The sequence below is a fragment of the Muntiacus reevesi genome, chromosome 4 (genome assembly GCF_963930625.1).
Source record: "Muntiacus reevesi chromosome 4, mMunRee1.1, whole genome shotgun sequence".
Lineage (NCBI taxonomy): Eukaryota > Metazoa > Chordata > Mammalia > Artiodactyla > Cervidae > Muntiacus > Muntiacus reevesi.
In genome coordinates, this window is record NC_089252.1 from 75,256,354 (window position 1) to 75,328,442 (window position 72,089).

Sequence of the window (72,089 nt, forward strand, 5' to 3'; positions counted from 1 at the left end):
CTCAGGATTCTTGCCTGGAGAATTCCATGGATGGAGGAGCCTGGCAGACTACAGTCCATGGGGTCACAAAGAATCAGACATGACTGAGCAGGCACGCATTGTTTGGGAAACAGACCTCAGGCCACGTAGCTGAAGTGAGAAGATGGATGGGGGCGGCAAAAAGGGGGCTAGTTACAAAGGCTGGAAAGTCTGCTGCCAAGGACACTGGAGAGGGTGAGGCAACCCAGGGTTTATGCAGCTGGAAGGCACCCCTCCCCTTGGGACAGAAGGGTAGGGGGAGGAAAAGATGTTCCCAGACGGGGGCTAGGGGCCACCCGACGGGACCAGGGAACACAGTTGGGGGGCCCAGATGGGGGCAGGGCTGGAACAGTGACAGAAATACAGCTGTTGTCTGGGACACCACCCAAAGAAGGGAGGGGAGGTGGGGAGCAGTACCCTGGCTTTCCTCTCCAGTCTCTGCCCCGGGCTTCCCTTCCCATTAGTGCATCTCACTGGGAGCTTATAAGAACTCCTGGGACACTTATTTGTAGGACTCATCCCCCTGCCCAGCCCAGAGAAGAATAGGTGGGACAGGGATTGGAGAACAAATAGGCAAATGGCCCTGACCATTGTTTACGAGGGACTTTGGGACTTCCCTGGTGGTCCTGTGGTTAATGCCGTTGTGGGGGTGGGGGTGCGGTGGGGGTTCCATCCCTGGTCGGTGAAACTAAGATCCCACATGCTGCATAGCGCAGCCAAAAGGTTAAAAAAAAAAAAAGAGGGGGAGGGACATTAATAAATAGAGGCATCCTGTCAGAGAGTGATAGATGTCACAGGGGACTCGGATGCTGATCATAGAAAGAGAGAAAAAGAACTGTTAGTGTTAGCTGAGCTTGGCTCTTGAGGGCTCAGTCTAGGGAAGCCTTTTGAGAGGAAGTGGGCTGCCTTCGGAGGCAGAGAAGGATGGTTTCGTGCCCACAGTGTGCTGCTAGGCTTAGTGGTTTGGCTGATCTTGGCTGGGCTCAGCTGCATCTGGATGAATCAGGCTGAATTCAAGGCTTCAGGCTGGGGTCAGAGGCCATCCACAGGTCTTCAATACTGAGGCTCAGGCTGAAAATCAAAGGCTTTATGAATAAGCCTTCCTGGTGTCAGAGTGTGGATGTTGCAAGAAGACTGGCAGAAACGTACCACGGCACCTGAGGCCTCAGCTCGGAAGGCACTTTCCCTTCCATCCTCATCTTATCAGCCAGGGCAAGTCACATGGCCAAGGCTAGAGTCAAGGGTAGAAAACCTGTCCATGGAAAAGTCATGTCAAGGGAAGGAAGGAAGGAGGAAGGAGAAATTTCAGGGCAAATAACACAACCTGCCTCAGGTAATGAGAATCTTTTCAGAGTGAGGTGCACGGTGGTTAAAGACATAAAACTGATATGGGTTTGAGTTCCAACTCTGCTACGTCTTGGCAAATGACCCTGGGCAACCTCTCCGGGCTTCAGTCTCCTCATCCAGAAAATGGAAACAGTAATGTTCAGACCCTCCAGTGTGGTCATGAGAGTGAGTGGGGAAGGCAGACGTGAAAGGCTAGCATCTAGTAAGTACTTGATCGGTGCTGGCTGGGATGCTGTTGGAAAGATTCTATTGAAAATTGTGCCTTCTGGGGACAAGGCATGCAGCAAGATGAAGGGAGGAACATTTCAGGGAAATAATTTGAGAATCTCTGCATGGGAGGTGCATGCAAAAAGGAAACTCGCTCGGTAACTGAGTCATCCACTGAGCTCTGGAAACAGAAAGCCTGCAGGCTGGCACTGTTCTCCACTGCAGAGCTGACAGCTTGTTGGAGAAGGGATGGCAGTAGGTGGGGAAAGGGGAAAGGGGCGATTTCCTCTCCCATTCATTCATCCACAGCCTGGTGCACACAGAGGTACAATTCCTGGATCAACCTCAGCTGGCTTGGAGAAATGCTGGTTCCCAGGAACTACCGCCCTGCAATTTGAGAATGTAAATATATGCATTTGGTTCATCTCTTCTTTTAAAGAAAAACACAAACCCCTCCCCAAATGCATGGTTCTATATCAATTTTTATTCCCGTGCCTCCCCAGATTAAGCCCTAGGCTGTTGAAAGGGGGAAAATAAATAGTACAGAGACCAACAAGACCAAACCAGCAGATCACAGATCCTGGCGGTCATGAGACGCCCTCTCCAGGTGGCAGGAGAGTGGAGGTGGGTTTGTGGGTCTCTCCCTGGCACAGTGGAGGGGCATGGCTTCTGGAGTCAGATTGCCTGAGTACAAATTCCCTCTCTTTGCTTCCCAGATATGTGACTCCGAGTAAAGGAGCCCTGATGATTCAGAGTCCACATCAGCTCAAAGCAGTGGTGATAGCTCCTAACACAGCTTCTTGCCAGATTCGCATGAAATAGCCTAGCTCTTGAAGCACTTGCTGGGCTGTAGCCACACGTGTTGCTTTTCTTTATGAATATTCAACACGGTTGATAAGTACTCCATTAGCCAAGGTCCAGCATAGTTTTTATAAAGATTTTCTAAATTAATTAATTTTTGGCTGTGCTGAGTCTTCGTTACTCTGCGAGGTCTTTTTCTAGTTGCAGCAAGTGGGGGCCACTCTTTGTTGTGGCGCAGGGGCCTCTCATTGTGGCAGCTTCTTTTGCTGTGAACCACGGCTCTAGGGCGCATGGACTTTAGTAGTTGCGGTGCAGGGCTTAGTTGCTCTGTGGCAGGTGGGATCTTCCCGACCTAGGGGCAGCACCCGTGTCCCCTGCATTGGTATGTGGATTATTAACCACTGGACCACCAGGGAATTTCCAAGGCCAAGAATTTTATTCCCACGTGGAAACAGTATTTTTCCTAAGTGGGTGCAGGGAGGGATGGGAGGTGCATGGAGCAAAACACCCCGGCAGGCCGAACTCAGCTAGGTGGCACCTGTCTGCTGACCCACAGCTTTGGAGGCTCAGCACTTCGATTAGTTGATATGTCTATCTTAGTTTGGGATCACCCAAAGTCAACCCTGAGATGAGGACTCATATAGAAGCAACTGACTAGGGAATGATTTATTAGCTAGTGTTTTTTTCTAGAAAAACTAGAAGGGGAGTGGGAAAGTGGGACCAGGAAGCAGGGGTGTGATCCCACTGGGGACCGTGCACATCATATTTCAGAGATCTCCACTGGGGTTAAAGGAACTGGGAGGGTCCATCAGTCATTGGTCAGGGATGGCCCCAAGCATTTCCACTGTCCACACCCACAGAAAAAGTGGGTTTCGCAGCCTGCAGGGTGTCTCCAGGTGCCGGCTGTTGGAGAGAAAGCAGGAGGGGTCCCAGTGCAAACAGACATGGAAAGGGGACCCCAGGGGCTTGGGGAGAGCGTGAACAGCAGCTGGTATAACACCCACAGGTGACTGGGTGCTGGGAGCTGGCTCATGTGAAGCAAAGTCCCAACAGATGACCACGTCTCCAGGGAGAAGCAGAAGCAGTAGGCACTCCCAGGATTCATGTCCAAGGATCAGCCCGTGTTCCCCAGGGAGGAACGCCTGCCTTGAAAACAGACTGCAGGCTGAGGATGCACTCGGCTGGAGGGTGGGCTGGACTCTGTGACTGCCGAGTCCTGGCGCTTCAGTGGTCATAAGAAAAGGATGGAAGGTGTGCATGGGTCAGGATCCCACCTTGCCCTGATGGGGCTGGACCCTAACACTTCTGGTGTTGCCAGCAACAGTATGGGGTCATAAGAGGCATTTTGCATTTGAAAGGTCAGAAGGAGCATTTGGAAGTTAGAAGGAGCCAGGTTTGAATCCTGGCTCTTTCCTGTACCAGCTGTGTAACCCGAAGCAGAGTAACTGGCCTCTCTGAGCCTCATCTCCTAAGATCTGGCTGAAATGACTGTCCTCCCACTCTTTGTGGGGGTGGTTTCAAAATCAGTATCCCAGGTCGCTTACTTCCAGAGCCAAGGGATTACTGCTTGATCTGAGGGGATGTCACCTAGAAGAGAAGTGCTTACGGCCTGTGTCTTCCTCACGTCTGTGTGTGTTCGTTGCTCAGTCATGTCTGACTCTTTGCAACCCCAATGGATTATAGCCCTTCAGGCTCCTCTGTCCATGGGATTCTCCAGGCAAGAATATTAGGGTAGGTTGCCATGCCCTTCTCCAGCGGATCTTTCTGACCCAGGGATTAAACCCTGATCTCCTGCATCGCAGGTGGATTCTTTGCCACCAGGGAAGCCCTCCTCACGCCTATGCTTAGTCACTCAGTTGTGTATGACTCTTTGCAACCCCATGGACTAGCCCTCCAGGCTCCTCTGTCCATGGAGACACTAGAGTGGGTTGCCATCTCCTCCTCCAGGGGATCTTCTCCACCCTGGGATCGAACCCAGGTCTCCTGCATTACAGGCGGATTCTCTACTGTCTAAGCCACCCGGAAAGCCCTCACATCTAGCCTCCCCAGTTTTAAGGCTCACCTTCTTCCTCTCAATCCACTCCTGAGTCCTCCATGAAGCCTATTGCCTGCTGCCTCAGGCCAGGCCACTGCCTCCTGTCCTCACCCCCTTCCTTATGCACCCACCAGCCCTCTGCCTACATTCCCCCAAATGCCACCAACAGGATGTTCCTGCGTGCCAGGGAATTTTACTCAAGGCTCAGGAGGACCGATGCGAGGATCATGACAGAACACAGCACAGGAAGCAACTTTCAGTGTGGTCCTGGAGATCCTGGACTTGGAGCTGTCAGTTCTCCCCCAGCTCGGCAGCTTTCACTGGCCCCTCCATCTCCCCAGGACTCTGTCCCTCAGCACTGCTAATTCCCTCTGCTTCGAGATTCCACCCCCACCCCTCCCCAGAGCACACCCCCACCGCCCACCACACTGGGCCTCCGCAGGGCAAGTCTCAGGCCTGTGACCCCATCGTGCCCCCTGGCAGCTCTGTCTTAACCCCTTTCCTCCTGGGCTGGGCCCTGGAGCCGCAGTTTTCTCAGTCATAAATAAACAAAAACACCTCCCCTACTTTTTATTTCCTTTCTTTCTTCCTTTCTTTCACAAAAATACAGCACACCCAAGAGGCTAAGAGGGACCTTTTCCCAAGAGGTCTGGCTGAAATGTCAGCTTGTTTGTGGCAAAAGCATCCTTTCCCATCCTCTGATCATTGCCACCACTCACCTGCCTCTGAGGTCCCCTCTTCCCCAGCTCCTGAAGCTCGCCACACCCTAGACACACACACACACACACACACACACCCCTGACTCACACACACACACACACACACACACACACACACACACACACACCCCTGACTCTCACACACACACACACACACACACACACACACACACCCACCCCTGACTCTCACACACACACACACACACACACACACACACACACACACACCCCTGACTCTCACACACACACACACACACACACACACACACACCCACCCCTGACTCTCTCACACACACACACACACACACACACACACCCCTGACTCTCTCTCACACACACACACACCCCTCACACACACACACCCACACACACACACACCCCTCACACACACACACCCACACACACACACACCCCTGACTCTCACACACACACACACACACCCCTGACTCACACACACACACACACACACCCCTGACTCTCTCTCACACACACACACACACACACACACACCCCTGACTCTCTCACACACACACACACACACACACACCCCTGACTCTCTCTCACACACACACACACACACACACACACACACCCCTGACTCTCTCTCACACACACACACACACACACACACACCCCTGACTCTCTCTCACACACACACACACACACACACACACCCATGACTCTTCTTCCTCCAGCTCTTGAACTCCTCCAATCAAATCAAGTCTGGGCTGGAGCCCTCCTGCCTCTTTAAGGTGACTTGGCATTTCTCTGGGTGGATCCATTTTGCTGGCTTTATGGCTTAACTGGCAGAGGGACGGCTTATTTCCTGATTTCTGAATTCTCTCAGGCGCATCTCTGTGACCTCTCCCCGCTCCCCTGCATGGGTGGCGGGGGGGCAGCTGCAGTTTATCCTCGATCATCGGCACCAGTGCCCCCGCTCCTGCTGTCCTCATGTTTTGACAGGCTGCCCCTAGGCTTTACCCCATCACCTGCCAGGCTCAGGGATATTTTAAGGTATTTTTATTACAGTAAGAATGCATGTTCATTGCAGAAGATAAATAGAAAATATGGATAAGCAAATATAAAAATCAATCTTAATCCACCAGAATTAGAAAGGGTCTCTGCTAACATTTTGATGGGTATTCTCCCAGGTTTTGTTTCCCATGAATATACATGCATATTTGCAGGACTCTTGGTTGCATGTGACAGAAACTCAAACCCCGTGATAGGGCTCAATATTTTCTGCCCCGCCCCACCCCCCAAACCCCATTCATGTGTTGAAGTTCTAACTCCCAGTATCTCAGGAGTAAGGTATTTGGTGACGGGGCCTTTGTAGAAGTCTTTAAGGTTAAAAGAGGTCCTTAGAGTGGGCCCTCATCCAATATGACCGATGTCCCTTAAAGAAGAGATTAGGACCCAGACGACCACAGCAGGAAGCCAGGGAGGAAGCCTCAGGAGAAACTAACCCTGACACCGAGATATCAGACTTTTCAGCCTCTGGAATTGGGAGAAAGTTCTGCTGTTTCAAACCCCAGCCTGTGGCTGTTTGTTAGTGAGGCCCTTGGGAACTCATGCACCCCTTGAACTAGCTGCAGCCCCAAGGGGGATTTGTTTGGTGGATCAAACAACCGCAGGAGTGAAGCTGGGTGCAGGTGGGCCACATGTGAGGGTGGGGACCCGGGATCTGAAAACCACTGGGAGCAGGGAAGGGAGCACGCCTTTCCCTGCTCCTCCCTGGCTGTGCTCCCAGCGTCAGCTCCCTGCACCTAGCAGGAAACTGCTCCCTGCTCTCCAATGTACAGCTTCACCCCCAAGGAGGGACAGGTCTCACTGCTAGATTGCAAGTCCTCGGGACAGGTTTTAATTTGTTTTATTTTGGCTGTGGGGATTGTGGGGTCTCAGTTCCCCAACCAGGGATTGAACCCAGGCCCTCAGCAGTGAAACCCCCAAGCCCTAACCACTGGACAACCCGGGAGTCCCCTAGGGATAGGTTTTGATTGGCCTGACTTTGGTCATAGCCCATTCCAGGGCCACTCAGAGTGGTATAGGACAGCAACGCCGTCTTGTCAGCACTTCCACGCCACATTCTGGCCCTGCTGGTTGAACTCTCCTAGCACATATCATTCAGGTCGTGTTACTGAGGAACCCAGCTGAGACTAGGGTGAGGCACCCGAGGTACCAAAAAAGTGTCAGCACAGGATATAATCTACTCAGGCACTGTTAAAAGAAAATCACATCAGCAAAGTTTGGGCCACAGGCTCTCTGCCTGTTTTACTGAGTACAGTTTCCTTAGGACAGGACACTGTGGGTTCAGCCATCATGCGGTACTTTGCTGCAGTCACAGCAGAGTCTGCCAAAGACAGAGTGAACTTCCCTGAGACACCCCTGACTTTGGGGCTGTATTAGTCAGGATTCTGCAGGGGAACAGAGTGAATGGGTTGCATATATATGTAGTGAGAGAGAAAGAGACTGTAAGGGACCGGCTCATACTGTTATGAAGACTTGGCAAGTTCAAAAGCCACAGTGGAAGCTGTAGGCTGGAGGCCTAGGAAGGAGTTCTAGTCCATTGATGGTCTGCTGGCAGAATTCCTTTTTCTCCCAGGGAACTCAGTCTTTTTCTGTTAAGGCCTTCAACTGATTGGATGAGGCCCACCCACATTCTGAAGGGTTATCTGCTTTACTCACAGTCTACTGATTTGAATGTTAATCTCATTTACATCTTGAATAATCTTTGATCAGATATCTGAGTATCATGGCCTAACCAAATTGACACCAAATTAACCATCTCAGATGCCTTCTATTATTATGGAATTCATGATTAGCAGTTTATTTTATCCAGAAACATATTCTTTTTCTCCACAACAAGGAAAGAGAGTCCTGCATTTGAAAGAAGAGGCTATGTTTTATGTTTCTTTGCATGCTCTGATGTTTTCTAGAATAGTACTTTGTACAAAGGAGACATCAGATGTTTGTTATTTGATGTGTGTGTGTGTATGTGTGTGTGCTAAGTTGCTCAGTTATATTCAACCCTTTGCAACCCTATGGACTATAGCCCACCAGGCTCCTCTTCCCCTGGAATTTTCCCAGCAAGAATACTGGAGTGGGTTGCTATTTCTTCCTCCAAGGAATCTTCCCAACCCAGGGATCAGACCCACGTCTCCTACAGCTGCTACATTGCAGGCAAATTCTTTACCACTGAGCCAGCAAAGAGCAGCTTTGTTATTTGATGGATAACCATTAATTTGGCTAGGATTTTTGCTTTTTTTTTTTTTTTTTTTTTTTGGCCTCAAAAAAGTTTTTTGGTCAAAAATTTGTACGGCCTTAGGAAGAAATATATTACTTTTCAAAATCCAAGTACAAAGTTTGTACTTGGTACCAAAGTACCAAAAATTCGTACCGAGTTTAGGTACAAATATCAGAAGAAGAGTCTTTTCAAGAATATTTTCTCTTCTTCTTCCAACTCAAGCCTTTAAAGTACATCCAGCTTTTGACCCTTGAGAGAACTGTGTATGTGAGGAGTCCAAAGCCCTGGTAGTTCCTATCCCTGGAATGTAGGAACTGTTCCTCTTATAGTTTCTTTCTCAAATCCTTAATCCTAATAATAATGAAAATGATTTATCAGATTAAGATACAAATTAATCCTGTCTGAACAACTTGATGTTATCATGTTTAATTTCAAATTTAATTATTTTGGTATTTAATTACAAAACAGTTAATTGCCTTATTGTAATTATGTGTCTTTTTCAAGTAGAAAGAGGCCAGAAATCCCTGATAACGGGCCACCCTCAGGCAGAGCCATTTTCTACTTATCTCCAACACATATCAGTCCTGCTTCTCAATTTTCCTGCTTCTCAAGCACATCCTATTTGTGCTTGGTCTCTTCTTTATGCTCCCAAACCCAAATAGTCAAAGCCACGTCTTGCTGCTTGTGTTGATTGTTATAGATAGGGCCTCCAAAGCCTTGTTCTTTGACACTATCAGCTTAAACAGCATTCCTCTGCCCACCTCCACCTTCTCAGGGCCAGGAGCTTGTGTGTGATCCTTTTAAGACAGGGGCTGCTAACCTCAATGTATTTAGTGTCTCCCTGCCTGTGGGCACCTAACACCAGAATGGGGCGCTCATCATCTGGTCCAGATGGACGCTGCTCCTGGCTCTGCTGCAGGGCTGCAGGGATTGCCAGCTTCATCCTTTGGAATGAAGGGTCCTGGGGGACGTGCCAGCATGACTGCTGTGGTGGGGGTTCTCTGGGGCCCCAGGGCACTGGCTATTTGCCCACTGGCACAGAAGAACTGCAACATTTTCCACAACTGAGATGACTCTCCCAGTGCGTCTGGGCTCAGCCCCATCCCTGCCCACAGGATCAGGCAGGTGAGAATATGCCTGAAACAGATGGAGGGTCTCACATGTGGTGGGGGTGGGGGGTGCCAATGGGCCTGGAGAACCACACCCTGCATCCAGGAAACAGCCTGGTGATGACCAGGATGGACAGTTTCTTTTCAAGAGAAACCACCAAATTCAGACATTTCTATGAGAAAATTTCGGATTTTAAAGCATGGGAAGCCAACTCATTTTGGTTTTTTCCCCCATGTACCTGTGGGCCAACCTGTGTGTAACTAGGGACTGGCCCCAACCCCTACCTGAAGTCTCATCTACTCCATCCTGCATGGGGCTTCTATTTTCCCATCTTCTTTTTAAAAGTGAGGAAGATAAACCACAGAGTCCTACTATGTAGCACAGAGAACTATATTCAACATCTTGTTATAACCTATAATGAAGAAGAATCAAAACGAATACACATATGCATATATTTGTGTGTGTGTGTGTGTGTGTGTGCATTTCTTTTTCTTGGGGATGATTTGATCCCTGACTCCTGTACGATGTCACAAACCTCTGTATGTGTATATACGGGCTTCCCCGCTAGTGGAAAAGAACCCAACTGCCGTTGGAGGAGACAAAAGAAACATGGGTTTGATCCCTGGGTAAGGAAGATCCCCTGGAGGAGGGCATGGCAACCCACTCCAGTATTCTTTTTTTTTTTTAATTAAATTTGTTTATTTTTTTAATTGAAGGGTAATTGCTTTACAGAATTTTCTTGCTTTCTGCCAAACATCAACATGAATCACCCATAGGTATACACATGTCCCCTCCCTCTTCAACATCCCTCCCATCTCCCTCCCCACCCCCCAACTCTAGGTTGTTACAGAGCCCCCACTCCAGTATTCTTGCCTGGAGAATCCCAAGGACAAAGGAGCCTGGCAGACTATAGTTCATAGGGTTGTAGAGTTGGACACGACTGAAGTGACTTAGCATGCATGCATATGTGTATATATATATGTGTGTGTGTGTATACATACATTCAAATGGGTTTATCTTTCCTTTTCTCCTTTGTTTTTCACTTCTCTTCATTTCACAACTATTTGTAAGGCCTCCCCAGACAGCCATTTTGCTTTTTTGCATTTCTTTTTCTTGGGGATGATTTGATCCCTGACTCCTGTACGATGTCACAAACCTCTGTCCATAGTTCATCAGGCACTCTGTCTATCAGGTCTAGTCCCTTGAATCTATTTCTCACTTCCACTGTATAATCGTAAGGGATGTGATTTAGCTCATAGCTGAATGGTCCAGTGGTTTTCCCTACTTTCTTCAATTTAAGTCAGAATTTGGTAATAAGGAGTTCATGATCTGAGCCACAGTCAGCTCCTGGTCTTGTTTTTGCTGACTGTATAGAGCTTCTCCATCTTTGGCTGCAAAGAATATAATCAACCTGATTTTGGTATTGACTATCTGGTGATGGGCTATCTGGGGAGGCCTTACAAATAGCTGTGAAAAGAAGAGAAGTGAAAAACAAAGGAGAAAAGGAAAGATACCCATTTGAATGCAGAGTACCAAAGAATAGCAAGGAGAGATGAGAAAGCCTTTCTCAGTGATCAGTGCAAAGAAACAGAGGAAAACAATAGAATGGGAAAGACTAGAGATCTCTTCAAGAAAATTACAGATACCAAGGGAATATTTCATGCAAAGATGGGTACAATAAAGGAAAGAAATGGTATAGACCTAACAGAAGCAGAAGATATTAAGAAGAGGTGGCAAGAATATACAGAAGAACTGTACAAAAAAGATCTTCACGACCCAGATAATCATGATGGTATGGTCACTCACATAGAGCCAGACATTCTGGAATTCGAAGTCAAGTTGGCCTTAGGAAGCATCACTATGAACAAAGCTGGTGGAGGTGATGGAATTCCAGTTGAGCTATTTCAAATCCTAAAAGATGATGCTATGAAAGTGCTGCACTCAATATGTCAGCAAATTTGGAAAACTCAGCGGTGGTTACAGGTCTGGAAAAGGTCAGTTTTCATTCTAATCCCAAAGAAAGGCAATGCCAAAGAATGCTCAAACTACCACGCAATTGCACTTATCTCACATGCTAGCAAAGTAATGCTCAAAATTCTCCAAGCAAGGCTTCACCAGTATGTGAACCGTGAACATGCAGATGTTCAAACTGGTTTTAGAAAAGCAGAGGAACCAGAGATCAAATTGCCAACATCTGTTGAATCATCGAAAAAGCAAGAGAGTTCCAGAAAAACATCCATTTCTGCTTTATTGACTATGCCAAAGCCTTTGACTGTGTGAATCACAACAAACTGTAGAAAACCCTGAGAGATGGGAATACCAGACCATCAGACCTGCCTCTTGAGAAATCTGTATGTAGATCAGGAAGCAACAGTTAGAACTGGACATGGAACAACAGACTGGTTTCAAATAGTAAAAGGAGTACGTCACGGCTGTATATCCTGCTTATTTAACTTACATGCAGAGTACATCAGGAGAAACGCTGGACTGGAGGAAGCACAAGCTGGAATCAAGATTGCCGGGAGAAATATCCTCAGATATGCAGATGACACCACCCTTATGGCAGAGAGTGAAGAGGAACTAAAGAGCCTCTTGATGAAAGTGAAAAGAGGAGAGTGAAAAGTTGGTCTAAAACTAAGATCATGGCATCCGGTCCCATCACTTCATGGGAAATAGATGGGGAAACAGTGGAAACAGTGACAGCTTTATTTTGGGGGGTTTCAAAATCACTGCAGACGGTGACTGCAGTCATGAAATTAAAAGACTCTTACTCCTTGAAGAAAAGTTATGACCAACCTAGACAGCATATTAAAAAGCAGACACCTTGCCAACAAAGGTCTGTCTCGTCAAGGCTGTGGTTTCTCCAGTGGTTGTGTATGGACGTGAGAGCTGGACCATAAAGAGAGCTGAGCGCTGAAGAACTGATGCTTTTTAACTGTGGTATTGGAGAAGTATCTTGAGAGTGCCTTGGACTGCAAGAAGATCCAATCAGTCCATCGTAAAGGCAATCAGTCCTGAATATTCACTGGAAGGACTGATGTTGAAACTGAAACTCCAATACTTTGGCCACCTGATGTGAAGAACTGACTCATTGGAAAAGACCCTGGTGCTGGGAAAGTCTGAAGGCGGGAGAAGAAGGGTACAACAGAGGATGAGATGGTTGGATGGCATCACTGATTTAATGGACATGAATTTGAGTAAATTCTGGGAGTTGGTGATGAACAGGGATGCTTGGCGTGCTGTGATCCATGGGTCACAAAGAGTCGGGCACGACTGAGTAACTGATCTGAACTGCACTGATACATACATATAACTTTATCAATTTGCTGTACGCCAGCAACTTTGAAAATCGACTATACTTCAGTTAAAAATGAAAAAAGTAAAGATGGACTTCTGACTTCCACTTCGGATGTGAAAACATCACTCCCCACCTTACAACAAGAAAAAAGCGGAACATTGTGCAAATTCACAACTTCCCTTGAACCCATAAGAAAACTGAGGACTCTGGTTAGAGAATTAACTCAAATTCTAAAGACAGGCACCTCGAAGGAAAGATGGGATTAGAGCACCTGCTTGGCCTAGAACAGATGTCACTGGGGGGTAAGACTCTGCCTTGACTCTGCAGTGACTCCCACAGGCCACGTATGGGTATTGTGAGATCTTGGAACCCCTCTTTAGGAGCCATAGACACAGGGACTCTCCCCCCTTCACAGGCACCTCTCCTTTGTCCTGGCAGGTACTTGTAAAAAAGATACAGGAGCAGAGAGAGTCCTGATAAAGCGTTCCCATGGCTCTTGGGCAGGGGAGCAGCAGCTGCTGCAGGAAAGGCCAGCAGTCTTTCCCCACCAAACAGCGTTAATTTATGTTGTGGGAAGGACAGCGAGCCCTCTTGCCTTCAGATCACCCATGCAGCAGGAGGAAGAAAACAGAAAAAAAAAAAACTGCACTCCTAAGGAAGAGCCAGAGATCCATCCTGGACCCAGACTGTGAAAGGTCTCCTACAGCCAGGGCACTGCAGAATCCCCTGTAAGACCTCACTCCCCAGGCACAATGCCCCATGCTGACCCAAGACTGAGATCAAGACAGAGCAGTGTCCATCTCCCTCCCACATGCTATGATGAGGACACAAGTGTCAAGTGACAAGTCACAGCGTCTTATTACTAGGAGAGACATCTTCTCTGAGGGGCAGGTACAAAGGAAATCCTGAAGCTGAGGGTGGACACATATTGAGAAAACCCTCTGGAAACAATTCAAATGTCCTGCACCTGATAAAACAAACTGTAGTACGTTGTACAATGGGCTTCCCAGGTGGCGCTAGTGGTAAAGAACTCACCTCCCAATGCAGGAGACAGAAGAGACAGGGGTTCGATCCCTGTCAGAAAGACGCCCTGGAGGAAGGCATGGAAACCGACTCCAGTATTCTTGCCTGGATCTTCCCGTGGACAGAGAGCTTGGTGGGCTACAGTCCATGGGGTCCCAGAGTCAGACATGACCGAAGCAACTAGCAGGCAGGCACATTGTACAACAGGATACTAAACAGCAACTCAAAAGATTGAACCCCTGAAATATTGCATCGCTCTGATGAATGTCATGTGCATTTATGCTAATTCCTACATACTATAGGATTCCATTTCCATGACTTCCTGCAAAGGCAAAACTATAGGGATAGAAAATATATCAAGCTCCTCTGTCCATGGGATTGTCCAGGCAAGAATAGTGGAGTGGGTTGTCATTCCCTTCTCTGGGGGATCTTCCCAACCCAGGGATCAAACCCACGTCTCCTGTGTCTCCTGCACTGGCAGGTGGATTCTTTACCACTGAGCCACCTAGGCTTCTTTTAGGTATAAAAGACAGAAATTCAACTCAATCTAGCTTGGGTTCAAGAGGAATTTGTTGAGAGGGCTGTGTCTCTCACAGATTGGCAGCCTGGGCACCAGGGGTGATGGGAACCAGGGACTATTTCTATCTCTCGGCCCCCTCCCCCTTCTGGGGACCTTCTCGCTCACTGCACACCGGCTTCCTCTGAACATGGCTGCCAGCATCACATCTCACCAACAAAGAGGAACTGCATCCCTTATTCTAGTTCCAGCTGAAACGTTCCCACGAAGCCCTCTGATTGGTCCAGCCGAGGCCAGTCAACAGTGGCCAAGGAGCAGAGTCTATGATGCTTACCTTTCATCCCATGTGGTGGGAGTGGAAAACAGATGCTCCCCCCAGAAAGTGGGATGCTAAGCAGACAAGACATTAACTGGCTGTTGCAGCTCCTCATCATCTTATGGCAATTAATTTTCTTTTCTGTTCTCCAAAAGAGGTTGGAGTTCTACTTCTGGCTTTTTTAGTTCATTTCAGCTTCTTGAAATAGACAGGGGGCTACTGTAAGGAATGAAAATAAGACAAGGTCCTTCCTCTCAAAAAGAAAACAAACAAACAAACAACAACAAAACACCCTGCGTCCCGGTCTAATGAGAGAGACAAACATATAAACATCTCATTACAGAATCCCATGATAACTGCTCTGAGAACACAGTGGGAGGGAGCCACATCACCAAACCTGGGGTTTCGGGCAAGGTTTCTATAAGAGATGATTCCAGTGCAATTTGAAATTTGAGTAAGAAGGGGAAGGGCATTCCAAACAGAAGTGTAGGATGCACTAGTATACGGGAATCACTCTTAGAGTGGATGGATTATGAGTCCCTCAGTGGGGGGCTGTCAGGCCTTTTTATGAAAAGGACAAAATGCTTTTTAAAAAAGTGCTTCATAGTTTTCAGAACACTTATACCCCATTTTTTTTTGACCTGTCCAGCAGCCACACCTAACAGAAACATAACCAAAAATGGGGAAATAAGAAAAGGATGAAAACAGATTTTCTTCAACAGTGCTCAGCTCCCATGCTGCTCCCACCTCCCAGGTCTAGGAATGGCCTGCAGGTAGGCTGATGCTTCAGGGTTAGTGGTTGTTGAGATGGGTGTGGGGGAAACAGAAAGTGGGCAGAAACTTCCATGTTGCCAAGCAGTGCCTTGCGGGACCTAAACTGGGTAGGGAGTGTAGATGAGAAAGTGTTAAGAAATGGGACAATCAAGGAAATGAGGTTGAAGAACCAAAACACTGGGAATAAGGTCACAAAGTATTGGAGGGGGAGAGGCTGAAGTCTGAGATTGAACAGTATCTGGGATTGTGCAGTTCTGAGAGGTGGGATGTGCCACAGAATGTAGTCGTGTCAGTGGTGTGCTGAAGAAGGAGGCAGAGTCGCATCACTGGTGCTATCAGAAGAGGCCCAGGATCTTTTTGAGACAAGATATTGTATGTATGTCAGCATGAAAGCTAAAGCCACGAGGTATACAGATGAGTTTAGAGTAGAGAAGAAAAACAAGTGGCAGATGCCAAACTTTTAGGAAAAGAGAGGGAGTAAGCAGGAGGTTGGTGTAAGTTGGTGACTGGGAGGGGAAAGGAAGGTGGAGCCTGATGACAGGAACTTCAAGAAGGAGGTGTCTGCATGGGAATGGAAGACAAGTGTCCATGGGCAGCTGTGGAGTCAGGGGGAGGCAGCTGCTACTCCACTGACTGCAAAACCAAACGGAAGAGCTGGGGACAGAATGAGCAGCCCACACCTAGGAAGTACAGGCCCAGCCTGGGCCAGGATTGAAGGAGCCAACACAGGGAATATTTGAAAATTAATTGCTTTTCCTTGAAGCATAATTGGCTTACAGTATTGTGTTAGTTTCAGGGGTACAGCAGGTGATTCAGAGTGACATTTTTGCAGATTATGTTCCATTAGAGATTATTACAAGATACTGAATTTAATTCCTTCAACTATGCAGTAAATTCTTATTGCTTATCTATTCTATGTAAAGGAGTTTATATCTGTTAATCCAATACACTTGATTTGTACCTCCTATTCCTCTTTGGTGACTGTAAGTTTTTTTTTTTTTCCTCATCTGTGAGTTTGTTTCTGTTTTGTAGCTAGATACATCTGTATCATTTTTTATATTCCACATATAAGTAATATCATATAACACTTGCCTTTCTGACTTATCTTACTAAGTATAATATTCTCTAGGTCCATCCATGTTGTGGCAAATGAAAACATTTCATTCCTTTTATGGCTGAGTAATATTGCATTGTATATACACACATTTTCTTAAGCCAGTCATCTGCCAAAGGGCACTTGAGCTGTTTCCATATCTTGGCTACTGTAAATAGTGCTGCCATGAACATTGGTGTATATGTATCTCTTCAAATTAGAGTTTTCGTTGTTCTTTTTATTTTGGCTATATGCCCAGGGATGGAATTGCTGGATTATATGGTAGTTCTATTTTTAGTTGTTTAAGGACCTTCTATCCTGTTTTCCATAGTGGCTGCACCAATTTATATTCCCATCAAAAGTATAGGAGGGTTCCATTTTCTCCACATCCCCTCCAGTATTTGTAGACATTTTGATGATGGCCATTCTGACCAGTACGAGGTGATACCTCTCAGTGGATGGATTATGTTGTTTTGATTTTCATTTCTCTAATAATTAGCGATGTGGAGCATCTTTTCGTGTGCCTGTTGGCCATCTATATGTCTTCTTTAGTCAAATGGCTATTTAGATCTTCTGCCCTTTTTTTTTTCTTCTGCCCTTTTTGATTGGGTTGTTTGTTGTTTATTTTTTTTATTGAGATGTATGAGCTATTTGCATATTTTGGATATTAACCCCTTATCAAATATATTGTTTGTGAATATTTTCTCACATTCTGTAGGTTGTCTTTCTGTTTTGTCAAGGTTTATGGTTTCCTTTGCTGTGCAAAAGCTTGTAAGTTTGGTTAGGACCCATCTGTTTATTTTTGCTTCTATTTTTTTTGCCTTGGGAGACTAACCTAAGAATATATGGCTACAATTTACATCAAAGAATATTTTACCTATGTTCTCTTCTGGGAATTTTATGGTGTCATATCTTACAATTAGGTCTTTAATCCATTTTGAGTTTATTTTTTAAAATATTGTGAATGAATGTTCTAATTTCATTGATCTACACATATATGTTCAGCTTTCCCAAGACCACTTGTTGAAGAGACTGTCTTTTCTCCATCATATAATCTTGCCTCCTTCATCATAGATTAATTATCTGTAGGTATATGACTTTATTTCTGGATCCTATTCTGTTCCATTGATCTGTATGTCTATTTTTATGACAACACCATGGTATTTTGATTATTGTACCTTTGTAGTATAGTCTTTTGCACTGAAGTATTTTAGGTGTTGAGCTTCCCTGGTAGCTCAGATGGTAAACAATCCGCCTGCAGTGTAGGAGACCAGGGTTTGATCCCTGGGTCGGGAAGATCCCCTGGAGAAGAAAATGGCTACCCACTCCAGTATTCTTGCCTGGAGAATCCCATGGACAGAGGAGCCTGGTGGGCTACAGTCCATGGGGTCACAAAGAATCTGATGAGACTAAGCATGCACATTTTAGACATCAGCCTGATTTCTTCTAGGAAAAAAAAAAATCTATCTATCTATCTATATATATATATTTTAAGAACAGCCTCACTCTATCAGACACCTGTGTGGCACCTCAGATTCTCATAAGCGGCCGTCACCATGCCAGCCTTGGCCATGATGGGCTCTAGGAGGCAACTTGGTCTGCCACCTGAGGTCTTTGGCTGCTCCCATGACATCCAGACTCCGAGGACCCACAATGGTTTGGGTATGGGACCATGCTTCCACAGTGGCTCCTGGAGGAGGCAGGTGACGCAACACAAAAGCACAGGGAAATTAACTCTCTGGGAGGAGCCCTGGCCAGTGAAGGACAAGAGATGGCAGAGCACCAGAAGGCAAATCCCTTCTCCATTCCTCCATCATGGACTACCTCTAGGCACAGTGTTTCTATATCAACTGTTCAGAGACACCCTGCTGCTGCTGCTGCTGCTAAGTCGCTTCATTCATGTCCGACTCTGTGCAACCCCATAGGCGGCAGCCCACCAGGCTCCCCCGTCCCTGGGATTCTCCAGGCAAGAACACTGGAGTGAGTTGCCATTTCCTTCTCCAATGCATGAAAGTGAAAGGTGAGAGTGAAGTCGTTCAGTCGTGTCTGACTCTGTGCGACCCCACAGACGGCAGCCCACCAGGCTCTACTGTCCCTGGGATTCTCCAGGCAATAACAGTGGAGTGGGCCAGACACACCCTGCATATCATCAAATGACTGGCTGTGTCTCTTCTTGAAGCAAGACCTGCTCAGGAATGAACCAGCTTGTATCTTCTCCCCGCCCTTCACGGAGCCTTCCTCTCCCCTCACTTTTGCTGCCCTGGGATTGCACCGTCCGAGAAAGCACTGACACCTCTCGCCTCATGCTGTCTGTTCAGGGGACCTGAGCAGTGTGAATCCAAGTAGGAGTTTTTTTCAATCCTCGTCCATAGCAACTTTTAAACATATGTGTATGTATGTATAGATTTGTTTGTCTGCACTGGGTCTTAGCTGTGGCATGTGAGAGCTAGTTCCATTCCCTGACCAGGAATTGAACCCAGGCTCCCTACATTGGGAACACAGTCTTAGCCGCTGGACCACGGGTCAGTGTCCCATTGGTGAATGCATCGTACGACTGAACCCATATTCCAAAGTAGAGAAATAAATGCCACCTCTTTCTTCTTAAAAAAAAAAAAAAAGTTTATTCATTTATTCATTTGTTTGACTGCACTGGGTCTTATCTACAGCATGTGGGATCTAGTTCCCTGACGAGGGACTGAACCTGGGCCCCCTGCATTAGGAGCACAGCATCTTAGCCACTGGATCACCAAGGGAATCCTCATCTGTAGCAACTTTAAAGGTTAATTTCAAAAGCATAGTGGGTTACTCCCCTTACCTGAAAAGACTGCCCAGAGGAACAGAGCGACTCACTGGAAGAAGTTGGGAGGTGAAACACCTGCATGGGTAAAGGGGTAGAAGCAGCCACCACGCTCCTGTAGATGCTCAGCATTTGGGCACAAGGCCCAGCCAGATAGCGCAGACTCATCGAATGTGCACAGAGATGGCAACTGAGCATGAGCAAGCAAGGTGAGCCCAGAAGGTACGCGCACCTTGCAGCCTCACCATGCCTGGGCTCTGGCTCGCCCTGCCCCTGCTTGCTAGGCTCTGGACTGGTAGGAGGCCTCTGGAACATCCCCGCCAGGTGGAGGAGGGGCAGCACCTTGCAGAGAGGGAACTTTGAACTGGATCGTGATTGAATTCCTTGATTAGACTAACATTTTTATTGGATTAGACTGGCCTTTGCCTGAGTGGACTGAATTCAGTGTTTCTGCTGCCAAGTGGGAATGAGAGCTCATTAAAGAAAGTACATGCAATTATTATTATTTTTAAGTGCAGTTGGACTCTCCCGGGCCCACTTTAATTTGGCCAAGAGCCCTGTCCTTGACTATGAACTCTGAGGAGAGCCAACCAGACTCTGGCACTTGGATAAATAGGGTTTATGTTTCTGTGGCTGGAATAATGAGGCCAGGGGTGAACTACCAGGATGCTGTGCAGTGGCCGAGTCTGGCTGCCGAGAGGCCGGCTGTGTGCTCCTGGCCGTGAGGATTGTGGGGATGAATGAAATGTCAGCATATCAAGTATATTTTCATAACACACATTACTGTCTAAATTCGTTGTGGACACTGTCCAGATTTCACCATTTGCTGGTTGTTGGGTAAGTGGGACGTGTGTGCAAGGTGTGTGTGTGTGTTGTGTGTGTGTGTGTGTAAGTGCAAGGTGTGTACAAAGTCATGGTTGAGAGCCCTGGCTCTAACATCAGACAGATCTGGCCTGGGACCCAGCCCTGTCACTCATCAGCAACACAAACTTTGGTAAAAACTGAACTCAGTCAGAAAGGTGCTTTTGAGGGCCGTCACGGTGAAAGTGAAAGTCGCTCAGTCGTGTCCGACCCTTTGCAACCCCATGGCCTGCAGCCCACTAATCTCCGCTGCCCATGGGGTTCTCCAGGCAAGAATACTGGAGTGAGTTAGTCATGGCTTTCTCACCTGAAAAGTGAAGATAATCATACCAAACTTACTGGTCTGTTGTGAGAATCCAAACTCCAGCCATCACGTACCTTCACAATTCCTGCCACATCCATATCCCACTTAGGCTGGCTGTTCTCTGCTTCGGCCCTTTCCCAACCCAGATCCAGTTTCCACCGAAATCTATGCCCTGTGGTCTCCCCCCAGGCTCCTAGCCCACTGGCCTCAGGTGGCTCAGCCCTTGGAAGGCGCTGACAGATGATACCTCCGAGGGAGAGAGGCTGGGGTATTCCTCTCCTGACCTCCTTCTTACTCTGCCCACGGCTGAGCCCCCTCAGTGGTTCCAACTCTCAGGGAGGGAGCGGTTCCCGGTTCCCTTCCTCGACTCTTCACGCCTCGGGTGGTGACAGCCAACCCCTGGGACTGCCCTCGGAGACGTCAGCGTTCTTTAGGGTTCCTTGTACCCTGTCCTAGGAATTGTGCAGATTCTCTTCATCAGGTTTTGCCATGGAGACTGGAGAGAGTTCTTTTTCCCACCCAACCCTGGATGATAGACTCCTGGATTATTGTTTATGTGGTGTTTTCTTATCAAACTCACATTTACAAAATCTAAATAATTTTTTAATGGGAATTTTATGTCTCCGTGTCATTGTGGACTACGTTACTCGATATGCTGGCTTTAACCTTTCTAATCACATTAAAATAAACACGTACCTTTAAAAATAAACATGTTCAGGGAATTCCCGGCAGTCCAGTGGTTAGAACTCCATGCATTCACTGTGGAGGGCCCCGGTTTGATCCCTGGTCAGGGACCTAAGACCCTGCAAGGTGTGTGGCATGGCCAAAAAAGAAAAAAAATGTGTTCACCATGTCTCACCTAAAGGCAGCTCTGGTACCCTGGTAGCCTTTGGAGGCCCCTTTGGGAAGGATCGAGTCACTCTGTGGAGTTGCTCAGCTCAGAGACACTCCCTTTTCTGTGTGAGTGTCGTTCTGAAAATAAGAATCCAAATAGTCACACACGCCAAACACACACCAGACAGGACCGTGTTCCTCCTCAAACTATCTCTGCTAGTCACATAAAATATAACAGAATTGTCCTGTTGCTAATAAAGTCTGCATGCCTCCTGTTGTGACGGTTCTCTATACGAGAATCATCTTCCCTCTCCTGCAGAAAGGGCAAGGAGTTCATTTTGAAAAAAAGAAGCTATCTGCAATCACCCCCAGTGCAAACAGAGTCTTTCTGAAGTCTACCTTCAAATGACAAGGATTTAAAAAATAAATCTGGTGGAATCTTGCTGGGATTTTCAGACCGAGAAGCTGAATAGTTAAGACAGAATATATCACTCTTTGTTAAAAAATAGAATATGCCCAGAAAGCTGGATTCAGTCTCTTAAGCATCTTTTCTCCTTCCTCCTGCCCCCCTCCTGTGTACTGAGAGTTTCTTCAGCTCCACCCACCACACCTTCTGGCCACACACACTTGCCAACTCACACGTGCACACTCATATTCACGAGCATGTATGAACACACACACACATTCACACCTGCACACCGCTCCCGGGCACGGAGGCAGGATGGCAGTTCCACCTCCTGCCCTCTAGCATCAGGGAGCTGGCAGCTTTCGCACAAAATGCCTCCGGAACAAAGCAAGCTGGCCTGCGAGAGGACTTCTGTCACGTCTGCCGGAGCGGTGCTACTCAGGGTCAAACAAGACTGACGACAAAACTTTCTTTTTAAGTTTTTTTCCTTTTTTTTTTTTTTTTGCTATTTAAGTCACAGTAGATGAGGAGCTGAACGAGATGTGCAGAGGGATAGCGGCTTGATTATACTATAACTTCGGCTTGGTTATAGGAATGGAGACAGGGAAAGTGACTTTAAGAAGTGCTATGGCCTGATTCATGTTGAGGTTTGACAGAAAACAGCAAAATTCTGTAAAGCAATTATCCTTCAATAAAAAATAAATTAATTAAAAAAAATAACATTCTGAAAATCACAGAAGATAATTTAGGGACTAAACAATAAAGATAAGACTACATTTCATTAAAAAAGAGAAGACGTGCACTTTGTTCATTGGAGTCTTCCTCCCTCCCTCCATCACTTCCTTCCTTCCATTGTTGAAAGTAAGCCTGTCTCGCACCCAAATGCCAGTCCCTCCTCCTCTCCACAGAGGTGAACATAGCTCTGCAGAAGACTCTGCTAATGCAACAGAGAAACACAAGAATCTCCTATGAGCCCGATGTCAGCTGAGATTCTCTGGCCCTGCTACATGGAGGTAAGAGGACAAGTCCACAGTGAGGGGTCAAGCCCCATGTCCTCGCAGATGTCTGCAAACTCCCAGCACTAAGTCCCCTCCTCTGGACCCTCTGCTTCTGGAATCCAGGGTATTGTCTCATACACCCCTCGGCAACCCAGATGCAAAATATCAACCCTTTTCCTGATTTCCATATAATAATCCACTCTTACTAAGTACAACTTCCCACAACCCCCTCACCCCCATATAACATCCTCACTTCACCCACCACAGGGCATAAGGGGTGTTTGGCCAAAGGGTCCCAACTCTATTTCAAGGGGAAACCGTGCATCTATCCATTCTACCACTCCAATAGACAGCCTGATTTTTCACATATAAAAATCCTTATCAGAGAAATCTCTAGTTATAGACAAGGTAAAACATAGATTTCTTATTTAAAACACCAGTCATTTATTTCAATAACCAAAGCAGCATCAAAAACATTCTCAAAGTTTCTAGTGCACTGTGAGTTTATCCAGTGAAATATAGCATTAACGTACCTTCTCTTTGAGGGTAAAAGATGCAAATGAAGGAAAAAAAACCCACAACAATGCTGTGAACCAAGTGTTTATGTCCCCAGAATTCACAGGTTGAAGCCCTAATGGTTTGGAGGTAAGGCATTTGGGAGGTGATTAGGTCATGAGGGTGGGGCCCTTAGTGGGATTAGCATCCTTCTAAGAAGAGAACTAGCCCTTTTGTCTTGGTCATGTGAGAACAAGAAGGGTGTATTCATGTACAAACCAGGAAGAGAGCCCTCACCAAGAACCAAATCTGCCAAGACCTCGATCTTGCACTTTTCAGCCTTCGGAACTGTGTGAAAGAAATGCTTGTTGTTAAGCCACCCAATCTATGCTCATTTGTTACAGCAGCCTGCACGAAGACAACAAAAACAAACGATACAGCAAGATCTCTTGAGGGCAGGAGTGAGAGATGAAATTACAAAAATTCAAAATGGCCAACTTTTATTGATTTATTTATTTTTAGCTTTTTATTTTATATTGGAGTATAGCCGATTAACAACACCGTGATAGTTTCAGGTGCATAGCAAAGTGACTCAGCCATGCACAAACATGCATCCTCTCTAAACGGCGAACTCATTTAAAACTCACTTCTCAGAACTTGCTAAGAAAAGCCAAGGGAACTAGCGACAGGGCCAGAAGCATAGCTTCCCCACACTGGCCAGGACTTAACGTGGACCAGGGGCTGTGCTCTGCATCATTTTAAAATTTAATTCAGTTTCTACCAAAGTAATAATACACATTTAAAAAGCCAAACTGTACTCTAAGGGCAGTAATAAAAATAGCTTTCCTCTTCCCATGCCTCCCATACCAGGTCCCACCTCTTTAGCAAATAGCTTTTTACGTATCTCCATTTTCCTGAGCAAAAGGAATTATACTATTGCATTGATTTTTCCATTTTAAACATAATCTCCTGCCTTCCTGCTATGATGAGGGTTTTAGCACATATACCTTCACCTTATCTCTTTTCTCTCCTACATCCTCTCCATGGAATCATATCATATTTTTGTTAAATCAATATGCAGTGAATATATTATCTTTACTAAGTAAACATTGGTCAAGCTGCTCAGGGAAGTATTACATTTCCTTTCACATATGACTTTTTGTTTTCCCTGGAGTTAATCATTGACTTTTTTTTTCACTTGCATAATTTCATATACACATCACTAAATCTCCAGAAGAGATGTAAAATTCTCTTCCATATATTCAAACACATTAGTTTCATCTGTATTTTTGGAGATATCCTTCCCAGAGCTATCCTCCTTCCTGCCCCAGTTTGGGTTGGTGGGTCTTCATCCTTGCTGCGTAGTGGTCATTCTAGAGCTTCACTCACCAAACGGTGAATTCCCTTTGACTCTCTTTTGTGTTAAGTCCAGTTTCTGGGAAACAATGGCTTCATCTTCCTTTGCTAATTCTTTTATTTTGGTATAGCTTTACTAGGATCCAGAGACTGCCTTTGGTTGCTTGGTTAGGTGTAGAGTTCTAGGCTGGAAGGACATTTTCCTTGGTATTTTTGAAAGTCGTGTTTCCTTTTCCTCCACATTTCAGTGTGGCTGAGATGATGTCACTCTGACCCCTAATGGCTAGAATGTGACCCTTGTTTTGTTATCTCTGTCCCTACTCTCCCAGAGGGCTTGCCTTTTTTTTTTTTTTTAATTGTTGTACAGTTGATTTACAATGTTGTCAGTTCCAGGTGAAGAGCAAAGTAAGTCAGTTATACATATACATATATCCACTCTTTTTTAAAGTCTTTCCCCATCTAGGTTATTACAGAATACTGAGCAGAGCTATACGGTCGGTCCTTATTAGTTAGCTATTTTATATATAGTAGTGTGTATGTGTTAATCCCAATCTCCGAGTTTATCCCCTTGCCTTTTCGCTTTGCTAACCATAAATTTGTTTTCTCCATCTGTGACCCTATTTCTGTTTTGTAAATAAGCTCATTTGTCTCATATTTTGCATTCCACATACAAATGATATCATATGATATCTGTCTTTGACTTCACTTAGTATGATAATCTCTAGTGATTATCTCTAGATAATCTCTAATCTCCATCCATGTTGCTGCAAATGGCATTATTTTGTTTTTTTATGGTTGAGTAATATTCCACCGTATATATGTATTGCCTCTTCTTTATCCATTCCTCTGATGACATTTATATTGCTTCCATGTCTTGGCTATTGTAAACAGTGCTGCAGTGAACATTCAGTTCAGTTCAGTTCAGTCACTCAGTCGTGTCCGACTCTTTGTGACCCCATGAATTGCAGCACGCCAAGCTTCCCTGTCCATCACCAACTCCTGGAGTTTACTCAAACTCATGCCCATTGAGTCGGTGATGCCATCCAGCCATCTCATCCTCTGTCGTCCCCTTCTCCTCCTGCCCCCAAACCCTCCAAGCATCAGGGTCTTTTCCAATGAGTCAGCTCTTCACATGAGGTGGCCAAAGTACTGGACTTTCAGCTTCAGCATCAGTCCTTCCAATGAACACCCAGGACTGATCTCCTTTAGGATGGACTGGTTGGATCTCCTTGCAGTCCAAGGGACTCTCAAGAGTCTTCTCCAACACCACAATTCAAAAGCATCAATTTTTCGGCACTCAGCTTTCTTCACAGTCCAACTCTCACATCCATACATGACCACTGGAAAAACCATAGCCTTGACCAGATGGACCTTTGTTGGCAAAGTAATGTCTCTGCTTTTTAATATGCTGTCTAGGTTGGTCATAACTTTCCTTCCAAGGAGTAAGCGTCTTTTAATTTCATGGCTGCAGTCACCATCTGCAGTGATTCTGGAGCCCAAAAAATAAAGTCTGACACTGTTTCCACTGTCTCCCCATCTATTTCCCATGAGGTGATGGGACCAGATGCCATGATCTTAGTTTTCTGAATGTTAAGCTTTAAGCCAACTTTTTCACTCTCCTCTTTCACTTTCATCAACAGGCTTTTTAGTTCCTCTTCATTCTCTGCCATAAGGGTGGTGTCATCTGCATATCTGAGGTTATTGATATTTCTCCCGGCAATCTTGATTCCAGCTTGTGCTTCTTCCAGCCCAGCGTTTCTCATGATGTACTCTGCATATAAGTTAAATAAGCAGGGTGACAATATAAAGCCTTGATGTACTCCTTTTCCTATTTGGAACCGGTCTGTTGTTCCATGTCCAGTTCTAACTGTTGCTTCCTGACCTGCATACGGTTTCTCAAGAAGCAGGTCAGGTGGTCTGGTATTCCCATCTCTTTCAGAATTTTACATGCATGTATCTTTTTGAATTATGGTTTTCTTCAGATATATGCCCAGGAATGGTATTGTTGGATCATATGGTAATTCTATATTCAGTTTTTAAAGGAACCTCCATATTGTTCTCCGTATCGGTTGTACCAATTTATATTGCTACCAACAGTGTAAGAGTGAAAGATTTTCTCTACACCCTCTTAAACTTTTATTGTTTGTAGACTTTTCAAATAATGGCCATTCTGACCAGTGTGAGGTGATAGCTCATTGTAGTTTTGATTTGAGAGGAGGTTTTAAAATCTGCTCTTTATCCCTTTAAAATTTCATGAAAATGTGTTTTAGATGGGTCTCCCTCCCCTTTAAAAAAATTCATTGTGCTGGGTACTTCCTGAGCCTGTTCAGTCTGTAAAATAATAGTTTTTAGTTCTGGGATATTTTAAATACTGTTTTCTTTGATAAGTTTTTCTTCCCTATTCTCTTTGTTCCCCATGGAATATCTTTTATCTTCTGTTGGACCTCTTATATTGCCCTAGTGTTCTTTATCCCACTTTTGAGACACTACTTTGACTTTAGCTCCATCCTTTTTATTGCTTTCTTTTTTTCTTTTTCAACACCTCTACTGTCCTTTGAATACTCTTCAGGTGCAATTTCTTCTCTGTCTTCAAGGGTAGAACACCATTATCCTGTTTGCTTAGCTCTTTTTCTTCTCTTGTTTGTTTTGATGTTTGCTTTCTGTGTTGAAGGTTTTTCTTGTGATCTTCACCTTTCTCTTTTTTCTAGGAAGGTGGCATCCAAGGTTAGTGGCAGTGGTATGAGAACTGGGGATGTGGTTTGACAGCTGTGGGGGTGGGCTTGACAACTGGGGATTTGCTGAGGACGCACAGGTCCTGCTGTTCCCTGGGAAGATTCTCCAAAATTCAGTATGTTAGCTTTTTGTCTGGTTTCTGGCTGGCGGATGTGTGCCTGGCAAGCAGCATTCTGGGAACCTACTTGAGAAAGACTGAAATGGGGCAAAGCCTCACGATTAGACTTAACCTCACTTCTGCCCAGGGCCTCACCTCCATCCCCAGCTGTGGCCTGAGTTGGGAGCTGCCCTGATCGGTTTCTCCAGAGGCTGAAACTCCAGCTTCTGCTGGGACCGGGCAGGCACGGGCTCAGGCTGTGTGGGGCAGGGACGCTGCTCCTCTCAGACAGATTATCAACCTCACAGCTACCTTCTCTTTCATAGTTACCATAAAAATGCGTGCATTTCAAAAAAGGATCTCAATTGTATAACAAATTTCTTCTAAATACAAAAAGAATATTAATTGGGCAAAGATTTTATGCCTTTTGAAAGTGTATATGTTACTGAAGATTTCATAAGGCAGGTGGGAGAACGGTTTATACCACCTGTTAGGTTTATAACCCAAATAACCAGATGAGAACACCCCAGGTGTCCCACTCTCAGAAGATCCAGGGGCCACCACTTCCTGTGGCTTTATGTCCACTCAGCTCCTCTAGCCTTATTCCTGCTGAGGCTCCTTCGAAAGCAACACAAAAATCCCTCTCCTCGAATCAAAAAGAACAACCCCCCTGTCTCCTGAAATCACCTACCTTAATGCTCCAAACACAGATCAATGCCTGTTCCCAAACAAAGACAGCACTGTTTCTTAAAGGAACTTTGATACGTTAAATATTCCTACTTCATTAGACCGTGAGGAGAAATCTGGGTTTACAAAAATAATTATGTTTTTGTGCATTTCTATGTGCTGATTAAAGCATTCCAAATGTACCCTAAGGGGTCCAAGCATTCAGGAAATTTCTGAGGCTCTAAAATGACCTTTATTTACTCATTCCACCTTCCTCCCACCCCCACCCAGCCTCTCATATTCTCACTACTTTTCTCCACCAGCAGACACGGGTATCACATATCAAAGGCAAAGAATAGTTCAAGAGGAAGTCTGTACTGTCCCTATTTTATAAATTGGGTTTAATAATTCATCTAAAAGAGAATTTTTAGCAACAAGGTTTGCATATGAAAAGGGAACGAGTCTTCCCTAAATAGGCATCTGTTACTCTTGCTGCAATGCTGAGTGGAGAGAAAAAAGGCCAGTCAGGTCCAAAAGCATCTCTTGGATTCACTAAGGACATCGTGGCAAAAGTGATCTTAGAGCAAGCTTTGCAAGAAAAGGAATTTCAACCACACCCTAAAAGTCTTTCCTTTGTTACTGCAGAAATCCACCTAGAGGTCATTGAGACAAACATGTATATTCCAAAACCATCTGCAGACTGTGGGTATTTGCATTTCCTGGTCATAAACCACCACCTGTCCAGACTCCCACTATTGCCTCTAATACCAAACTAATGGGATCTTGTTAAGTCAGATGGTGGTGGGTTTGAGGGTCCCCAGGTTTCTAAGGGAACACACAAAGCTGTTCAGAATGTCAAGAAACCACTCATTCACACAGCTACGCCGCTCATGCATGGCTGGCGACTTTAAATATTTGTCACTCCAACTTGCTGATTTTGGCGGGGGAGGGGAAGCTGGTAGAATGAAAGGGGTAGAAAATTAACAGAAACCTCTAATTGCCTGGGTTTGCTGCCTGGAATATTTTTGCAGTAGCTCTGCGGCAGGTAGCACTGTCAGTGTTTTCTGACCTGACAATGGATGAAGACCCAGCAAAAGAAGCAATTAATACTTCTCTCCATCCCCATTTTATAGACAGCATCTATCATCCTGCCTTAGAAAAAAATAATGGCTTGAGAATTAACTTTCCTAGTTTCTTTTTCCAAAATGTCCCCTTTTACCTGGGGTTTCCCTGGCCTTCCCTGGTGACTGAGCTGGTAAAGAATCCGCCTGCAATGTGGGAGACCTGGGTTTGATCCCTGGGTTGGGAAGACCCCCTGGAGAAGGTAATGGATACCTACTCCAGTTTTCTGGCCTGGAGAATTCCATGGACTGTATAGTCCATTGGGTCTCATAGAGTCCTACGTGACTGAGCGACTTTCACTCACTTCACTTTGGAGAGTCCCATTTAGCCAAAGGAGCATCTGAATTCAACTGAATTTCCTGAATATTTAAAAAATCTGCAATCACATAGTCTTTACTTGAAACCCAGCACATTCCAATGATATCACCTAGATTTGTTTTTTCCCTTAAGGATATAATTTGTTTGTTAATAAGGATTCTCTTGCAGTGAAACCCAGACTTGAGAAAGAAAGTGGGTATGTTCATCCTACCTGGAGCTGTATGGACTGAGCCCACCTTTCTGCAGGGCATTTGATCCCTTTAAAAGTGTGATGCACTTTCACCCAGCATTTCCATTTGTTCTAAGGGATAGTCAAAGCTTGCTGCCTTCTGGTGTCTATCATTTATAATAGCGAAAATTGGGGAGCAATCTGAGTGTCAAAAATATGGCTACTGATTAGTCGAGTTATGGCAAAGTCATACAATACTGTGCAGTCATTAAAAACAATTGTAGAATATCCGATATAGGATAATGTTCGTGATGTTAAATAAAAAAGAAAATAGAATGTACATTATGATAGATTTTAAAATTTCTTTTCGTAGGTAAATTTTATCATGAAAATAAATATGCTTAGAAAAAAATGACTGAAAACGTTGAAAAATGATGTTCAACATCACATGGTAAATAGGGGGCGGAGAAAAGGGAGGATTTTTAATTTCTTCTTTGTGTTCGGCATTTCCCCCAATATATTACATCATTTGCATTCAGGAAAATAAATGAGAAACAAAGAATCAACTGTGCTATCAAAGTATATGTATTGTTACATTTTAAACTAAAAGATGCTACGAATCAGTTTAAAAACGCAGGCGCTCTTCACTTGATCAAGCACCATCTGAAAGACTCCATTTGCCAGGCCAGAGTCAATGACTTTGATGCTTTAGATGCCTGTTGTGAGCTGTCTCGGGGTTTTAGATAAGCTGAAATGACGGTGCTTTAAATAGAGGTGAAAAGGATTCCTTAACCAATGCTTTTCAAACAGGAGTCTGGAGGCTGTCACGTTCAAGAAACTAGGAGGAGTGGGTTAAGATGTAGACAGTGGCTGAGATCGATAGCTGGGCGACTTAACCTCTCTGTGCCTCTCTTCATCCGGAAATGGGAGGTAATAATACAGTACTTTCCTGGGTTGTTGAGGAAGACCTGAGTGAACGGAGTAAAGCACCGAGTGAAGTGCTCAGAACGGTGCCGTAACGGAGGGCAAGTGTCGGCTCTCACTAGACACTGCAGCTTCACTGTCTGCCGGGCAGAGCAGACCCCTGCATGCTCTGCTCTGCCGTACTTGCGCTCCAGGCATCAGGACCCAGCGAAAAGCGAACGAGCTTTGACCTTAGCGCGCAGTGCAGACCCCTGTTCGAAGCAGACACAATGCGCGCGCGCACGTCTGCCCCGCGCCCCACGTGCACGCTCGCGCGCCCCCGCCCACGCGCGAACACGCTGCTCCGTGGACCCGGCGCGCACGGTTCCTCGGCTTGGGCTTCACAGGCAGATATGAAACATTTCTTGCCTTCTCCAAACACCAGCAGCGGCAGAATGGAAAGGAAAACTGAATGAACGGAATAAAGTAGACCTTTCCACATCCTGCCGCCTCCAACCGCACCTCGCTTCCCAAGCGCTTTTTCAGGGTCACTGCGCAGCTGAAAAAGCCAGAAGAGATCGAGAGGAGCAGGGCGGGCAGTGAGGGAGGAGTGGGTTAACCAAGGGGAATGGGGGACCAAAGTCCCCTCCTTCTGTTGCCCCGTCGCCATCCCCGCCCCTCGAGGATGACCGGCGCAGGAGCTCGGGTCCGGGTTCCTGCGGGGTCAAAGCGCAGAGCCACCTCTGTCCCGCCGCTTAGCCAAGGCGCTGGGGCTTGTGCCTGGGGAGCTGGGGGCGAGACCGTGCTGGCGACCCTCTAGAGCAGCTGCCAGGGCGTTTGCTTCCCGCTGATGCGCAGACACACCCTCAGGGGACCGATGGCAACCGGTACTCCAATTCCTGCCCTCTTCTGGACAGTCCAGTCAGCCGTAGGCACCATATCCTTGGTCCATCTCACCCGGTGATGCAAAACGGCCATTTAAAAAGAAAACTGAATTCGCCATTGAGAACGTGTATATGAAAAATCGAATATCGTTTTTGTTTTTATGATGAAAACATCAGGCACAAAAATCTTACGTAGGCTCAAGATTGTTTTCTTTCAGCAACCCAGAGCTGTTAAAAAAAAAAAATACAATGATGCCAGTCTTAAAAGTTTTCTCTTAGGCATCGTAAGAAATGTGTGCTAAAATCCTGAAAGCTAAAATTCCGTTGGACTCTTACTTGTCATTTTTAGGTGAATCTGAATATTCACATTGAATGTTGAACAAACTTTGAAAAAAATAAAGACAAAAGTAAAATAATCAGATAAGAATGCCAGAAGCCCACGAAGTATTCTGTTGCTCTTGGTCCCGTGTTTGAAATCAAGTTTTTAGCCTTTTACTTCTTCCTGGTGCTTTTTTGTTTTGTTTTTGGTGTGTTTTTAAATCCATACATTAGAGTCTTACAGATAATGTGATCTCTCTTTAGAGCTGATTTGACCCCACTCCCCTTTTGGCAAAACTTCTCTGTTTGCATTTCTCTTGTGCTCCCAACAGGTCTGTATATTAACAACATGCCTCAGTTTTGGCGCAGCAGCCTCATTAATTATGTCAGCAGAGAGCTGGCACTAGGACTTCTCAGCGCCCGATAATTCCCGTTTCCTTCCTGCTGGCATTGTTGCCTCCGAACAGCCAACCTACTGTCAGCCCCCCTGCCCAGTCCCATGCTCCAATCTGCCCACTTCCCAAGTCAGTGAAGAACAGAACTTGAGGTCCCAGAAGAATGACACAGCAGAACTCTATGAGTATTATCATTATTATTATTATTATTATCTGGCCTGAAAGAAGTTTTCTGGGCCTACAACCCAGGAGATCAAACTAGTCAATCCTAAAGGAAAACGATCCTGAATATTCATTAGAAGGACTGATGCTGAAACTGAGGCTCCAGTACTTTGGCCACATGATGTGAAGAGCTGACTCATTAGGAAAGACCCTGATTCTGGGAAGGACTGAAGGCAGAAGGGGATGACAGAGGATGAGATGTTTGGATAGCATCATGACCCAATGGACATGAGTTTGAGCAAGCTCTGGGAGATGGTGAAGGACAGGGAAACCTGATGTGCTGCAGTCCATGGGGTCCCAAAGAGTCAGACAGTACCGAGTGACTGAACAAACAAACAACCCAGATCCTTCCGGCCCTCTTTCATAAACTTTAGATAATGATGTTGATAACAATGGTTACCATTTATTGAGTGTTTACTGTGCTTTAAAAAAAAAAGTGGATTATTTCATTTAATCCCTAAAACAAGCCTAGAGGCAGCTATCATTGTCAATACCATTTCAGAGAAGAGAAAAACTAAGACTCAGTGAATTAGGGGTTCCCTGATGGCTCAGCAGGTAAAGAATCTGCCTGCAAATGCAGGAGACACTGGAGACGGGGGTTCGATCTCTGGGTTGTGAAGATAAACCTGGAGGAGGAAATGGCAACCCACTCCAGTATTCTTGCCTGGAAAATTGCACGGACAGAGGACACTGGTGGGCTATAGTCCATGGGGTCACAGAGAGTCAGACACGATTGAGTGACAGTGTTTGTTTAGGCCCAAGGGTTAGACTAGTACACACAGCATGACATGAGACAGCCCCATATGACACCATTTGCAAAAGTGGTTGGAGGCTCAGAGGTGTGACATTTAGAAACCACTTCAGAAAGTTAAATAGAATAATGTGACTGAACAGAAAGGACAGTTTTCTCTGAGGGTGTTGATTCCGCTCATGTACATGCATGCGTGTGTGCTAAGTTGCCTCAGTCGTGTCCAGCTCTTTGCGACCCTATGGACTGTAGCCCTCCAGGCTCCTCTGTCCATGGGATTCTGCAGGCAAGAATACTGGAGTGGGTTGCTGTGCCCTCCTCCAGGGGATCTTCCAACCCAGGGATAAAACCACCGCATTGACAGGCGAGTTCTTTATCACTAGCGCTACCTGGGAAGCCCCAGTTCCACTCACACAGTCCATCAAATAACCATTATCAAACAGAAAACTGAAAACCCTGATTTTGTTTTTATTTTTGGTTATCTGAAAACTTGCAATAAAAGTGTGAGATTCTGGCCTGTAATTTCCCCTTGAGGCCTAACATGCCTTGCCTAGTGACTGAGATAATAGGGTATAAGCAAGTGTTTTCACAGATGCTACTCCTAATTTTAGTATTACACCGTCCTTCAAGAGGCCACAGTCTCTTCCCAACCACATCTGGCATCTGAGTGAGCAACCCAGGGAAAGTCCTTTAACGAGTTGAGGGCTTGCTCGCCCACCATATTGAAAACAGATCAGTGGTCATGGCAGGAGTTCTTTGACTAACCTGAGGGCTCAGCCATTATTCAAAAACATTTATAACATGTCAGCTTTATACCAGGCACTGAGCCGAGGCACTGCAGATCCATAGACGTGGTCTCCATTCTAATTTTACTTAAAATTAAGGTTTTAAATAAATCAGAACAGCTGACTCACGGAGCAGACAAAAACCAGGCTGGAGGGACATTTCCTTTCATGCTGGAGAAGGGTGACAGCAGGAAGGATGCAAATGCATTCCCAAGAGAGAAGAGGAGGCTATAAGGATCAGATTTGCCATCAGTTACCAAAGATGAAGAGACCTTCTCAGAAACAGAAAGGCCAGGAGCCTTGTCCATACCACAGGGCAAGGCTAATGACTTGTAAATTATAAAACTTGTTGTGCTTTATATGAAAAATCCAAACTCTCTAGAGCTATAAAATGTGGTAATGCCCTTTTCCTGTCACCCCCCCCCCCCCAACACACACACACACCTACAGTCTTACTCTCTTGGGATAAATAGTACTGTGAACAGTTTAGTGTTGAATCAAAGGGAACTAGTGCGTCTCTCCTAAATGTGACACAAAAAGAAAATATACCAAAGAACATAGCCCAAAGTATTAATAAAATGAGTCCACAGAACTTATGCTAACTGGGCTACAAGATCCTTCCTATGGGGTAAGTTATTTGGGCTTTATCCTTTCTGGTTGGAAAGAAAAGCCTAAATATTTGCTTGTCATATGGAATTCAGGACTCAGTGGCAGTCACTACGTAAACTGTCATTCCATCCTCTGGGTAAAGCATTACTAGGTTTTGGTTAGAAACCAGATGTGTTCACCTGGTTGCTGTCACAGTCAAGCCTTAACCAACCTAAATGTCTTTATATGAAATTAACTTATCAAACTAGTAACGTGCAGAACCTTGGAGAATGGAACAGGTACATATTAAGGCAAGAAGGAGAAACTTGGGCTGGTGAGACATTGTAATAGGGACTCTGGGCAGGAGGGATTCGGGGGGGAATTTGAAAAGGAAAGAAAGGGCCATGCCTCAAGAGGTGGGCGAGGCTCAGGGCAGAAACTTCACTCACTTTGCAGTTTTGCCTTGGAGCAGACATAGTATATAGTAGTCATTACAGAACCAAGTTAGATTGGGATTTTGTTGTTCAGTTGCTCAGTCATGTCCAACTCTTTGCGATCCCATAGACTGCAGCGTGCCAGGCTTCCCTGTTCTTCACCATCTTCTGGAGCTTGCTCAAACTCATGTCCATTGAGTCAGTGATGCCATCCAACCATCTTATCCTCTGCCGTCCCCTTCTCCTCCTGCCTTCAATCTTTCCCAGCATCAGGGTCTTTTCCGATGAGTTGGCTGTTCGCATCAGGTGGCAAAAGTATTGGAGCTTCAGCTTCAGCATCAGTCCTTCCAATGAATATTCAGGATTGATTTCCTTTAGGATTGACTGGTTTGATCTCCTTGCAGTCCAAGGAACTCTCAAGAGTCTTTCCCAGCACCACAGTTGGAAAGGATCAATTCTTCGGCACTCAGCCTTTCTCATGGTCCAACTTTCACATCCATACATGGCTACTGGAAAAACCATAGCTTTGATTATACAGACTTTTTCCGGCAAAGTAATGTCTCTGCTTTATAATATGCTGCCTAGGTTTATCATAGCTTTTTTCCCAAGATTGAGATTAGTTTTAATTAATTTATATCTGCACAGATTTATCACAGTCTCTGCCTCTACACATCCTGCTCCAGAACCTTGACCTTGAAGGGATCAGAACAGGTTTTGAAGGCTGAATAAGGAGGGATGGCCACAGTTCCAGAAGGCCCGCACCATCCATTCTCCCCTGCATGGTCATCACGGAAGACACTGCGTGTCCCAGCCTCCCTTGCTCCGTGTGGCCCTGTGACAAGATTTTGCTCCAGGGTGATGAGTGGGAGTGATGTATGCACTCTCTCTGTAGTGCCCTGTGGTATAGGCTGCCTCCCTCATAGGCAACCTGGCCTCTTCTGCAATCATTATACAATAGGGGAAGGTAGATACCCAGGTGGAACTGACATGCAAGGATTTTATTGGGAGAAATGTCAGATGAGGCTGGGAGACATATCTGGAAATCTTTGAGCCAGGCCAGCAACAGAGGTGTCCCAGATCTAGGAACCTGTGTTAGAGTTCCTGCTCTCCCTGGTCATTGACTCAGGCAGCCCGCAGAAAGCACAGCCTTGGCACAAACACAGCAATGGGCTTCGTGTGTAGCTGTCAGCCCGGGTCACAGCACCCAAGTTGGAGGCAAGTCTGCTAGGTGCATGCTCGGGCCATCACTGAGGCCAGCCAGGAAGGAGGCATCAGGATGCTCCAGGGAGCAGTTGACCACCATGGGGAACAGGCACAGTCCTGCTGGCCCCATCTGGGAAACTAGGGAACACCCCTCTTCTCTACCTGAGGGGCATGGAAGGTGGGAAATATACCTCCCGTCCTCTCAAAGCTGCTGAGATGCTGGCCTTCACTGCAGCAGCTAAATGCTTACAGTAACTAGCCCAGGTTCAAGCCCCTGAAGTTGTTAACAAACTGAACATATAACTGATCGGGGTTTTGCTTCCTCTCTCTCCACACTCCTCTCCTGCCTCCCCACTCCTCACCTGCTGGAGAATGGAGAAGTGTGAAATGCCCCCAAAGTGAGAAACACAGAGCAGAGGATTCTGGGGAAAAAAACAGGTAGAACTCTCTACCCCTCCCCCAACCCAAGGGCATCCTGCCAAGGCCCTGGTTATAACCACCTCTCTTCTTTACAACTCTGTGTGAAAACATGATCAAGGGGGGGAAGTCTAGAAGGAAACATACCATAGCAGTAACTGGCTCTACTGAAGTGATAGAATCATAGATATTTTTTCTTTTATTCCTCTTGACAATTTTCCATAATGAAATGTGCTTTTTCTACCTCTTTAAATGTTTATATTAAAAAACAAAATTTCTGCTTTTCTCTATGCTTAAACACTTCCATAATAAAAATCATGATTTAAATTTCAAAACAATTGTTCCCCTTACCCTTTCTCCCTTTTTTTGCTTAATATCCTCCACTTCCTTGTCTTTCCTTCTTTCTCCCTGCCACCTGAAAAAACCCCCAAAGTACCATCAGCTCTAAATCTGTGGTGGTTCATTAGGACTTGTGATCTTGGGCAGATGGCAAGCCTTGGGTTCTCCTGGCTGAGCAGTTCACTGAGTCTAAGGGGAGATGTTGCTGGGGTCTCTCTTGAGGGGAAGCTGGCAGATGAAACCAGGTCTGAGTTTGTGTTTAGTGCTCTGAAAAAAATGCCACTGCCTACAGCCAAACCAACTAGTTGGTTATCAAATCTAGCTCCTCTGCCGCCTGGCAACAATAGCCTGACCACATTTCCCAGATCGCCTTGCAGTCTGCCACGTCCACGTGATAATTGCAGTCCCCTGGATCTGAGATAGTCACTCAGTCGTGTCCTACTCTTTTCAATCCCATGGACTTGCCAAGGTCCTGGTAGCCCTCCAGGCTCCTCTGTCCATGGAATTCTCCAAGCAGGAATACTGGAGTGGGTTGCTGTTCCCTTCTCCAGGGGATCTTCCTGACTCAGGGATCAAACCCTAGTCTCCTGTATCACAGGTGGATTCTTTACTGTCTGAATGTGCCATTTCCAGAACTTAGGATGGAAGGAGCCTGATCCCTAATCACCACTTGGATGGGAGTTGCCCACCCAGCAGAAACACCCATGCTGGACTTGATTTGTCAGAGAAATAATTGTGTTAAACCACAGAAAGATGTGTTTTTTTTACAGCAGCAAGCTTACTGCAATGGGTACATTTTTCATCTCTCTTGCTAAAGTGGCCTGGTCACCATGCTCTAAATCCACTTAGTCTGAGGTGAATTTGATTGCAGAGAGCAGTGGATGGAGCTCCCCCTTTTAAGACTTGCAACCTGGTCTCTTCTGCAATCATTATACTATAGGGAGATATTGCCCTTGATGAAATCTTATAACGTCCTCCAAATTTACTGTAGCTTTCTTCAGTGGAAGTAGCTCTAGATGGGGAACCTGGATTATCTATTCCTAATTATTAGCAGGATGATGTAACCCCCGCAAGCCTCAGAGAGTATCCAGTTCATTTTAGAGATAGGCAGTCACAACAATGCTAATAACTAGCTGTGGCTGAGGGGAGGCCAAGCACCTGAACAGATTAACTGAGGGAGGTGGGTGATAATATCAGCATTTTGAACATAGGAGAAACTGAGGCTTCCCAGGTGTCGCTAGTGGTAAGGAACCCTCCTGCCAATGCAGGAGATGCCTGAGACAAGGGTTCCATCCCTGGATTGGGAAGATCACCGGAAGAAGAGCATTGCAATCCACTCCAGTATTGCCTGGAGAATCCCGTGGACAGGGGAGGCTGGTAGGCTGCAGTCCGTGGGGTCGCAAAGAGTCAGACACGGCTAAAATGACTTAGCAGGCATGCACAAGGCACAAAGAAATGAAAACACTACCCAAGGCCACAGCTAGAAAATATCATATTCAAACATAGGCAATCTAACTCCAGGGCCAGAAACTAAATTCTCAGGGTTCTAAAATGCTGAGATATGCCCCAGAAAGCAGTCTCTCTGTGGTTGAGATGCTCTTGGTGCTGGCCTTGTGATATGCCTGGACTTGGTGGTTTCTATATCCCCCAGCTGTGTTCCCACCCTGCTCTGGACAACCTTCTCCCACTGACAACTCCTGCTCTGGAAATATACAGCCTTGCAAGGGATGACAAGATCTCCCCTCTTCCTTGATCTCCTTAATCTGATTAGACACAAATTGTAATAGGCCTTGATTCGGAGAACTTCCTTTTGCCAAATTAAATCCCTGGAGATCTCACACACAGACCTTGATTTGTGAACACCAGACTCTTTCAGTCCTCTGTGATTTTCTTTATTGAAACCATGCAAGGCCAGCTCTCAAGCAAAAGAGAGCTGGTGATCAAATCTTGGTTTCCGATGAATTCAGGGAATTCAGGGAACATTGGAGGTTATGTGATTCAAATGCAGAGTAAATCACCCTGACTTTACTCACCAGAAGAGCAGTTAGAAAATGACAACCAGACAAACCCTGGGCTTTAATTAGACTGATTATTGACATACTAATACAATTTTTTTATGACTATCTTTAGTAATTCAGCTTTTTTCTTACAAATTGACTCATCTACTCTGAATTTCTCCAACTGTAGTATGTGGTGCACCTTCCTGGACCATTATGAGGATTAAAAAAAAAACCTATTTAATACAATTTATTAAGGATTTGCTGTGTTCCAAACATCATGCCAACGAATACTACCTACTTATCATTCCATCCCCAATTTAGAGATAAGGAAATTGGCACTCAGAGAGGTTTAAGTTACCTGCCCAAAGTGTGGTAGGCAGAATAATGACCCCCCATTAAAAAAGAAAACTTAGAGTGTGTTCTAATCCCCAAACCTTTAACAGTGTTACTCTGCAAAGCACGGGGATGTGCAAGTGTGATTAAGGTAAGAACTTTGAGGCGGAAAGATTATCTTGGATTATCTAAAAGTAGACCCAGAATAATCACAAGAGACCTTAGAGGGGAAAGAGGTAGGCAGTGGAATCAGAAGAGGAGATGTGACAGGGGAAGCAGAGTGCAGAATGTGGGGCCGAAAGTCAAGGAATACATGAGCATCCTAAAGAAGCTGGAAAGGCAAGGACATGCATTCTTCCCAAGAGCCTCCAGGAGGAACATAGCCCTGTCAACCCAGTTTAGACTTACAGCCTCCAGGACTATAAGATATGTGTTGCTTTAAGTCTCTAAGTTTGTGGTGGTTTGTTAAAGGAGCCTTCAGCAGCTGTAGGAAACTGCTACATATCATATAGATGCTGAGTGGTGGAAGCAGGATTTGAATCCTGCTCCTTGTGGCTGCATAGACCATGCTGTTTATGTATAGGTTCAGTGGCCTTGAAATTTAAAATATGGTTTTCATATTACAGCAAATATGATATTAAGAAACAAAATGTAAAACCCAAAAGATTTTTTAAAGATAAAATGTGAGATATCAAAAAAAAAAAACCAAACAAACAAATACCCACCACTACTGAAAGAATCCGTTTATCTTTTCTGGGAATTAGGACTCACAGCTCTGATGAAATCTGCAACACATAAATTTAATTTTTAATTAAAGACACAAACCAATATTCAAACTAAAGTACAAGAACTCTTTGTTTGTTCTCTTTTTGATACTCTACCACATTGCTATTCTTGAGTTCTAAAAATAATCCTGTATTCTTGAAATAAATATTGTTGCTTCTCTGCTTGTTAAAAAAAAAATGACAGTGCAAAAGAACAGAATAGAGGGCACAATAGAACCAGGTTGTCTTTATGTGGTAATCTGTTACAAGGGCACAGGAAAAGGATGGATTGTTTGGTTGATGATGTTAAGGAAACTGAAGTTTTAAAAAAATAATAACTTATGGGCAATAAAGTAAACTTGGAGCCATATCTCATACCCTGATTGATTTAAGTTTCAAATCTAAAAGGAAAAATGATAAAGCCAATAGAGAAAAATACACAGGAATATCTCTGTAGCCAAGAGTTGGGCAACCCTAAGACTTCCCCGTCAAATCAATAGATTTAATTATATTAAGTGAAAAGATTTCTGATCAATAGATAGATATGATAAACAGGTTTCAATCTGGGAAAAGACATGTGCAATGATTTAAAAAGATAAAAAAATAATTGTATGCTCTTTAAAGAATTCGTGAAAATTAACAGGAAAAAGACAGGAAACCCAGAAAAGAACAGGCAAAGAATATGTAGAGTGAATTCACAGACCAGATTCTCTAACTCATTAATAATCAGAGGAATGCAATTAAAACAATGGACAAAATATATTACACCCACCAGAAGAGAAGAAAAATAGAAAGGTAATTAACAATAAGAGTTGATGATGTTTTGAGGAAATGGGCACTTTTATGTACCGCTGGTGGGAGGGTAAAGCAGGACAGTCTTTCAGGAAGCCTGTCTAGTATATATGCTCTAGGATCAGGGACCCTTCTACCAGATCTTTATTCAGTCTGTCAGGGGGCACATGTAAGGTGGTCACGTCTGTGTTGACTGAGTCACAGTGAGCTGGAAGCAATCCAGGGGCCCATTCTCAGGGGAATGAGTAAAGTGACTGGGCATGATCTGGACTATGCACCATGGCATAATCTGCAGCAGCTAGCAGCACACTAACTGTAACATGTGTGTGTCTTAAAACACAGTATTGAGTGGGAAGAAAGAAGGAAACAGCAAGTTCCGTTACCCAATACTGCTTATACCAAGTAAAACACAAAACGACACTATATATTCTACAAGGAAACATCCCACCAGAGGGCTTTTATCAAACACCTTGAAGTGGATGCCTGTGGGAAGAAGGGACTAGATCATGGATAAAAAGGAAAATACATCAATTGAACAAAAGTGACAACTCCTATGGAGCAATGATGCCGATATGCTATAACCTGAGATCTCTCAACACCTAAAATAATAGAAATAATAGATTTTCTCTGGGGAGGAGGGACATTTTTCCTCAATAAGTCACGCCAAACTACAGGAGTTGATCCCAGGGGGGAACCACTTTTCCCTGTCATGTTGGTTAGAAAATGTGAAGTGTTGACAGGTACCTAATATTTCTGAATCTCTAAAATGCTCTTGGAGTTAAGAAGAAGGGAAACAGGGTAACTCGTGTCTGGAAAAGCCCTCTTAAAGTCAACTCACTTAAAATGAGAACCAAACTGTCATTTCAAGTGGTGAAAAAAATTAGAATGTCATCTTTTTAAGCTTGAAAAGTAAAACTAAAATTTAATAAGATATGTTTTGTCTCATGTTTTATAAAATTATATTTTCAATGCAACTCTGATCTGCTATATTACTACTATTTAGGGCCAGCCACCATGCAATAAGTATTTGTTGAATGAATGAATGAACAAATGATGATCAACTCTTAGAAAGAACAAAGAATGAATTGTTACTTTCCCCTCAGAGCGTTCCATAATTTTCTCAGTTTTTTATTTTAAGTATAACTGATTTATAATATTATGTTAGTTTCAGGCATACAGCAAAGAGATTCCATTATATATATATTTTCAAATTATTTTCTATTATAGGTATTATAAGATATTGAATATAGTTCCCTGTGCTATACGATAAATGTTTGTTGCTTATCTGTTTTATGTATAGTACTTTGTTAATCCCCAACTCCTAATTTATCCCTCTCTCCTCCCCTTCCCACTTTGGTAACCATGTTTGTTTTCTATTTCTGTTTTGTATAAAGATTCATCTCTGATATCATATCTTTTGATATTTATCATATGATATTTATCATATGATATTTATCTTTCTCTGCTTTAATACTCTGAGTATAATAGTCTCTCAGTCCATCCATGCTATTGAAAATGACAATTTTTTGTTTTTATGGCTAATATTCCCTTGTGTGTGTATATACACACACACACACACCCCTCATCTTCTTAGGCTGATCGTTGATGGGCGCTTGGGTTGTTTTTATGCCTTGGCTATTGTAAATAGTGCTACTACAAACACTGGGGTGCATGTATCTTTTTGATTTAGAGTTTTCATCTTTTCCAGATGTATACCCAAGAGTGGAATTGCCTGATCATATGGTAGCTCTGTTTTTAGTTTTTTAAGGAACTTCCATACTGTTGTCCATAGTGGTTGCCCTAAAATTAAGAAGATATGTTTTGTCTCATGTTTTAAAAATTATGTTTTCAACACAGCTCTGATCTGAAATTCCCACCAACAGTGTAGGAGGTCTTCCTTTTCTACACATCCTTTCCAGCATTTATTGTTTGTTGACTTTTTGATGATAGCCATTCTGACTGATGTGAGGTGATACCTCATTATGATTTTGATTTGCATTTATCTAATAATTAATGATGTGGAGCACCTTTTCATATGCCTATTGGCCGTATGTATGTCTTCTATGGAGAAATGTCTATTTAGGTCTTCTGCCCATTTTTTCTCAATTTTAAACTGTTTTAACTCTGCATGATTTTCTCATTCTTGTTGACATGGTGTGTGACTTTAACAATTCTTCAACTTCACTTTTATCAACTTTGTGAAATTCTGTATCTTTGTAGATAATGTGATTTCTCTTTGCAATGATCTGCATTGCATGTGCATTACAAGCTCCAAAAGGGACATTTCAATGGGAACCCATTTCATAAGTAGTCATTCAGAAGTGATTATCTGATCATTACATTCACTTTTGCTTGCCATGCAACCCCGTTCCTCTGAGGATCCAAATAAAGAACTCAGGCTACAAAGATGCTCTGGACTATCCCCACTTTGCAGACATGAAAACTGAGACTTAAGGAAGTCAAATGGCTTGCCCCAAATCTCAGGACTTGAAAGTGGCAAACCCCAGAAAACACAGTGGGAAAGAGACCATGACGTACAGGTCATATCCAGAGAGCTCCAAGGACCAGAAAGGAGTGGGGTGGGGGTAGCAGGAAGCGCTGGTTGTGTGCTTGCTCTGTTACCAGTAATGGCCTGTAATAATAAAATGGTTCTGGCAAGGAAAAGTTAGCTTCTTAATTTTACATTGAGCTATCCTTCCTCATGCACCCTTTCTCTATGAGGCATCAAGGAAAACTGCACTTGTCAATAAGGAATGTTTCCAATTCCCCTGGTAGTCCAGTGATTAAGACTCCACACTCCCTTATACAGGGGGCACAGGTTTGATTCCTGGTCTGGGAACTAAGATCCCATACACTGCATGGCGAGGCCTAGAAAAGAAGAAAACAAATATAAAAAATAGGTAATATTTCAGGGCTCCAGTCTCCTTTGAGTTTCTGCTGTCCTCAATCGTCCTCTCCAAGAAGGCTGAGGGATGCGCTGAGCGTTCACTGTGTCCGGGCAGCAGAGAAGGATGGGGAGGGAGACCTGTGTCTGGTTTCCTTGTGCTGGGCTGTGGCTCCTCCTTAGCCTCTGGGGACCTGCTGTCTCCTGCCCACTGGTGACTGCCTGCCCTCTTGGCCCCGGTCAATGCTACGGCTGCTGGAGCCTGGGACCTTCTCTCTCTTCACTGACTCTAAGAGCCTGGTAGTCCTCCCACTGTCTTGCTATAGCCCCTGAGGCTCAGTTGCTGGCCCCCTGTGTCCAGCCTCCTAGACCCCATGGCTGTAACCAAATCTCAGCCTTCTAGGGTATGTGACAACCCAAGGGCTCAGAGAAGCTCAGGGCTTCCCTGCAGAGAGCATGCAGCACCACCGCCTTTTCAGCGGCGTGTCCCCTAGGGTTGCTAGGTGAGAAACATTCTGCTCCCTCATCCCTACGGCAGCCGTCAGTGTTTAACCAGAAAGCAGAAGGAACTTGGGGATTTAAAACAGAGGGATTTTAGTACTGGCCAGTGGTGACACAGATGAGGGAAGAATTAAAAAGCCAGAAAGGGCAGAGTGAGGTGCTCAGAGATCAGCAGCTGTGTGAAGCCACCACTGCCCTCAGAGGGGGAGGTGAGTGGAGCCCAGGGCCTGCTGGCCCCCGAGAGATGGGACACCACAGAGACCTGAAGCAGAGAGGCAAGGGAGAAACACCCTGGCCTCTTTCTTCCTCCAGCTGCAGCCATATCCACCCAGAGCATCTGGTTAGCTGGGAGCCTGGGAGACAAAGAGCCCCAGGGGCTGCCCCTCTGAGATGCAGGGCAGAGCAAAGAGTGATGTGGATGGGAGGGCAGAGGACCCAGGGTCAGCATGACCCCCTCCCCAGAGGGAAACAAAGCCCCTCCCCTCTTCCTATACAACACAGCAAGCCCCTTCCACGCTTTTGCCTGAAGGCGGCAGGACAGGATCCATGTCCCTTGCTCTCTTCTCCCCCCTCTGCTTCCTGCTTCCCATGACCCACTGGGGTCCCGGTGGGCAGCAACCCACTCCCTCTCTCATACTTTGAGCCTGTCTACTCTGAGCTTATAATAACACTTTAGGGTACCCGGGCCCTGCTCTTAGGGGTTTAAAGGTGGTAAAGAGATATTTCTCTCCCTAAAGTCCAGACTTCAAGACTATTGTCTTAACATGGACAAGCTTTGAGTCTCAACACTCATCAATAACATCTTTTCCTCCTTCCTTGGGGGCAGTAAACCTCATGGTTCATGTTAGCCTTATAAGTGGGAGACTGCAAAAGGAAATGATAAAGAAGAAAATGAAACTATATCAGCGAATAACCCAAGAAATAGTGTTCCCATGACACTCCCACGTAGGGTCACTGCAACTCTGCCTGGAGTGTAGAATGCTCCAGCAAGCCCATCAGGGGTTTCTCTCATTGGTCCCATTCTACAGATGTGGTGCCACTGAGGCTGAGAGATTCATTGCCCATCCGGGATTTAAGAAACTGGGTGAGATTTGAAAGCAGGTCAGTTTTGATACAGCTTTTTAACATTTTTATTTATTTATATTCGGCTGCGCTAGGCTTTCACTGCCGTGCGCCAGTTTTCTCGTAGCCAGCGAGGCGCTGCTCTCTAGTTGTGGGGCACAGACCTCTCACTGTGGTGGCTTCTCTTGTTCCGGAGCACGGGCTCTAGAGTGTGGACTCAGTAGTTGTGCTGCATAGGCTTTGTTGCTCCACAGCACGTGGGATCTTCCTGGACCAGGTTCGAAACCCGCATCCCCTGCATTGGCAGGCAGCTTCTTAATCATTGGACCACCTAGGAGGTCTCCCAGATCAGTTTTGGATTTTCATTCCTGGCTGATTCTTTCCTCTGTCCCCACCTCTAGTTTCTAAACTCTATAAACTCCTTTTTTCCCCATTTTAAAATAAATTGTGGTAAAATACACACAAAATTTACCATATTAATCATTTTTAAGTGTCCAGTTGAGTAGTATTTAATAACATTGCATACCCATCACCACCATGCACCTCCATAACTCTCTTCATCTTACAACAGTGAACTTCTAAACCTGTTAAACAATAATTCCTCTTCCACAGGTCCCCACAGTAGAGTACCACAGTACAGTGCCACTCTACTCCATGTCTCTATGATTTCTCACTACTAAAAGCACCTCATAGAAGTGGAATCATACAGTATCTGACATAATAAGTATTTCCTCACTGATTTGAAATGCCACATTTATCATACTTTATATGACATATATCAACTTTATACTAAATTCCCATAGGAGAAGGCAATGGCACCCCACTCCAGTACTCTTGCCTGGGAAATCCTATGGACGGAGGAGCCTGGTAGGCTGCAGTCCATGAGGTCACGAAGAGTTGGACGTGCCTGAGCGACTTCACTTTCACTTTTCACTTCCATGCGCTGGAGAAAGAAATGGCAACCCCCTCCAGTATTCTTGCCTGGAGAATCCCAGGGATGGGAGCCTGGTGGGCTGCCATCTGTGGGGTTACACAGAGTCGGACACGACTGACCTGACTTAGCAGCAGTAGCAGCAGCAGCAAGTTCCCATAGACATTGGAGTCTCTTTCTAAATTCTTCATCCTATTTTTACCCAATCTATGCTAGCATCAAACTTTCAATTACTATAGCTGTTTTTCCAAGCATAATTTGCTTGGTTTATTTTTTCATATAAACCTTGTCTCTTTCTTCCCCTGGCTATACAAATCCATTTTTATTTTATCTATATATCTATCTGGCATTTATCCGGGCCTTACTGGGTACCAGACACAGTTGTGAAAATGTTAAATTTACAAGTCAATTTAAAAAGACACCTTTATAATTATTCTTTTTAACTAGTATTTGTTGTTTTCACTCACTGGCTTATTTCACTCAGCATAATGTTCTAAGTTTCATTCATGTCGTAGCATAATGCAGAATTCCTTCCCTTTAAGGCCAATATCTATTTCACTGTATGGATGCACCACATTTTGCTCATGCATTTATCTGTCAATGGACATTTGGGTTGCCTCCATGTTTTAGCTATTGCAAATAACGCTTCTACGAACATGGGTATACAAATAGCTCTTCCAGATCTTGCTTTCAATTCTTTTGGATATATACCCAGTGTAATTGCTGGATCATATGGTGATTCTATTTTTAGTTTTTTGAGGAACCAACATACTGTTTTCCACAGCAGCTGTACCATTTTACATTCCCACCAACAAAGCATGAGTGTTCCAATTTTTCCACATCTTCACCAATACTTGTTGTTTCAAGGGTTTTTTTTATCATACACATAATGTATGTGAGATAGCTCTGTAAATTTCATCATAATTTTATTTTGCATTTGCCTGCTGATTAGTGATATTGAGCATTTTTTCATGTGCTTCATGACCATTTACATATCTTCTTTGGAAAAATGTCTATTTAATTTCTTTGTCCCTTTTAAAATTAAGCTTGTTTTTGTTGAGTTATAGGCATTCTCTATACAGCCTGAATATTACTGTCTTATCAGCTATAATTTGCAACTATTCTCTCTCATTCTGTGGATTGCCTTTTTACTCTGTTGTTGTTGGCTTTCCATGAAGTCCAATTTGCCTTCAAGTCTTAATTCTCACTCACAATACTCATTCCAGCCCACTTCTCACCACCATTCCCTTTTCAGCTTGTTGGAAAACTTCACTCAGGAAATAACACAGTTGGTGATCGTCTCTCCGATGGTCAGTCTCAGCTTGGCATTTTCACAAGGTCATGAGCCAGAACTACTGTCATCACTGTCTTTATTAGCATCCACCTGCCTGGGTCCTCCCTACTCCAAAAGGAGACCCTGAGATGGAGACGTGGGTGCAGGTGGTTTATCTGGTTGATGCCAGGGAGCAGGAGTGAGGGAGAGTGAAACCGGGGGAGAAGGAAAGCCACTAGAAAACTGTCATCTTGAGGTCATCACTATGAGCAACTAAAGACCCCATGGGACACTCTTGGGAGTTTAAAAGATGCTTCTCTCAGTTGTCCCTGATGGATAGAAACATCTATCCATTAGCTCCCACCCTCCGTGATTGGACCTCTCCTGCATATTTGGGCTGTGACTAGTGGCCACAATGTGATGGCCCCCAGATCCCCCTGCAGAAACAAGTTATACTTCCAGCTGCTGGAGTCGTTGCCCAAAAATGGTCCTCGGCTATCAGCCCTCCCGGACATGTCTTGGGAGAAGAAAACTGCCTCATCCATGGACACACTTCCTTCCAGGAAAGCCCATACTCTGGAATATAGAAGCCCATCACTGGAATATAGAAGCCTGATTCATCCCCCTAAATCGGGCAACTCTGCAGGGCCACCCCAGCTTCAGAGCATCCCAAGGAGCTGATCACAGATGACTTCTTCCTCTGTCCACATCTACCTCCATAACCTCCCTTCCCTCAGGGGTTGATGAGTACTCCCTAGTAAGCATCCTACATGCTACCCTGCTTGGAGGGAGTCTGCCCGACCACAACCTGTGTAGCTGCCTTGTCTGCATGCCTCTCCTCCAGACCAGGAGGACTGCAGAAAAGGAAGTAGAGGACATGCAGCTAATGGAGTCATGCTAAAAGCCCAAAGTCATGCTAAAAGTCATGCTGAAGCTCACTCAGGATTGCTCACATGGCTAAGACCGCAGTTAAGGCTGGGAGGGTGTAAAGCAGGGCTCAAGAGGCATCTGATACCACATGAATTGGAGTTGGTTCCAAAATCATGAAACAAATCTGGGTCTTGCCTTCAGTTCAGTTCAGTCGCTCAGTCGTGTCTGACTCTTTGCGACCCCATGAATTGCAGCATGCCAGGCCTCCCTGTCTATCACCAACTCCCGGAGTTTACTCAAACTCATGCCCATCGAGTCGGTGATGTCATCCAGCCATCTCATCCTCTGTCGTCCCCTCCTCCTCCTGCCCCCAATCCCTCCCAGCATCAGGGTCTTTTCCAATGAGTCAGCTCTTCACATGAGGTGGCCAAAGTACTGGACTTTCAGCTTCAGCAACAGTCCTTCCAATGAACACCCGGGACTGATCTCCTTTGGGATGGACTGGTTGGATCTCCTTGCAGTCTAAGGGACTCTCAAGAGTCTTCTCCAACACCACAGTTCAAAAGCATTAATTTTTCGGTGCTCAGCTTTCTTCACATCCAACTCTCACATCCATACATGACTACTGGAAAAACCATAGCCTTAACCAGACGAACTTTTGTTGGCAAAGTATTGTCTCTGCTTTTTAATATGCTGTCTAGGTTGGTCATAACTTTCCTTCCAAGGAGTAAGCATCTTTTAATTCCTACTGAAGCTTAATGACAATTATAACCTATTGCCATTATTTCTGAGCACCTTCACGTGCCCAGGAAAAATGTTAATGCGGAGGAAAAGTGGAAAATTATGACATCGAGAACAGTCATAAGGAGAACAGACATAGGCTAAGACATGTTGGCCACCCCACCCCCTCCCCTAAGAAAATCCCTGTGACTTTTGTAAGCCCAACAGCTGACTTCTGGTGTAGTGTCTTCAGTTTTACAAGTCTGTCTCCTGCAGTGATACTGGTAAGAGCCAGAAAACCTCAACATTCCACTCACTGTCTTCCAAGTGCTGCACGGAAAATGCCTTGTCACCAGGGAGGGCATGCTTCCAGTTCTTTTTCTCCCAAGTCCCTGCAAGAAGCTGAGGCCTATAGTCAGAGGAAACAAAAATCCTTCTCTCGATACTGCCAACGAAATCGTACCAGAGGATGCAAAGTGGCCTCAGAAGGAAGATTATACAACATCGAGAGTTTGGCATGGAGGAAGGGCTAAAACGGTGGTACTGAACTCATATGTGCTCACCTAGGTCTTTGCTGCGCGTGATGCTTCATATTTTGTTTCCTTTTGTTTTTTTTTTTGTTGTTTGTTTGTTTCCTTTTGTTTTAATCACTGTTTCATGTTATTCAGTAATTCATTTAAAGGAGTTTTCCAAATAGATAACAAGCCAGAAGAGACAGTAAAAGCAGACTGGAAATTCTAATAAAGGAGAGATGAATTTTATTTTACTTACCTGGCTAAGAACAAAAGACAAGGAAAGATCATGATAATGAAGAAAATAATTGCTACAAAGATAGGGGAAATGCTGACTGGACCAAGAAGATACTGAAGGACCTTCAGAATAACTGAATTGCATTCAAGGTACTTAGTTGCTTGACTGTGGGCCAGTGGCTCCTTTCTAATGGATATTTATGAAGCGTGAGGGTCTGGGAATCCAGAGGTGCCCTCATTACATCTAGGGAAAGAGAGAGTCTCTTAATAAGACAACAAAGGTGAATAATTGCAGAGGGGCATGCAAAATACCTAGTCGCATTCTCAGATCTGTTTGTTTGGCATAGAGCCAAGCAGAGTGGAATTTTCAACCTCTTTCCTCTCTTCCAAACAGAAGTCAAGCTAATAGTATTTGGAAGAAGTGATTTTTGCAGATTGAGTCCGCGGCCTGGCAAAAGTGAGACTCAGAATTTCCTACAGCAAAAACTGTGGTGGTGAAAGCTGCTGGAAGGTAGACACCACATGCTACCCTGTTTGGGAAAGTCTGCTTGGGGAAGGCCCCTGCTTGGGGACGATTTGACAACGCCAAGGACCCACTGCTAAAGGAAAGTAAGCGTCATTGAGGGTTCTCCGGATCATCCACAAGAAAAAGGCAAAATTATGTGGTTGTCATGTCACCTCTGATTACCTTCCATCTAGTCTCTAGTTTATCCAGCTGGCAGAGGCTTTGACTGGATTAGTCAAGCCATACCATGACGACCTGGTCCTTGTTCTTTGAAGAAAATTAACCTGCCATAAGTCCTTGTGAGACTGCGGTTTCTGGAGGGCAAGGGGTGAGTCCTGTTCTCGCGTGCCTGAGCTGTGCTTAGCACATGGCATATGCTCAGTATCTTATGGCTGACTGGGTAAAACGAAGCACAGGTCCCTTCATAATTCCTCCTCTTCCCCATCTTCTCATCACTCCCTACCCACAAATGACACCGGGGCTTGTTTCTCAAGACCAAATGAGCAACTGTTGAAATTTGCTTTGAGCCTGGATTTTCCAGATAATCATATCCAAGAGCTCTCCAAAATAAAAGGTTAATGGGAGTAAAGATCAGAAGTGAAAGGCATTAGTAGTCCAACAGAAGAAAACCTAAGCAATTAGAATAAAAATTCAGGAGGCAGGGGGAGCATAGAGCTGAGGGGGATCAGTGACGCTGGGTTTTGTAAAATTTAATAAAACGTATAATTGACCCTCATTAGATTTATTCACATTACAAAGAGAAAGCTGTTTGCTAATGAGAAACGCTTTATTCCCCAAATTTCAGATCACGAATTCATTTCCCTTCTTCCTTGCTGGCTTGGCACATTTTTAAATGGCTCCGTTAAAACAGTTATTAATCCAAAATTAAATATCCATGACAATTAATCCCCCCAGAGCCAAGGAAAGTCGCCACTGCTTCCTGCTTCATTTTCTCTGCCACCAAGTTGTGAATTTGCTCTTTCTAAGTCTACGTGTGAGTTGTATTAAAGCAGAAGAAATATATTCTAGGTTAAAGAGAGGCAAATCAATAAAAAGAAAATAGAGACGGTGGAAACATTTGTTACTTGAACCATAGGTTGGCATTTTAACTTTGTTGCTGTGTACTTCCCATTAAGGATTGTATTTAAAGATGAAATACATCTTTATTATCAGTTGTATACCTCCTGTAATAAGTGAATGATAACTGTACCTCATCAATGGTCTCAAGGTTTAAACGAGCTAACCTCCGTGAAGGGCTTGGAACAGTGCAGTGTGTCTGTAAGGGCTGGTCCCTGCCAGTTGTGATCGCCATTCTCTTCAGTAAGTTCTTTCCGGGCATTTTGGCTATTATTTTGGCATGATGTCAGATAATATTTTTTTAAAATATCTGTCCAACATTTAATTTGGAGAGGCTCTGAGAAACTAATTTTCTATTAATAAACATGTATTTTCTTCTATCTGAAATAAAAGTGATTTCACACATCCGATACCATCTTCTGGATCAGAAAACCCCTGGCGGAATTTTAAGTGGTTTAACTCTTGGGATCCTAAAACATTCCTTCCATGATACATTTTTCTGTTGCAAAATTTCAGTAACAGCAGCCAGTCAGTTCAGCTCCGGTCAGCTGGCTTAGTCAGTGACCTTGGCGTGTCACCTCTCACACGTAGCTGACAAGCACTTGTCACAAGCACACACAAGTTGCACAAGTAACTCACCAGCATACACAGTGCAGCCAGTCTCAGTCATGTATTCCTGCTCCAGATCCGCCTTCCTTGGCAGTGACTTTTTGTCAGTTGTCACAAATCGCAAGAGAGATAAATTGGACTGAGGGTATTTTATTTCTATTCGAGGATAGTCTTTTTTATTTTATTTTTTTTCCCTCAGAACTAAGCCTAATTTACATTTTACCAGTTATACACAATGCCATGTTTGGAAACCTGAGTCAACAGCCAACACATTTTCTGAGGTGTATTTAAGCACTTCTTACTGCTGGCACTTCTAATTAGTGACCCTAATGGTCCACCCTTTAATTTAGCCTCAGAAGACCCCCCAGATTAACTCCTACCTCATTAACACTCTCTTCAAATTCTCCATCCAATTAAGTCTTACTATTTTTGCAAAAACCTTCGAGTTGTTTCAACATAGGATCGGCTGAAAAAAAAAGCATAACCTAAAAATTGAGAATTATGTTCTATTTAGCGGACAAAACTGAGGACTTGAGCCCCAGGACATAGCCTCTTAGCTAGTTTAGAGAGACTGCTCTGAACAGGTAAGGAAGAAGGCAAGTAGTTGGAACATCAGAAGATTACCATCAATTTAAAAAAAATCAGATAGCTCAAGTGAAGGAATTTAGCACTTTTCTATGTATGGCAAGGTGCAAGGGTTTGGGTTCACTGAAATTACTCCTTTGACATGCACCTCACCCATCTGGGCCCAGCATCCTGTGCTTTTAGCATTCTGAGTCTCCTCAGGGTTCACCATCGGGGCAACTGTAATGTGATGGCTCAATGGTTGCAACATCGTTTGTTTACAGCGGTAAAGAAGCCTCCTGCCAATGCAGGAGACACAGGTTTGATCCCTGGATTGGGAAGATCCCTTGGAGAAGGGATTGGCAACCTGCTCCAGTATTCTTGCCTGGGAAATCCCGTAGACCGAGGAGCCTGGTGGATTACAGTCCATGGGCTCGCAGAGTGTTCTGGATGTGACTGAGCACCTGAGCACAGTGGCAAGCAACAGATCTTCACTCACAGTAGGGCCAGTGCAACCTGTAGGAAAACCAGGAGAGGCAGGTAGAGGCTCGGAGGGCCACGGAATAGCAGAATAGGGTTTCTGGATGCAGATTTCGTTCTGAGCTGGAAATGACCCATCCTTTGGATTCCAGTAAAATCTGAGTCACTCATCTGCCAGTGTCTCAGATGTAAACTGGAGCATCTCCCTGGAAGTAGTCCCCTTGACCATGAAATGGGCAATTTCTATCCCTGTCTCATACTTCTTCCTCACAGCCACTTTGTGACATAGGTAGCTATATGGCTCAGAGATAGTTTAACCAAAATAAAGATCTTATTTCCCTCATGGGACGAAAAGTCTGGAGAAGTAGCAGCCAGTAGTAGCTGATCCAGCTGCAGGAGGCATCGTCAGGAACCCCAGGGCCCGCTCCACTATCCCTGAGTGTGTGGCTTCCACCCTCATGGTCACAAGATGGCTGCCCCTCCTCCAACAACAGTATTTGTGTCCCAGGCAAGAAGAAAAAGAAGGGCAGAGAGAAAAAGTCATGTGTCAGCTAAGTCTGCTCATATTTATGAGGAAAGCAGTGAATCTCCTTGGAGCCACCCCAGCAGGCTTGTGGTCACCTCTTATAGCAGGAAACCATCTATATGATCACCCCTGGGTGCAAGCAGGCCAGGGAGGGCGAGCACTTTATCTGGAGCATGTCTCCCAGACATGGTTGGAGTTCCACTGGCAAAAATGAAGGGCACTGAAAGTAGGTGGGAAGCAGTGTCTGCCTCTATACTATTTTTTCTGTTGTACTGCTGGGGAAAACAGCTTCAGAGAGGCTTCAAGGCTTACTCAAGGCCATGCATCTGGTCAGTAAAAGATATCTGAGGACTTCCCTGGATGTTCAGTGTTTGGGAATCCACTTTCCAATTCAGAGCCATCAGATTAGATCCCTGGTCAGGAAACTGAGATCCCACATGCCTGCAATGCAGCCAGAAAAAAAAAAAAAAAGAGCCAGACTCTGCCTCCAGAACCCTCATCCATGCTGGGCATGTGTGCAGTGATGCCGTGAGGAGGAACACGAAAGGCCCTATTTGATATTCCTCCTCCACCATGATATGGACACAGCGCAATTACACATGGCAGGAATGGTTGATCTGTTTGTTTATTCGTTTATTTATTCCTGTGTGATTGTGGTGTGTGTCTGTGTGTGTGACTCCATTCCTGGGTAATCTCTTTTGTTTATTTGCCAGTGATGTGGATATAATTTGTGCTTCACTGGTGCTTTTACCCAGGGAACAAAATCCAAGTGACTTAATCCAACTGTTTACTTAGTCAGTGGGGAACGGGAATGGTGCCAGACTTCTGATGACTTGAAGGGGGATGAGCACTCCGCTCTGTTGGAGACATGACCCTCCTCCACGAAAGAAATCCTAGAAAAATCATAGAAGTGTGACACCTCCAGGGTCAATAAACAATATCTCTACCATGTTTTTCTAATGAGGTTGATTCAAGAATTAAAAATTACTTTCGGGAGCTGCTGGATGTGGGTCTGACTATCCAGAGAGCTGGGAGCTGCCCTGCAGAATGGACTGGAGTGTGACTTTGTTCCTTCTTCAGGGCCTGGGTACAGCCTGCGGGCTGAAGTGAGGGTGCTGCCATCCTTTTTGGCCATTTCCAGGTGGCTTGGTGGTAAAGAATCTGCCTGCCAATGCAGGAGATATGGGTTAGATCTCTGGATCAGGAAGACCCCCTGGAGAAGGAAATGGCAACCCACTCCAGTATTCTTGCTTGGGAAATCCCATGGACAGAGGAGCCTGGCGGGCTATAGTCTATGGGGTCAAAAAGAGTTGAACACAGTAACACCACCAAGAGTTCATTGCAGTCTCCCCTTCACCTTATACTATATATATATATATGTAAATAGCTTTATCCCAGTTCAGGTCAGAATCACAGAATAAAATCCACAGTGGTTGCTGGCACAGAAAAGCAGACCCATAGCCAAAAATACTGTTCTACTGACTTAGCCACTCCCTCTGGTGCCACAGTCACCTCTAATCCTTGGTTTGGGGAGGTTCTCTGCTGGACTTGACCTTTCTTCTTCCCATGAGCTGCACCAGATTAGCCCCTTCTCATCCTCCCAGGCTTGGATTAGCTGTCCCTGGTTCTCTAGGATAGGATTAGGGTCTCTTCCAAAGGGCCCGCACCCCACAACACTACCCAGTTCTGTCCAAAATCAGAACCAACCACACTGTGTGGTTAGTGGATAACTAGAGTGGCCAGATCATCTATCATCTAAACCAGAACTCTTCAGAAGGAGAGGTAGCACCGTTAAGCGTTACACAAAAGACAACAAGCAGAAACCAGAACATGGGCTCAGTGCCAGTGATTTAAGAGAAGTGAAAATAGGAACATAAAAAAGGGTACATCTTACCATCAGTTAAATGTGGCATTTAACGTTACAGATTCTTTTTGGACAAGTGAAAAACAAGCCTTACATGGTCTTTGTGAGCATTCTGTTGTTTCTGTTTGTTTGTTTATTTGTTTCTTAAGTGATAGAACCCAGAATGGGCCAGAGTTTAGGGCAGCAACCACTTTAGTGCACTGATTGTAGGGCTGGAGCTTGGTTTGATGTATCTGGAAGGTATTTGACACTGTACATCAAAGGCCTTAAAATGATTCATAACCTCTGACTCAGCACTTCTATCCCTGGGAATCACTCCTATGGAGATAATCAAGGTCATGAAAAAAAAAATTTGCCTATGTTCATCACAGCATTAACAAAAAATGGGAAATAATTTAATAGTCAGCCTATAAATAGTTTAAGTAAATTATCATACAAACCTTTTGGTAGAATACAAAGAGCCACTCAAAAATTCTGTTGTAAAAGTAGGTTTAATGACATCTTGTTAATCAGAAAAAGAGTTATAAAGTAATTCATACATAATTTAGTTCTATCTATAAAATGTTTGTAAAAAAGAGAGCTATGTATATTTTCTTTTTATGCCAGAAAATTTCTCTATATTTCTAGTATTTTTTTCTATATGTTTTTTAATATTTTCTAATTGTGAATATAAAAAACTTAAAATTACGCCCCCAATGAACCTAATATGTACTTTTATATAAAAGCAAATTTTCAGTGGTGTTTTCATGTTTTTGTATTACATCTGACTTTCAGAAAAGAGGTATTTCTGAAATACATTTCCCCCAAGGCTGAGAGCTAGTATGGGGTAACAAAGTCAAACTGGACAAACATGTTTGTTTGGGGCATACAAACAACCAATTTTGTAGTAAGATCACACTTTTATAATGTTCCTCTAAAGAATTTTTTTAGAGAGAAAAAATAGGTTTTCCTGTTTGTCTTTTTTAATAGAGCTGTCTAGATTGGCTTCTCAGCCACCTTAATAAATATCTAGAAAACCCTTGTGCATCTTCCAGCAGCAACGCTGAGCCCCCAGGCCTTAGGGCCCCAAATTCCTGCTACCCCGCAGAGTGATGCTGTCCCACTCTGCTCCTTGACGGCAAGGAGAGCAGCTTTGCCAGGGCAGGTCCCAGCCCTGGTCCAGGAACGCTCAGCATCTTCCCGGCACAGAAGCCGCTGCAGTTTCATGGCTTCCAGCCTAGCAGTGTGAGGACTTTCTGATCTTTCAGGATCCCTCTTTTTCCCTATGACTCCTCCAACCCTTCCAATGCCTTGTAAGCAAACTTCTGTACCAAACTATCTCTTTTTGAAATTCCTAGATGGTTTCTATTGTCTGAGTTGCACCATGAGTGATGTACCATCATGGTTCAGATGACCAGATGTGGCGTGTTTTATATTTTAACATTCTGGTAACTGATACTTCAGCACTCTTCCAAAAAGGTGGAAATCCTAACTGGAGAGTTTGGAAACCTGTCCCCCTCATGCTTTGACTGCTCTTTAAGATGGAAGAAATCCTTTCTGTGATAACTGCCTGGAACATAGGAGTGTACAGGTTGTAAGGGTCTGAGTAACTGTGCCCAGGCTTCAGCTGAGGGTAGTAAGGAAGCCCACCACCTCCTCCCCAAGAGCCAGAAAAGGCCAGCACAGAAGAAATTACATTGGCATCCAAATGAAATATGCCTGAGAGAGAGCTGAGGGCTGCTACAGGGACATTTTATGGGGTCGAGGAGGGGAGGTATGTCCTGGGACAGGGGGAGAGCAAGGGCTTATTGAGAAAATGTGGAAGCTGAGGTTTGGGCAGTGAGAATAGGAAGTGAAAAAACACTCATGGGGGACACTAGATGTTTTTTATGTTTCCTTGTTAGGCCTAGATGCCTAACAAGGAAAATTAGCTACACAAATCCTCCAGGTCTCTATGACTTGGAGGGCTTAGACCAGAATCCCTCCTGGTTAAAACACCACCAGGAGTCACTTTGTATTTAGAATGCAGAAAACTAGCAAAGTGGTATTTTATTTATTTAATTAGTTAATTTGATGTTTATTTATTTATTTAGTCTTTTGTCCATGGCATGTGGCATATAGGATGAGTCCCTGGCTAGGGATCAAACCTAGGTCTCCCTAGTGAAAATATCAAATCCTAACCACCAGGGAACTCCCCAAAGTGTTATTTCACTATTTTTTTTTAATAATTTTAAATTTTATTTTTTTATTTTTGGCTGTGCTGGATCTTTGCTATTGGGTGGGCTTTTCTCTAGTTGCTGCAAGTGGGAGCTACTCTCTAGCTGCGATTCTCAGGCTTGTCATGGTGGTGGCTTCTCTTGTTGTGAGCACAGGCTTTAGGGCTCGGGGGCATCAACAGCTGTGGCTGCTGGACTCCAGAGCACAGGCTCAGTAGTTGTGGGGTACTGGCTTAGTTGCTCTACAGCACGTGGGATCTTCCCTGATTAGGGATCAAACCCGTGTCTCCTGCATTGGAAGGCAGATTCTTCACCACGGAGCCACCAGAGAAGCCCCCAAATGTGGTATTTTAAGGGTGGCAACCACCCCTGCCCCCAGCACACACACACACACTACTGACTTCTGGTGAACTCTGCCCCATTTCTCTAACAGCAGAAATCCCGAGCTGGAGACACTGTTGGATTCCCTTCATTTTTCCCTCCACCCAGAAGGCAGTGTGGGGCTCACCCAGAACCACGGGACTGAATGGATGGTCCTAGAACAAGAGTTGTGGTCATATATAGAGGTAACTGAGAGCGGTCCCGGCTCTCAGTCATTTCTATATCCCAGAAGAGCAGCATGCAGTCGGCACTCAATAAATATTTATTGAATCAAATTCACGCTACCCTTCTGTGCATGTCCTCTTCTTTGCATCTCCTCTACAAGTCTACCAACTGGAAAGCACTTTGCAATTCTGTTTCTGAGCCAAATACACAGCATCATTTCTTTGAGAAAACTTCTGGGACTTGGATTCCTTTTGAGAAATCCCCAGCAATAGAGATTCCAACCAAACGGTGTAAGGATAAAGAGGAACAGTGATCAATGTATTTTTGCTGACTGGTGTGCAACTCAGATGCTAACTAGTGCCGTGTGAGCAGGCCTCATCAGACGTGTAACGGCAACGAAGTGGCTCACTTCTTGGGCGAGACTCACTTGAAATCTCTTTAGAAGAAAGAAGGTAGGAGATGCACTTCCCCTTCTGAGAAGTAAGTTGGCAGGGCTCGCTAATTAAAGTTAAAAGCAAATGTCTGAGTCACACTTCCTGGCTTTCTGGCTCCTTTCTTTTGGTCTCCCACTTATTTCTGAACCATGTGCGGCTCTGCTGGAAAACACTGTGGGTAACACGTTTGACACTAACATAGACACTAATGATTTTAAGTTTTTCCCACCAAATCTGAGGGTTTGTCTGAGATGCAAATAAATACATGCTTTGGGCTGTGAATTTTCCAGTTGCTATGAATTTTTGAGTTCCACATGGCTTGTTTTCTTCCTTTTTCTCTAAAGCAACAAAGGTTTTCCCAAATGCAAGTGTGTGTACTGGGGGAGGGGGTTAGGTGGGAACTTACTGATCCCAGGTTGATAAAATCCTGTGGGGCCAGGAAAGGGAAAGGGAGTGGAAGCTTTCAGTTCTTGGTTTCACAGCACATGTTTCTAAAGGAAACTCCTTATGGTTTTGTAATTGATTTTCAATTTTTGTGTGTGTGAGATTATACTGCAAGTCTGGCAATAAAAAGGATGGGTTCCTTTCTTGCACAGTACCAACTTGGGGTCCACTCCCCAGAGACAACCGTTGAGTTCAGTTGTTTCTCCTGGAACTCACTCTCCTGTTTCTAAATAACATGCCTTTGCTGCAATTTCTTGATTTATTAGTGTTAGAAGTGATCTATTGACTTCATATGCAGTTAAGTAACGCTTTTGCACTCTTACAGATCACTCTGTAAGAGTTTCCATTTTACCCATTCTCCTAATACGCTACTTCCAGAATTAAACCGGTAGTCAATGTTTACATCAGTACAACCTTGTCAGTATTGATCACTGCTGAAGCAGAGAGACACTTTCACCTTTTTATCTGTTGTACAAGTTTTGGTTCTCCTGGAGTTTATCCTTGCCTCAGTTTTTATCATTTACTTCATTTTCTATGTTTCAATCTCCATGTCTTCCCTGAATCTCCTAATGGATCTGTCAGTTGTCTGCAGATTCATTTTCTAAATGAGCAACCATATCAGATGCTTTATGATTTCCTAAAGACTTGCCTTCCACAGCTGTCTGTCTTTCTCCTTTATTCTGGACTTATTGCAGACTATAGCCCACATTTCCCCTCATCATGGGTTCTTTCTCTGGCTTGATGGATTTAACGTTTTCATTTTTTTATCTTTCTGCTTTTTCTGTTATTTTACTGAAGTACATGCTCCAGTCGCTTCCCAATATTGCTTGCTTGAGAAGCAAGCTTTTTGAAGCTGTACCCATCTAAAAACCTTTGCTTTAAAATTTAGTTGATAGCTTGAAAATATAAACCCTTTGATTCAAAACTGTCTTTGCTTGTATTTTTAAATGTATTGCTTCCACTACACTTTGAGAAAGCCAGTGCCATTATGACGCCCAGTCCTTTTGTGTGGGACCTATTTATTCCCCTCTTTGGAAGCTTTCAGAATCTTTTATTTTTTGTTACCGATGTGCCTTGATACCAAGCTCTCTTCAGATTCCTGAACTGGATGATGTTTATGCCATCTCAACTTCAGGAAAGTTTTCTTGTAATGTTTCTTTAATAACTTCCTCCCCCACACCTTTCCTTCCTGTCACTCCAGACTGATTATATAATTTTATTATCTTCTCTGCCCTATCACTGACATATATGCCTTTTTGTTCTGTCCTCTGGGGGAGTTCCCATACTTTATCTTCTACTTCTGCTATTTAATTTTTTTGAATTTTAGTTACATTTAAAAATTTCAGGTCTGGTTTACACTCCCTGTTGCTCCTTTTTCATAGTATTCTGTTCTTGTTTTTCTTTGTCTGTTAGTTTCTGGCAGGGCTGAAATGTATTTTCTTTTCTCTCCCTAAGAGGATTAAGCTAGTGAGTAGGTATATTCATGTGGTTGGGGGAAGGGTCCAGGCATCTTTCTCCACTTGGAGCACAGGCAGGGCTTGCAGACTGGTCCGTGTTAGGTGTAGGGGTCCAGGTTACACAGTCAGACCTGGCCTTGCCCCCACTGGCCAGGAACAGGATTTTTTTTTTTTTTTTTTTTGAGGTTCTGCAGATTCTCTAGAGAAGAATCTTTCCATCTTCTGGTCATGTAAGAGGTGCCCAGATGCCTATATTTGGGGGCATGCTAAGAAAACAACAGAGGGACCCACTCAGGACACAGACTTCTATTTCATGTGCTTACTGTGAGCCCATACCTCTCTGCCACCTCCACTGTGCCCGTGGCCCCTGAATCTGAAATGTCTAAAGGGGATCTTCTTCTTTAGAAAAGAAACGTCTCATCTCTTGTGGGTGACATTAGTATTGTACCTATTTGGGGGTGACAAACTGCATCCATCTAAGATGGTAAATATAGATGTTTATATTGTTTATAATGAAAAAGAATAGATATAACAAATATCATATACATATGATCTCAAAAAATGACATAACTGTCATATTCCAAGATAAAAAAAAGATGGTAAACTTAGTTGATAAACATTGTATGTATTGTATATATACATATATATATATATATGTATCACATACATATATACATATTATATACATATATATGTATTATATATATATGTATATTTGGCTGAGCCACATCTTAGTTGCAGCAAGCAGGATCTTTTTTATTCTCCAGCTGTGACATGTAGGATCTTTAGGATCTTTTTTATTCTCCAGCTGTGACATGTAGGATCTTTAGTTTCGGTGTGCACTCTTATTTGCAGCATGTGGGATCTAGTTCCCTGATCAGGGATTGAATCCAGGCCCCCTGCATTGGGAATATGGAGTCTTAGCCACTAATCACCAGGGAAATCACAATGTTGTGAAGACAAAGGAAAAGTTCTTGAAGGAAATGAAAGTGCTACTCCAGTGAACACAGGAATGATAAGAAAGCAAAACAGCCTTATTGCTGATGTAGAGGATAGTTTTAATGGTCGGGATAGAGGATCAAACCAGTCACAACATTCCCTTAAGCTAAAGCCTAACCCAGAGCCAGGCCCAAACTCTCTTCAGTTCTATGAAGGCTGAGAGAGGTGAGGAAGCCGCAGGAGAAAAGTATAAAGCTAAGAGAGATTACTTCATGAGGTTGAAGGAAAGGAACCATCTCCATAAGATAAAAATGCACGGTGAAGCAGCAAGTGCTGATGGAGAAGCTGCAGTAAGTTATCCACAAGGTCTATCTTAGATAATGGAAGGTGGCTACACTAACCCACAGATATCCAACAGAGACTAACAGCCTTCTAGTGGAAGAAGATGCTATTTAGAACTCCCATAGCTCAAGAGAAGTTACTGCCTGACTTCAAAATTTCAAAGGACAGGCTGACTCTTCTTAGGGCCTACTGTAGCTGGTGACTTAAAGCCAATGTCATTATCTATCCTAAAAATCCTAGAGCCCTTAAGAATTATGCTGAATCTACTCTGCCTGTGTTCTGTAAATGCAGCAACAAAGCCTGAATGACAGCGCATCTTTGTACAGTATCATTTGCTGATTACGCCCACTATTGAGACCTATTGCTCAGACAAACAGAGATTCCTTTCAAAATATGACTATTCATTGACAGTGCACCAAGAACTCTGATGGAGATGTATGAGATTAATATTGTTTTCATGCCTGCTAATGCAAAATCCATTCTGCAGCCCATGCATCAAAGGGTCATTTCAACTTTCTATTTAAGAAATACATTTCATAAGTCTATAATTGCCACAGAAAGTGATTCCTCTGATGGGTCTGGGCAAAGTCAATTGAAAATCTCTGGAAAGGATTCACCATTCTAGGTGCCATTAAGAACGCTGGTGATTCATGGGAAGACGTCATAATTTGAGCAGGAGTTTGGAAGAAGTTGACTTCAACTCTCTTGGATGACTTTGAGGTGGGGAGGGGACTTCAGTGGGGGAAGTAACAGCAGATGTGGGGAAATAGCAAGAGAATTAAACTAGAAGTGGAGCCTGAAGATGGGACTGAATCTCTGTAACCTCCTGATAAAACTTGAATGAATGAGGAGTTATTTCTCATGAATGAGCAAAGAAATGGTTTCTCGAGATGGAAATTGCTTCCAGTAAAATCATTGTGAAGATAGTCGAAGTGACAGCAAAGAATTTCAAATACTACAAACACTTAGTTGATAAAGCAGTTGCAGAATTTGAGAAGATTGATCCCAATTTTAAAGAAAATTCTACTGTGGGAAAAATGCTATCAAACAGCAATGCATGCCACAAAAAAAAAAAAAAAAAAAAAAATCATTTGTGAAAGGAAAAGTCAGTCGATACAGCAAACTTCATTACCTTGTTTTAAGAAATTACCACAGCCACCTAACCCTTCAGAACCACCACCCTGACTGGTCAGCAGCCATCAACATAGATATGAGACCTCCTTGGTGGTGCAGTGGATAAAAATCCAAGAATCCACCTGCCAGTGTAGGGGGCATGGGTTCAGCCCTTGGTTTGCGAAGATTCCACAGGCCATGGAGCAACTAAGCCTGTGCACCACAGCTACTGAGCCTGTGTTCTGGAGCCGGGAGCTGCAACTACTGAGCCCTCGTGCTGCAGTTACTGAAGCCCACAAGGTCTAGTGCCTGCAAGCCATAGCTACATTAGTAGTTATGTGACATTAGTAGTCATGTGACATTAGTAGTCATGTGATATTAGTAGTCATGTGAAGGCCATGCGCATAGGGTCCGTACTCTGCAACAAGAGAAGCTACCACAATGAGTAGCCCGTGCACTGCAAGAAAGAGTAGCCCACGCTCACTGTAACTAAAGAAAGCCTGCATGAAAGCAACAAGGACCCAGTGCAGCCAAAACTAAAAATCAATAGATGGAATTTTTTTAAAAAATTGAGATGAAACCCTCCACTAGCAAAAAGATCATGTCTCTCTGAAGGCTCAGATGATGGGCAACCTTCATTAGCAACAAATTATTTTTTAATGAAGGCATACACATGGTTTTTGTTTTTGTTTTAGACTTAAGGCTACTGCACATTTAGTAGACTACAGTATAGTGTAAACATAACTGTTATATGCGTGGGAAGCCACATAATTCATGTGACTCCCTTTATTGTGACATTCACTTTATTTTGATGATCTGGAGTCAAATCTACAGTATCCCCCCAGGTCTGCCTGTGCAACTGTGATAAGTAACAAGGAAAACCACAGTAACAGGAGGGCCCACTAGGGCTTTGTGGGGATTGAGAAGTCTTCCTTGGGAAAATAACTTTGAACTGAGATGTGATGTTTGAGTAGGAACTCCTGGAGGAATGAGGGAATAAGCAGTGGAAGAGAGTGTTCTAGACAGGAGAAAAGACCCCCGTTTAGAGGGAGGGATGGAAGAGGGGGTGTTTGAAGAACTCAAAGCAAAGCTGTGGCTTATTCTTCGAAAGTTTCCAGCTTGTTTAAGAACAAGTTGAGGCAAATAGATGCTCCAGGGCCAGAAAGATCCTTGAGGCTACGATTGAGATTTTGATCTTTTTTTGGAAAGTGATAGCAGATCATGAAATGGATTATAGCAAAGGAGAAATATGGTCTCATTTTTGTTTGTTGGTTGTTTTGTGAAAATATCTTGGGTTTCTTAATGCAGAAAAGGTTGGCAGCTAGCAAGCACCAATGAGAAGTAACAGTTGAGTGGTCCAAGTGAGTAAGCCAGTGGGTGGGCAAAACTGGCGATGAAGATGGAGGGAAGTGATATTTAGGGGGTGAGTAGTAATGGGCTTTAGGAAGGGTAAGGGAGATGTCCAGAGTTAAGTGTTGGTGCCATTTGGGGAAGCTGGGGGAAAGTTTATGGGGGAGGGAAGGGAGAGCATGAATTTCATCCTTGACGTGTCGTACATGAGATATTTTGAGCCTTCGGAGCAGAGGTGCTGAATGCAGAGGGGCCACTGGATTTAGAAGCCAGAGGTGGAGGCAGTGTGGGTTGGAGGTGTGTATTTGGATGTCAAGGGCACGCTGACTGTTGGCACCTACTTCCTATAGTGCTGTCACATGCCTTAACAAGGGCAAGGTGTCAACGATATAAACAGGCAGAGACCTCAACGAAAATCTCCTTCCCTCAAATGCAATCAGTGAACAGGCTGACAGCTCACGGTGTGCCAGGCTCCATCCTAGAGGCTGAGAGGGAGGTAAGGAGCATAGAATTGACACTCTAGCTGGAAAACAAATAAGAGGAAACCCAAATAAGAATACGGAAGCCAAAAGGCAGAGCGCCATACGAGGCTTTAAATCAGCAGGCCGAGGCTGCTGAGTAGGAAGCAGAAACATGAACCTCTTGGTTTTTCTCATGAGCTGGAAGTAATACCACTCCAGTGTCCATTCTCCTGCCTCTTTGGGAGCCCTGTGGTCACAATTTATCACTTACCTCTTGTTATGTGCACGCATGCATGCTTACTGCTTCAGTTATGTCTGACTCTTTGCGACCCCATGGATTGTAGCCCGCCAAGCTCCTCTGTCCATGGGATTCTCCAGGCAAGAGTGGGTTGCCGTGCCCTCCTCCAGGGGATCTTCCCGACCCAAGGATTGAACCCTTGTCTCTATGTCTCCTGCATAGGTGGACAGGTTCTTTACCACTAGTGCCACCTGGGAAGCCCCATCTCTTGCTATCAGTTCAGTTCAGTTCAGTTCAGTGGCTCAGTCACGTCCAACTCTTTTTAATACCATGGACTACAGCTCACCAGGCCTCCCTGTCCATCACCAACTCCCAGAGCTTACTCAAACTCATGTCCATTGAGTCAGTGATGCCATCCAACCATCTCATCCTCTGTTGTCCCCTTCTCCTCCCGCCTTCAATATTTCCCAGCATCAGGGTCTTTTCAAATGAGTCAGCTCTTCGCATCAGGTGGCCAAAGTATTGGAATTTCAGCCTCAATATCAGTCCTTCCAATGAATATTTAGGACTGATGTCCTTTACGATGGACTGGTTGGACTTCCTTGCAGTCCAAGGGACTCTCAAGAGTCTTCTCCAACACCACAGTTCAAAAGCATCAATTCTTCGGCACTCAGCTTTCTTTATAGTCCAACCCTCACATCCATACATGACTACTGGAAAAACTATAGCTTTGACTATATGGACTTTTGTGACAAAGTAATGTCTCTGCTTTTAATATGTTGTCTAGGTTGGTCATAAGTTTTCTTCCAAGGAGTAAGCATGTTTTAATTTCAAGGCTGCAGTCACCGTCTGCAGTGATTTTGGAGCCCAAAAATATAAAGTCTGCCACTGTTTCTCCATCTATTTGCCATGAAGTGATGGGACCAGATGCCATGATCTTTGTTTTCTGAATGTTGAGCTTTAAGCCAACCTTTTCACTCTCCTCTTTCACTTTCATCAAGAGGCTCTTTTGTTTTTCACTTTCTGCCATAAGGGTGATGTCATCTGCATATCTGAGGTTATTGATATTTCTCCCAGCAATCTTGATTCCAGTTTGTGCTTCATCCAGTCCAGTGTTTCTCATGATGTACTCTGCATGTAAGTTAAACAAGCAGGGTGACAATATACAGCCTTGATGTACTCCTTTTCCTATTTGAAAACATTCTGTTGTTCAGCTTCCTAACCTGCATACAGGTTTCTCAAGAGGCAGGTCAGATGGTCTGGTATTCCTATCTCTTTCAGAATTTTCCACAGTTTATTGTGATCCACACAGTCAAAGGTTTTGGCATAGTCAATAAAACAAAAATAGATGTTTTTCTGGAACTCTCTTGCTTTTTCAATGATCCAGCAGATGTTGGAAATTTGATCTCTGGTTCCTCTGCCTTTTCAAAACCAGCTTGAACATCTGGAAGTTGGCAGTTCATGTATCGCTGAAGCCTGGCTTGGAGAATTTTGAGCATTACTTTGCTAGCATGTGAGATGAGTGCAATTGTGTGGTAGTTTGAGCATTCTTTGTCACTGCCTTTCTTTGTGATTGGAATGAAAACTGACCTTTTCCAGTCCTGTGGCCACTGCTGAGCTTTCCAAATTTGCTGGCATATTGAGTGCAGCACTTTCACAGCGTCATCTTTTAGGATTTGAAATAGCTCAACTGGAATTCCATCACCTCCACTAGCTTTGTTCATAGTGAAACTTCCTAAGGCCCACTTGACTTCACATTCCAAGATGTCTGGCTCTAGGTGAGTGATCACACCATCGTGATTATCTGGGTCCTGAAGATCTTTTTTGTACAGTTCTTCTGTGTATTCTTGCCATCTTCTCTTAATCTCTTCTGCTTTTTTTAGGTCCATACCATTTCTGTCCTTTATTGTGCCCATCTTCACATGAAATGTTCCCTTGGTATCTCTAATTTTCTTGAAGAGATCTCTAGTCTTTCCCATTCTATTGTTTTCCTCTATTTCTTTGCACTGATCACTGAGGAAGGCTTTCTTATCTCTCCTTGCTATTCTTTGGTACTCTGCATTCAAATGGGTATAGCTTTCCTTTTCTCCTTTGCTTTTGGCTTCTCTTCTTTTCACAGTTATTTGTAAGGCCTCCTCAGACAGCCATTTTGCTATACAAGATAGCAAATGCTGGAGTCTTTCTTCTGTCCTGATACCCCCAGAAATAGCCACCCTTTCCTCCTGCATGCCTTTCCTTTCCTCCCTCACTCTCTCATTCCTCTCTACCCCGTCACCAGGCATCTGTTAGGAGGGAGCAGAGACTCAGAGAGTGTGAAGATTAAGCCACTGAGCACTGCGTTGAGCTCTCTGTTAAGGTGGGGAGTAGGGGGAGCCCCAGGCAGAGTCGTCACAGCCCTCACTCAGTACATGTGCTCAGACCCCCCAACTCGGAGCATCTGCATACTCCCTGGGGCTTCTGCATCTTCTCTCTGGGGTCACCCATGTCCTCATGGTCATGTTAAGTTCCCCAGTAGGCTCCATGACAGTGCATTTTCCTGCCTGTCCTCCAACCTCCTAAGACAGACCTTCAGGTTCTGACCAAATACTGTTTGCTCGGCTTCTCGGCTCCCACATGAGCCCTCCCTGGGCAAAGTGCTAGGGTGGGCACCGCACAACTGCCTAGTCCGGTGACCTTCTCCTTGAGCAAAGTCAGGGGGAGAGGAGATGCTGGGAAGTCTTGTCACACATCTATGTGTGCGCTGTGAATCGTGGGGCCACTGATTGGCGACCCAGAGCAAGACTCTTCCTTCCTGGTGTTTTTGTGTCAGCCTCTCAGGAGAGCCATCACAGCCCTGGCTGGACTGTAGGGTGTATCTCGTCTTAGGAGCATTGGAAGCTGCTTTATCTCGAAGGAAGTAATTGCTTCTCTGTTCTATGTAACCAACAAGCCGAGATCTGAATTCATGCTAAGTCCCACACAACTCAAGCACCCAACAAAAGTCTCTCAACTTGTCATCTAAGTGCCAGGCGTGGTGATGGCTTGGATCCTGGACTGTGGGGAGGTCAACACTGCTAAAGAAAAAAAAAGGTGGTATTGGGGCAGTTGGCAGTTAGAACAATGTTAATTGCTCAAATTTTTATTTTTGAGTCGTGGTTATGTAAGAGAATGTCCTTTTTCTTAGGAGATACATGTAAAGTAGTAAGGGGCTTAGAGTTTGAGTCTCTGTAATTTACTCTCAAATATTTAGCAAAATTAAGGAAGGAATAAATAGTGTATATATTTCATATCACCCAACCTTATAAACTGAAAGAGAGAGAAAAGAGTAGTAAAGCGAAAAATGGCAAAATGTGAACAATAGGTGACTCTATATGAAAAATATGAGAGTCCAGGGCAATAGTCTTTCAATTTCTCAGCAGGTCTGAGGGTTTTTTTTTTTTCCCCTTCAACATTTTAATTTTTTAAAGGCTCTGCGTTGAATAAATATGCTGTTTTCATGCAGTAGGCATACTGGAGTACTCAGTAGTAAGAGGATGAAGTGGTAGCCATCCTTGTTAAGCTCTGCATGGGTCTTCCCTCCCCTTCTCCAGAAAGCATAGCTCCATGCAGATCCTTGGATCCTGCCCAGATCATTTCAAAATCAGCCACATGATTCTGAATACCTGCATGGCCCAGAAGTATTGCTAATGGGCTCCTCTACTAGAAGTTACTTTGACATTTGACTTAATGACTTTTCCCTCCTTCTCAGTTTACTTTGAAAGACTAAGTGGTTTTCCAAACTTAACAGAGTCCGATTGGCCTTTGGAGGCAGTCTTTAGCATCGAGCTCATGGCCCTGCACTTTGCATCTGAAAGTTCCATTCGATTTTTCCAAGCTTTATCCCGAGGAGTTGCTTCACCTACTACTACCATTAATATTATATATCTTGGCAAAAGACCTCAGAGTAAGTGCTTCTAGAAACTGGCACATCAGGAGGATCTTCCCTTGGCCTTTCTCAAGGGTGCACCTTCCTGAGCCTGCTGAACCAACGCCACTCAGAAGGGGTTCACTCAGGCCGGTGCTCTAAGACCATCAGTCCACTTGGGGGGAAGCCATTCCCAGAAGCTGTTGCCACTCCTATGCATGTGGGGACCTGGGGGAGGGGGAGGTCTCCAGAACCAGGAAGGAGAGAGTCATGCAGAGCAAGTTGCTCTGAGAGAAGCCATGACCTTCAGGAAGGGTCAAGGTCAGCCACAAGCACCCTCATGGAATAAAAGCCCTAAGATTCATACACTCCACCCTCTGACCTCCTGACCTCCTTTGGCTCCCCTGCCAAACTCAGTCAGAAGCCAGAGGATGAGGGGTCTATGGAGACAAGGACCCCCGAGCGCAGAGTGTGGGTCTGGAGGGCCAGTGGGAACACATCTGGCATATTCCGTTTCCTCATCTGTAAGACGGGATGTCATCAGGGTTAAATGAGACAGTGTAAGTGGATGGCCTATTGATTTAATTAAATTTCAGGAAGGAAGGCTTTGTGGGGAGGCTCTTCCAGGAGGGAGCTGTGTGCTTTTGCTTTGCTTCACCAGGAAGAAGAGGGGTCAAGAGTGCTGCTGATGTTGCTAGAAAAGCACTTTCTGATTTCAAAACTTACTACAAAGCTACAGTAATCAAGACAGTGTGATACTGACTGAAGGATAGACAGCTCGATGAAGCAGAATGGAGCATCCTGAAAAAAATAAACCCTCCCATGTTTTAGTCAGTTGATTATCAACAAAGATGTCAAGACAATTCAACATGGGAAAGAATAGTCTTTTCAACAAGTGGTACTAGGACAACTCAATATTTACATGCAAAAGAGTGAATGCATACCCATATCTCATATTGCATACAAAAATTAACCCCAAATGAAGCTAAGACCTAAAACTATAAACTCTAAGAAGAAAACGAGTATAAATCTTCATCACCTTGGATTAAGCCAGGATATTTTAGATGTAACACTTAAAGTACAAGTAACCAAAGTAAACTAGATTACTTTGACTTCATCAAAATTTAAAATGTTTGTGCTTCAGAGGACACCCTCAAGAAATTGAAAAGGCACCCCTAGAATGGGACAATATTACTGCAAATTATATATCAAAAAGGGACTCACATCCACAATACACAAATAATTCTTACAACTCAATTATCAAAAGATAAAGAACCCACTTTAGACATGAGCAAGAAATTTGAATAGACTTTTCTACAAAGAAGATACACAAATAGCCAATGAAAAACACATATACAAAGATGCTCGACATCTTTTTGAGCATGAAACCAAATCAAAAGCACAGTGAGATAATATTTCATACCCACCAGGATGGCTATAATAAGAATGACAGACAATGTAAGTGTCGGCAATGATGTGGAAAAATAGGAATCTTTAGATCACCCCCCAACCCCCCGCCATGTGCCCTCCCCTGACCCGGCAGGGCTGTGATGCTCCTCTGGGCTCTCATGACTTTCTCAGGTATTGGTATCTACTTGCTCTGCCCTAGAAAAAGGCTGTAGAATAAATTGTTTAGAAAGTAAGGGAAAAAACAGGAAGAAAGGGGAAGAAAAGGGGGAAGTGTAAGGAGAAAAAGCAATAGGACAAGTCATTTTTTTGGTTTTTAATCAATTCTGTTTCCATCACAAAAAGTATTTTGTGGCTTGAATCACAATCTATTTTTTTTTTTAGTGTTTATTTATTTAGCTGTGTCAGGTCTTGGTTGCATCATGCAAAGTCTTTCGTTACAAGGCATGGACTCTAGCTGTGGCACGCTGGCTCGGTAGTTGCAGCTCTAAGGCTCAGTTGCTGCGGGGCATGTGGGGCCTTACTTCCCTGACCAGGGATGGAACTTGTGTCCCCTGCATTGCAAGGTGGATTCTTATCCCCTGGACCACCAGGAAAGTTCCACCATCTATTTTATTCATGCAGTTCCCTCTATCTGTAATTGCCTCTACCCTTAACTTCCAAAATCCTAGTTACTCTTCAACACAGAGGAGACGTGGCTCTTCGTGGAGCCTCCTCTGATCGCTCTCACGCACACACACACACAAAACTGCTCACTAGTTCTCCTGGGTTCGTATAGAACTGTGTACAAGCTTCTGTCATAACACTTAAGAAATTATACGATTGATTAGGGTCTGTAGCCCCCACTGGACTTTGTGCTGTAACAGCAGGAGTCTTCCTTGGCTAGCACTTAGCACAAGGCTGGCACATAGCAAGGGTTGCATGACCCAACCAGTTGATTCCACACATAAAATAAGCTCCTGGTGTCAGAGAGCTGGCAGAGTTTTTTGTATCCTTGCATAGCGGGGTTTCTTTTTTTTTTTTATTTAAACTTATCCAGGTGGCTTACAGTGAACAATCATGTTAATTTTGCAAGGGGATATGTTCTACAGGACGGTAGTGAGCTGACTTAACCCAGCCTTCTGGCAGCTACAGAAAACTACCAGGAACTCACCCACAGCATTTTCACGTGTGCCCCAGCCCTTGGCAGCGAGTGAGTTACAGCGGTTCATCAGTAACAGCCTGTGCATCTTCAGCTTCTGTTAGATTATAAATAAATTAACATGACAAGACTTTCAATTCAGAGAACAATACCGAAACATAAAGAACAGCAGAAAGTAATCCAAGTGCCATTAAAAAGGAAGAATTCAATACACCGTACAGGAATTTCTAAGCCTGAATTCCCTCAGAGGAAAGATCCCCAAGTGTCCAACCTGGGAACCAATTTAAACCTCTATCCTGTAATTGTGAATTCAGAAACGCAGGTGACCTGGCATACATTGTGTAGCCGGCACAGAGAACTTGGCATCTTTTATAATTTGTATTTGATTTCACAGTTAAATGTAAACACGGGAAGCAACCCCGCCACCCTTCTTTTCTCCTTCTTCCTCCCTCATTTCTCTCCATCTCCCTTGCTCAGACACCACTGGGTTGGGAGGATCTGGCTCCCTTCCAAGTTGCACCGAACATCTGGAACCATTTTCTATTGTTCTTGATCTCAGTTTGAAAAACCACAAATCACTTCGCTAAGCATCATTTCCCCTTCATTTTTAAACCTACCTAGATTTCAGATGTATTTATTTCGTGAGCTTCTGATTCACGTATACCTTACTCATCAAAGTACACTTTTTTCCCCTAGCTTTTTATGAGCCATTTGTTACCCAAGATGCTTAGGCAATCTTTG